Source organism: Colletotrichum spaethianum (genome assembly GCF_022836535.1).
Source record: "Colletotrichum spaethianum MAFF 239500 DNA, contig04, whole genome shotgun sequence".
Taxonomy (NCBI): domain Eukaryota; kingdom Fungi; phylum Ascomycota; class Sordariomycetes; order Glomerellales; family Glomerellaceae; genus Colletotrichum; species Colletotrichum spaethianum.
The window spans coordinates 1,827,247-1,891,808 of record NW_026054774.1 but is presented as its reverse complement, the minus strand read 5'-3'; the positions used below and the strand labels follow the sequence as shown (position 1 = coordinate 1,891,808).

The 64,562-nt window shown below is 56.4% G+C and overlaps 13 protein-coding genes and 1 non-coding gene across 14 annotated transcripts; 4 read left to right on the top strand and 10 right to left on the bottom strand.

Annotated features, from left to right (window-relative positions):
* Positions 1-14,869: 14,869 nt before the first annotated feature.
* On the bottom strand, positions 14,870-16,765 carry ColSpa_02564 (dol-P-Man:Man(7)GlcNAc(2)-PP-Dol alpha-1,6-mannosyltransferase; the record flags this gene model as incomplete). The annotated part of the gene is made up of 4 exons (XM_049268776.1): positions 14,870-15,712; positions 15,784-16,160; positions 16,233-16,682; positions 16,753-16,765. The coding sequence occupies 4 exons, from the start codon at positions 16,763-16,765 to the stop codon at positions 14,870-14,872; spliced, it is 1,683 nt and encodes a 560-aa protein (XP_049124733.1).
* Positions 16,766-17,384: 619 nt separating this feature from the next.
* Positions 17,385-17,929, top strand: ColSpa_02563 (protein transport protein YOS1; the record flags this gene model as incomplete). Its single annotated transcript, XM_049268775.1, has 4 exons — positions 17,385-17,412; positions 17,473-17,532; positions 17,667-17,774; positions 17,874-17,929. The coding sequence occupies 4 exons, from the start codon at positions 17,385-17,387 to the stop codon at positions 17,927-17,929; spliced, it is 252 nt and encodes an 83-aa protein (XP_049124732.1).
* A 667-nt stretch (positions 17,930-18,596) lies between these two features.
* Positions 18,597-21,090, bottom strand: ColSpa_02562 (putative ubiquitin fusion degradation protein; the record flags this gene model as incomplete). Its single annotated transcript, XM_049268774.1, has 3 exons — positions 18,597-20,627; positions 20,784-20,945; positions 21,052-21,090. 3 exons carry the CDS (start codon positions 21,088-21,090, stop codon positions 18,597-18,599), a joined length of 2,232 nt encoding a protein of 743 aa, XP_049124731.1.
* A 6,695-nt stretch (positions 21,091-27,785) lies between these two features.
* Positions 27,786-29,172, bottom strand: ColSpa_02561 (mitochondrial phosphate carrier protein 3, mitochondrial; the record flags this gene model as incomplete). Its single annotated transcript, XM_049268773.1, has 4 exons — positions 27,786-27,854; positions 27,920-28,517; positions 28,606-28,796; positions 28,858-29,172. 4 exons carry the CDS (start codon positions 29,170-29,172, stop codon positions 27,786-27,788), a joined length of 1,173 nt encoding a protein of 390 aa, XP_049124730.1.
* A 1,724-nt stretch (positions 29,173-30,896) lies between these two features.
* ColSpa_02560 (uncharacterized protein) lies at positions 30,897-31,244 on the top strand (the record flags this gene model as incomplete). Its single annotated transcript, XM_049268772.1, has 1 exon — positions 30,897-31,244. The coding sequence occupies one exon, from the start codon at positions 30,897-30,899 to the stop codon at positions 31,242-31,244; it is 348 nt and encodes a 115-aa protein (XP_049124729.1).
* A 500-nt stretch (positions 31,245-31,744) lies between these two features.
* On the bottom strand, positions 31,745-32,406 carry ColSpa_02559 (uncharacterized protein; the record flags this gene model as incomplete). The annotated part of the gene is made up of 2 exons (XM_049268771.1): positions 31,745-32,275; positions 32,353-32,406. The coding sequence occupies 2 exons, from the start codon at positions 32,404-32,406 to the stop codon at positions 31,745-31,747; spliced, it is 585 nt and encodes a 194-aa protein (XP_049124728.1).
* A 2,717-nt stretch (positions 32,407-35,123) lies between these two features.
* On the bottom strand, positions 35,124-36,563 carry ColSpa_02558 (uncharacterized protein; the record flags this gene model as incomplete). Its single annotated transcript, XM_049268770.1, has 3 exons — positions 35,124-35,748; positions 35,848-36,148; positions 36,362-36,563. The coding sequence occupies 3 exons, from the start codon at positions 36,561-36,563 to the stop codon at positions 35,124-35,126; spliced, it is 1,128 nt and encodes a 375-aa protein (XP_049124727.1).
* A 5,523-nt stretch (positions 36,564-42,086) lies between these two features.
* Positions 42,087-43,084, bottom strand: ColSpa_02557 (F-actin-capping protein subunit beta; the record flags this gene model as incomplete). The annotated part of the gene is made up of 3 exons (XM_049268769.1): positions 42,087-42,478; positions 42,508-42,974; positions 43,053-43,084. The coding sequence occupies 3 exons, from the start codon at positions 43,082-43,084 to the stop codon at positions 42,087-42,089; spliced, it is 891 nt and encodes a 296-aa protein (XP_049124726.1).
* Positions 43,085-44,027: 943 nt separating this feature from the next.
* ColSpa_02556 (chromatin remodeling protein SHL) lies at positions 44,028-45,556 on the bottom strand (the record flags this gene model as incomplete). Its single annotated transcript, XM_049268768.1, has 4 exons — positions 44,028-44,633; positions 44,718-44,848; positions 44,898-45,212; positions 45,268-45,556. 4 exons carry the CDS (start codon positions 45,554-45,556, stop codon positions 44,028-44,030), a joined length of 1,341 nt encoding a protein of 446 aa, XP_049124725.1.
* Positions 45,557-51,810: 6,254 nt separating this feature from the next.
* Positions 51,811-51,891, top strand: ColSpa_tRNA_064. The gene has a single exon. It is a non-coding gene; the product is annotated as a tRNA-Ser (tRNA).
* Positions 51,892-52,362: 471 nt separating this feature from the next.
* Positions 52,363-52,986, bottom strand: ColSpa_02555 (uncharacterized protein; the record flags this gene model as incomplete). The annotated part of the gene is made up of 3 exons (XM_049268767.1): positions 52,363-52,640; positions 52,729-52,777; positions 52,849-52,986. 3 exons carry the CDS (start codon positions 52,984-52,986, stop codon positions 52,363-52,365), a joined length of 465 nt encoding a protein of 154 aa, XP_049124724.1.
* A 4,449-nt stretch (positions 52,987-57,435) lies between these two features.
* On the bottom strand, positions 57,436-60,546 carry ColSpa_02554 (ATP-dependent helicase fft2; the record flags this gene model as incomplete). Its single annotated transcript, XM_049268766.1, has 1 exon — positions 57,436-60,546. The coding sequence occupies one exon, from the start codon at positions 60,544-60,546 to the stop codon at positions 57,436-57,438; it is 3,111 nt and encodes a 1,036-aa protein (XP_049124723.1).
* Positions 60,547-61,274: 728 nt separating this feature from the next.
* On the top strand, positions 61,275-61,689 carry ColSpa_02553 (vacuolar basic amino acid transporter 2; the record flags this gene model as incomplete). Its single annotated transcript, XM_049268765.1, has 2 exons — positions 61,275-61,479; positions 61,556-61,689. 2 exons carry the CDS (start codon positions 61,275-61,277, stop codon positions 61,687-61,689), a joined length of 339 nt encoding a protein of 112 aa, XP_049124722.1.
* Positions 61,690-62,312: 623 nt separating this feature from the next.
* Positions 62,313-63,789, bottom strand: ColSpa_02552 (uncharacterized protein; the record flags this gene model as incomplete). Its single annotated transcript, XM_049268764.1, has 4 exons — positions 62,313-62,716; positions 63,047-63,220; positions 63,272-63,352; positions 63,411-63,789. 4 exons carry the CDS (start codon positions 63,787-63,789, stop codon positions 62,313-62,315), a joined length of 1,038 nt encoding a protein of 345 aa, XP_049124721.1.
* Between the last annotated feature and the right edge of the window lie 773 nt (positions 63,790-64,562).

Sequence of the window (64,562 nt, the reverse complement as noted above, 5' to 3'; positions counted from 1 at the left end):
AGGGAAGGGCGACAAGTTTGTCAACTGGGCCAACCAGGAGTGGTACGGCAACGACGAGTGGAAGGCGCTGATTCAGAACGTGGTTAAGCTCAAGGTGAGTCTGCGCCGGCAAGCCTCGTGATTCGGGACGACATATTGATGGTGTGCATCCAGGGTATCGCGGAGAAGCTTGGGGCTACGCAGTCCCAGCTGGCCCTCGCTTGGTGCCTCAAGAACCCCAACGTTACTTCTGTGATCACGGGCGCCTCCAGGCCGGAACAAATCGTCGAAAACGTAGGTGCATTGAAGGTTCTCGAGAAGCTGACGCCCGAGGTCATGGCCGAGGTCGACGCCGTTGTGGGCGAGATCAAGCTTGACCCGGCGAGACAAGATTAGAGAGTGACGTGTTCTGAGAATTGTATTTCTGTGCGTCTTCTTTTGGGTGGCGTGATTACTGGGCATACTATACCAGGGATAGAACGAAAGGATCGGTACAAAAAGGATACATCGTATATCGTTCACATGCCCGATTCATGCGTGGCCATATCCAAAGCCATTTGATGTAGCGTGAGGCTTCCTCTATTACTCGCCGGCGGCCGTTGCGAGGAGGCTCGTGGCGAACAGCCTTCAGAGGAACCGCCTTCTGGAAGCTGTGGACAAACGTGTCCGAGTCAAATTAGATGCGGCAACCTGGTTTGACGGAGCCAAACAGCATGCGGCCTCTCCCTCCGCCACTGCTTGTGCTCAGCGGCAGTGCTCACGGGGTGTAGCGACTTTTTTTTTTTGGGAGGGGACGGCCGGAAAGTGACTCCGGAGAAGACACAGTCCGGACGGTGGGGGACGGGATACTTCAGAAACAATGAACCGCCGCCATCCTTGCGCTCCTTTCTTGACTCGGCCCTCGGCGTAGATCTTCAGGGACCACGAAGGGCGTAGCAATGTGGTCTCTGGCTGGTGCCTCGAGCTGCCGATGAAACTTCGTATCGCGTGATGAGGAATGGTTTGCTGCGGAGTCGCGAAACTCTTTGTCGAGTGTTATGCTAGCTCGGAAATTGCGATCCAGGCCCAAGAAGGTTGTCGATCTTGTAGTCGTCGTTGCGGCTCGCGAATCGTCGAGCAGGGAGGGTATAGTTTTTAGGCATATCCCGAGAACGGGATAGAATCCACGACCGGGACTTCGGCCATTTTTGCTCCATGTGTCAAGTTGACACTTGGACTTGTAAAGCGGAGAGTAACCTGGCTGGCCTGTTCATGGATGTACGTTACACGACGAACGGCCGCGTGGGTGCGTCCGACTGACTGGTAGCTTGTGATTGCTCTGGATGCTCTTTCTCGCGGTAGGGCAGCATTTCGCCGGGGTGATGTATCCATGGACGGCCGCGCGTGTATCGTTTTGCACCACATATCGTGCAGAGTCAGGACGACTAAAATCATGAGATTTCGGCAGTCTTTTTGAGGGCAAATCCCTGGTTCGAGGCCATTCTCAGAGACCAAGACAACCGTCAGGTCGCGTCCGCGGCCTCTTCCCAGTCTACGGGAATTTTGTTGGTGTGCATGGTAACGCAGGAACGGTAAGACACGCATGGATTGGGCAGACAGCGGTGGTTGCTGGGTGGCACGAGGCAAAGAGAATAGGTAGAGCGTTTCCCATGTAGCAGTCGGCGCATTGATCGCGGCCTGGTTGCAAGCCCGGAGACGGTCTCTCTTGCTCACAGGACAGGCAAGACATGTGGCGTCACAGAGTGGTAGGCCGGGGTGGGTGGTAGAGTGGGATGGGATGGAAGAGGCACGAGGGGTTCTTGGAAAGGGAAGAGCAGGGAAGAAGCAAGCAGTGGAAAGCGACCTTGGGGGCGTTGGCACGGTTGGGTAGGGTGAGTGAGGATTCATGGTTTGAGATAGCTGTCGCCACAGGTTGGTGCAAAGATCGCACTGCCAAATAAGATGCGGGTATCAGGCCATGTTGACGCTTGATGGTGGTGAGGGGGGATAGAGTTTGAGCCTCGCCCACGTTGGCGGTTAGTGTGGTGAACAACGGCTGGGAACGCAGCGTCGAAAAGATGAGCAAAGTTGCTGTGTAGAACAAGTAGAGCAATGGAAGACATGTGGCCGAGCAGGGAGGCGGTCGCTGTCCTGGGTTGCCAAGGAAGGGGGATCGGGAGAGAGAGAGAGAGAGAGAGAGAGAGAGAGACAGAGAGAGGAGCGAGGGAAGGCAAAGGCAAAGGCAAAGGCAAAAGGCAAGGCAAGGCAAGGCAGGGCAGGGCAAGGGAAGCCCATGGACCACAGGACGGAACACGCGCTCATTCTCACACTCGCAACCACCCGCTGGCAATGGAGACGGACAGGATGAGACGAGCGTCTGAGCTGCCCCAAGTTGCGATATCTGCCCTATGCGTTGTTGCCCCACGGGCTGCTGCACGGCTGACATGTGTACGTATCTATATATGCGAGTTTTGTGTGTAAATGTTTATGTGAGCCTGTAAGCTCGCCGGGTTGTTGAAGGTGTGTGGGTGGACAAGACATGGTGCAGGTAGCCAAACTGTCGTCGAGCCCAGCCTCAAGCGAGATACATGATATTCGGATCGAAGAACTGAAGAAGGGCATGAATGTGCATTTTAGACTCGACGCTGACAGGAAAAGCTAGCGTCGGATTCGACACCGACACCCAATCAAGGGAGAATTCCGCAGTCGGGCTTGGCTTGAGACAGCCATGTAAACATGTACGTAGGAAACAATGCCATGGAAGCGCATTTCGTCGGAGACGTGAGTGAAGAGATTGAATCGAGATAGCGAACGCCGAAGACGCCAGACAAAAAAACAACAACAACCGTAAACCCCACCACCAAAAGGACTCGGCATTGACACGGGCAGCGTCGGCATGCTGGGGAATGGGGAAAGAAAGGAAGGAAGCGCCATGGCGATATTGGAGCAATCTCCAACAATACCAAGGCGACGATGAGAGTTACCCAAGAGTCGGCATCGACTGCGTAGCAGTAGCAACCGCGCAGACATGTAGCAGCTGGATCTGGCAGCCGCCGCGGCGCGCTGTGCCAAGACGATGTGAGACTCGGATTGGAGGGGGGAGAAAGACATGTCAGCCAGGCAGGAGAGGGTCACTGACTAAGGTGGCCCCCCCTCCTGCCCGTCCGTCTGTCGTACCGACATTGACGTTGACACTGACCTTGTGGTCCGGTGTCGAAGGCGGCAAAGCAAAGAGTCCGTTCCTTGCGAGCGGCCTTGGGATGCTCTCGGGTCGTTGTTTGTGTGCGGTGCCGCTGCGAACGGACGATAGATCGATACTTGAGGTGTCGCAGGTGGCCTGCGCGAGATGGCAAGTCCCGAAATATCTACAGAGCCCTCTGAGAGTATCGCTAGGAGCCATGTTGCGCCTGACCCCGGACCGGGTGCAGCAGCAGCAGCAGCAGCAGCAGCTGGATGGAGCCGACTGAGAGAAGAGAAGAGAAGAGCGGGAGGAAGAACGAGAGCAGGAGAGACTGACTGACATGTTCCATTGCCTGGCCCCACTTTCCCACTTTCCCACTTTCCCACCTCCCCACCTTCCCACCCAGATAGGTACCTAGGTGGACTCACGCTTTCGAGATGCCATCCTTGTCCATCCGCCAGACGACGTCTTGTGCAGCGATGGTCCGTGTCCATGTTCCTCCCCCGCCCCCCTGGGTCGAGGGGGAACGGCGGCCGGCACTGTCACTAATCGATTTTATTTGGTCAAAATGAGCGAGAGGGTGACACATGGACTGTCGAACCAGGGCAGCTCATCTCGTGGTGCTCGCTCGGTACAAGCTCCCGGCGCGGTGTCTGGAGGAGCAGGAGGAGAAGGAGGAGACATGATTTCAGGGCGCATCAAACAGTGCTTGCCTCTGCATGCTAGATACACATGTGCCGTCGGTGTCTCGGCATCGACACAAGTCGGCGTCCTCACTTGGAGCAGCCTCCCCTCAGTGCCTTCCTTACCTTGCTCCAAGCAGCAACCACTTGCACAATGCGAAGCGAAACGTGTCGGGCACCTTTCACGGAGGCTGCAGGACGAGGACCCTGGGGGAGGATGAGGATGAGAGTGAGAGTGAGAGAAAGCGAGTGCGCGCATCTGGCACAGGAAAGCACACAGAGAGAGTGCCAGGTACCTACCCTGCCATCTCCGCTCTCTCTCTCTCTCTCTCTCTTTCTCTCACTCTCACTTGGTCTCAGCTCAACCACCTTGGCTTCTTAACCGCTTGGGTGTGCTCCACTAAAAGCCACGGCTCGTTGCGCTACGACGCCGGCAGAGCGACACAAGCGGCGCCTGGGGCGGGTCCAATGCCCCCCAAGGGGACAAAAAAAAAAAAGGATGTGAACACATCCATGAAACGTCAGTTGGCATTGGCACTGGCGTTGGCGTTGGCATTGGCGTTGTGGCTGTTGACCTGCCCGGAGTCGAGAGCAAGAATCCGGCCGGCCGGAAACAACAGAGGCCCTTGCTTCGGAAACCGGACTCCTGTCAGATGTGTACGGCTGCTGTCCGTGTGCTGCAGTACCTACAGGGACGGGACACACGGGGAGCAGGCAGAGGATGGAAACGCATCGTATTGTTTGTTGGTGTTGCTCATGCCCATCTGATACGGAGGCGTTCGATTCCAGTATTGAGTTGGACCCCTCGCCGCGTGCACACACACACACACACACACATGTACCCGCTTTACCCGCTTCCGCAAATGCAACCGCACCAGGAGGCAACACCAAGGGCAATCTGGATATCCGACGTATATCGATGTATCTGTAATCCAGCCGCAAAGTGCGCAGCACCCATTAACTGCTACCCGAGCCGAGATAACAACTAGGTGGCAGACAGCCAGACAGCCAGATAGACAGACAGACAGACAGCTAGACAGACAGACATGCCACTTGGACAGTCTAGCAGTCTACCTTACCTCATGGTTGCTTCTGTAGAACATAGCCGGACAGCAGCCAACGCAGAGCAGGATGCAGGATGCGCCTCTTACTCGTCTCTCACAGACCGCACATTTCTGTCTTGTCTTCTTTCCCCCTTGCCTTTGCTTTTTTTTTGGGGGGGGGGGGGGGAGTGCTGCCGTGCCACATTTAGACCTCTGCCTCACGCCGTCCTTCAATCACAATCACGCCCGTCCATCTAAACTTCGCTACCTTGGCTCTCGCGCACCACGCTCGTCTGTCGCACGCGACGGAGCACATATCGGCCCTACGTTTCTCGACTAGCACCCGGACTTGCATCTGCATCTTCACATCCAAAGTCGCGTGGCTTCATTCCTCCCGTCTTGCTCTCTCCTTCTCTCTCTCTCTCTCTCTCCCCTCTCACTCTCACCCTCACCCCTCCTCAACCACCCAACACAACACAACACGCGCACCGTATGCGACAAGCGAAATAAACCACCGACACTGCACAGCACAGCGGGTCCAACGGCCGTTTCAATCCCATTTCGCATTCCGTCCCGCCGCCACATCACAAGCATGACCTAATCGCATCGGTATCTTTTGTCTTTCTCTACCATCAGCGCGCGCGCGCACGCCATTCTTCCTCGTCGAACCTGACGTCCTCGATCTGTTCCCGCGCATCTCTCCTACCCGTCGACCGACGCCCATCCGCCCGTCCATCCCCGCCCATCAGTCGCATCGGGTCCCCATCCATCTGGACATCCATCCATCGCCGCCCGTCGCCGTTCCCACATCCGCGAATATCAAGCACCGCCCACTTAATCTACCCGCCCTCGTTGAACTCTCCGTCGGCCGTCACTGTCCGCTACGCTTTCGTCCAACCCTGTAGCAGCCATCAATCCTAGGCCTCTCGCGTCGCGTACTGTTACTCGGGTATCTAACCCCCTCTGAGCCTCTCGCGCCCTCGTCCCTGGGAATGACATGGCTCTACGCCCTCCTGCGACGGCCCGGCGACAATGACGAGGAATGAGGCTGGCTCTCGCTTCAGCTCTCTCACGAGCACCAGCACCGACAGCACCCGATCCTCGGCCACCGTGAGACCTCCCAACAACCCGTCACTGGCTTCGCGCAAGTCGTCTATGCGCCTGAAGACGGAGGGCAACGGGTCCCTCGCGGAGAAGTAAGTGTCATGTTCCCGTTGGCGTTTTGTCCTGTCCTGGTCCGCTACCCCCCCCCCCCCCCCGTACCCGTCCCCATACCCATACCCATCCTCCATCCCCAGTCAATCAAGCAATTGTCGAATCATCCACACGAGCCCTCAGTCAGTCAAACTCAAGCCAGCCCACCATGCCAGCCCAGTCTAGCCCCAGCCGACACAGTCCACAACCCCCCAACCCACAACGGAATCCCTTCCCTGCGCTAGTTCTTGCACCCCAGTCCAGGTCGCCTTGGGTTGGGTGAGGGTCCTCCAGAGGTCTCCTTGTACTGTGCCCGTACCGCAGCCCCTCACACACACTCGGCTCCCCCTTACGCCTGCCATTGTTCGTGGGAAGCGTGTGAGATGAGTTGAGTCGTGAGGTTGCGTTGGCGCCCCCCTGCCCGCTGTCCCCTGCCCGCTGGTCTGTTGTCTGTTGTCTGGTGTCTGGTCCGGCTGGCCTGCCTCTGTCCCGCACCTGTTTTCCTTGCGTGCTGCGGCGTCGTCCCGAAACCCAGTTCCCCCCCAGGCGAGACACAAGTCGTGCAGCTTGTGCTTTCTTCGTGGGTTTTTCTGCCCTTGCTGCTCGGGTTTATTCTGCCTGGTCGGCCTGCCTGCCTGCCCCGTGTTGCTGCTGGCTGGTGCTCCAGGACTGTCTCTGCTTTTGCTGCTGCCTTTGCAATTTTTCAGCTCGCATTGTCTTGTCTGGGAGGCATTCATCATCATACCTCAAAACAGCTCCCGTCCCATCCGCATTCACGTCCACCACTCCCCCATCCCCCATTTCGTCTCCAACTGAACAGGCCGGCGACCCTGAGCCGACAAGCCTCACACCACACCTTTGCGTACCTTACCTGGTCCTGTACCTCACCCCTCCCGTCCAACCCCCGTCCCCTCGCCTCCGCCCCTGCCCCAGGGAAGCTTTGTCGTTGTCGTCGTCTTCGCCGTCGTCGCTTCGTCGGTGGAGCTCCCTGCTGTTTTCGATCCCTCCAGTCCAGCCCAGTTGGTGGTCCCAGGCAGCTTTCAGCCCAGACAGTCCTGTTCCTCCCACTCCGAGAACCTTCCCTTCTTTTCCCTCTCATAGGTGCCCTTTTTTTGTCGGTGCGATTATTACTATTGTTATTATTATCTGATTTTGATTCCGATTCCGAAATTTTTGTCATCTTTTTATTTTTATTTTTTATTGATGAATGCACCCATAACTGACTGTGGTCCCTGCGTTCCACCCCCCGTCTAGATCATTCATTAGTGATTTGAGCCCAGCCGAACCGTTCTCATCCACCTTCGCCTCTGCGCCGCGTGGAGCTTTGTCACCAGCGCCCAAGCCGAACTCCAATGTCTCGCCGCTTCGCGATCATCGCCTGAGCGACTTTGCCAACTACCGTCGAGACCTGGCCGTCCTAGAGACATCTGGTGGCCGTCTGCCCTCCATCCAGCACAATCCTCCAACGGCCACCCCCTCTTCAATCTCCCAAGTCGCTCCCTGGATGTCGCCCTCTAACGGCGGTGCCACCGCATCCACCCCCAGAGCCAGCTCCCGACGACCTTTTACAATGATTCCAGCGACAATCTGTCCGTCGCCTCGCAGCTCTCGCCAGGCTTCCGTCCCCCGGCCCACAGGATCGCGCCCCAATCGTCCGGCAGCCAGGACTCGCCCGATGTGGCCTACTTTGGAGACGAGCGGCGGCCTTCGCTTGCGAGCATAACGACGTTGAGCAGTCAGGGCTCCAAGACGAGCATTCGGAGAGGTGGACTGCAGAAGCTGCAAGGCTTTTTCGGTGAGGAGTTTCCCGGCCGCGATGGGTCGGAAAGTAGCTTGCATTCCAGTTCCGGCAGGGACCGTTCGCGTTCCTACAGTCACAGCCGCCCTACCAGAGACCGCAACTACTCCAACGCAACCGACCATGCACGCGACCGCGAGGCCTCGCCTTCCTCATCCAGGCCTAGGACGCCTGTGCCGGCCCCCGAAGTCGTGCCGTTCCTCTATCAAGAGGCCGATGTAAGTTCGATCCTCTCTTTCTCTCCTTCTCCCTCTCTCTCCCTCCCTCTCTCCCTCTCTCTCGCCATTTAACCCCGTCGCCAAAGAGTTCTCCCCCCCGGTGCATCTACCTCGTCCGCACACCCGCATCCGCATCCGCAACCCTTGGCGCCGCTATCTCGCATACGGGAATTGCGCCGCATGAACCCATTGCCTTATCTTATCTCTTATTACCCCCTTCGCCCACCCGCCTGTCTTGCGTCGAGTCAAGCCTGCTAAACGTGCTTCAAGGATATTGCTAGGTTCGGCGAGGCCCCAGTCAGAGACATTTTGAGCGGTCCCGACCGCGAACGTTACATGAACAACGAAAATCCCAACAACCCTCAAAATCCACCAAAGACCTCCTCATCAAACCGCTCCGGCCATTCAATCGTGCATCTCCCCGGTCACCATCACCGCCACAACAGGAGCATCGACGATGGCAGGGCCCTCCGGCCAACTGTAAGCAGGGAAGATTCGCAGGCGAGCTTGCAAGTACAGAACCCCCGAGAACGAGGCGGTTCAGCTGCCACCGTCATGTACGGCTCCAACCGATCCCGTGCACAAAGCCCGACCCCGAGCGGCGGCTACTTCAGCTCGAGGCACGGCACCGTCGACGGCTCGATATCGCCCGGGAGTCAGCAGCAGCAGCAGCAGCAGCAACAACAGCACCACCAGCACCAGCACCACTCGAAAAGAAATTTGTTGCATCGCCTGCGGCGGAACAAGGACAAGGATGACGGCACGTCTAGACTACGCGAATTGCCTGGCTCTACGAGGTCCTTGGCCACGAAGCCTTCGCGGCCCGAGTTCGCCAAACCCGAATTGTCGCCATCCACCTTCCCGCTCACATACTCGGGCACCGAGCCCGGCCCCGATCAAGACCCTCGATTGGCCGCCTACAACCAGCGTAACCAGGCGCAGGTGCAGACGTTCAACAACAGGTTCCCATTCTCCAAGAGCAAAGGCCGCCAACAACGACCCGCCGACGCGCAAGATGAACAGATTGGGCCGACGGACAGGCAGCCTGGTGGCTCTGGCACCGTCTTCCACTTGGACACCAACCTGAGCGATATGGAGGGCATTCTCACGAAACCGCCGCCACTGACGCCAATGGACCATACCTTCATCGCGAGCATCGTCGATCCCGAAAAAGTCGAACCCCCTCCGGTCCCTGCGAAGCCCGATGTCGTTCCTGGGCCCAACGGGTCCTGGAACGCGCCAGACAGCTGGGCTGTTCGCCGCAATACTGAGGACACTACGTACCAGGCGCCCGACATCGACGATATTGGCAGCCCACCTCGCCCCGAGGAGAAGATGACACCTTATTGCATCCGAATCTTCAGGTCCGACGGAACCTTCGCGACCCTATCCATGGCTCTCGATGCCAGCGTTACCGACGTCATATCCCAGCTCATCAAGAAGACGTACGCGACGGACGGCCTGGAAAACTACCACATAATTTTGAAAAAGCACGATTTAGTCCGAGTGCTTTCGGTCGCTGAACGACCATTGTTGATGCAAAAGAGGCTGCTGCAACAGATTGGCTACGAAGAGCGGGATCGCATCGAGGACGTGGGCCGAGAGGACAATAGCTACCTGTGCCGGTTCATGTTCCTTTCCTCGCGAGAAAGCGACTTCCACTCCGTCACAAACGACCTCGGCCTCGGACGCATTCAAAAGTTCAACCACGTCGACCTCTCCGGCCGCAACCTCATCACCATTCCCATCTCGCTCTACTCGAAAGCGTCTGAAATCATCTCGCTTAACCTCTCCCGCAACCTGTCTCTCGATCTCCCCCGCGACTTCATCCAGTCGTGCCAGAACTTGAGAGACATCAAATTCAACAACAACGAGGCCCGGAGGTTACCCCCAAGTTTGGGCAAGGCGGCGAAGCTTACCTATCTCGATGTTTCCAACAACAGAGTCGATCAGCTGGACCATGCCGAGCTGCATGGGCTGCATGGCATCCTGAAGCTTAACATCGCCAACAACCGTCTCAAGGCCCTGCCGCAGTACTTTGGCGCCTACAAAGCTCTTCGGAACCTCAACATCTCGTCCAATTTCCTGGACAAGTTTCCGCTTTTCCTCTGCGACGTCGAGAGTCTGGTGGAGCTAGACCTCAGCTTCAATTCCATCAGCAGCCTACCTGACCAGATTGGAAAGCTGAGAAACCTCGAGAAGTTCGTCATCACCAACAACAGGCTGTCAAACTCCTTGCCGGATTCCTTCAGCGAGTTGTCCGGCCTCCGAGAGTTGGACATCAAGTACAACGCCATCACGAGCATCAACATCATCTCCCTGCTCCCCAAGCTCGAGATCCTCTCGGCCGACCACAACAGCATTTCTCAGTTTATCGGCAGCTTTGAGAGGATACGAAGCTTGAAGCTGAACTCGAACCCGATCACAAAGTTTGAGATCATCGAGCCCGTTCTGACGTTGAAGATGCTTAACCTGTCTCACTGTCAACTAGCGAGCATCGACGAAACCTTCAACATGATGTTGAACTTGGAGCGTCTTGTGTTGGACAAGAACTACTTCGTCTCTCTGCCACAACACATCGGAAACCTGAGCAAGCTGGAGCACTTCAGCATCGCCAACAATAACGTGGCAGAGTTGCCCACGTCGATAGGGTGTCTGACTGAACTTCGCGTATTGGATGTACGGAGGAACAACATTAGGAAGCTGCCCATGGAGCTGTGGTGGGCGAACAAGCTGGAGACTCTGAATGCGTCTTCCAACATCCTTGAAAACTTCCCAAAGCCGGCCTCGAGACAGCCGCGCCCGGCAGGCGAGGAAGCGCAGACACCAGCGCCCACCAACAAGCCGAACCCCATGGAGCGCATTGCACAATCTCCCCTCGAGGAGGCCCAGGATGCTTCCAGGAGGCCAAGCAATAACTCGTCTTCAACCTTGCTGAGTGTTGGACCGTCGCCTGTACCTGGCAGCGCCGATAGGAAGGGCTCGGTTGTGTCGGTGTACGGTAAGGGCGGTCGCAAAACTTCCGTCGTGTCCAGGTCAACGTCACAAGGCACCGTGCCGCCATTACCGCCCTCTGCAGCCGCGAGGAAAGATTCGAGCCTGTCGTCGCGGCTTTACACAACCTTTGCGGGATCCTTGCGCAACCTCTATCTAGCGGAGAACAAGCTCGACGACGAAGTCTTTGATCAGATCACCATGCTCAACGAGCTGCGCGTCCTCAATCTATCATGGAACTACATTAACGATATGCCACAACGATCGATCAAGAGCTGGCCGCAGATGGTGGAGCTCTACCTGTCCGGCAACGAACTGACGACCCTACCGGCTGATGATCTGGAAGACGCCAGCTTGTTGCAGGTGTTGCATATCAACGGAAACAAGTTTACCAACTTGCCGGCCGACATATCCAGGGCTAAGAAACTTGCAGTGTTGGACTGCGGCAGCAATTACCTCAAGTACAACATCTGTAACGTCCCATACGACTGGAACTGGAACCTTAACCCGAACTTGAGATATCTCAATCTCTCAGGCAACAAGCGGTTGGAGATTAAGCAGACAGTCACCGGCTCGACGATTCCAAACCGCGAATCCCTCGCCGACTTCAACCGGCTTTTGAACCTCAGGGTCCTAGGTCTCATGGATGTCACCTTGACACAACCCACCATTCCAGACCAAAGCGAGGATCGCCGTGTGCGTACGTCCGGTTCGTTAGCAGGTCACCTTCCCTATGGTATGGCCGACACGTTGGGTAAGAACGAGCATCTGTCGACTATCGATCTTGTGGTACCTCGTTATAACTCGTCGGAAACCGAGACTCTGCTGGGCCTGTTCGACGGCCAAGCGCTCTCGAGCGGCGGCTCCAAGATTGCCAAGTACCTGCACGAGAACTTTGGTCACATCTTCACCATGGAACTGAAGGCTCTCAAGACGCGGCTCAACGAGACACCCGTAGATGCTCTGAGGCGTGCCTTTTTGTCTCTGAACAAAGACTTGGTCACCATTGCCATCCAACACACCGAAGAGCGTTCTCAAAAGACGCATAGGGGCTCCGCGACACCCGTTGTGTTGAGCAAGGAAGACCTCAACTCTGGCGGTGTTGCAACTGTTGTCTATCTCCAAAACCAGGAACTCTACGTCGCCAACGTGGGTGATGCTCAAGCCATGCTCATTCAGACGGACGGGTCGCACAAGATCCTCACACGGAAGCATGACCCGGCAGAGCCCAGTGAGCGCCAGCGGATCCGAGAGGCCGGCGGTTGGGTTTCCCGTAACGGCAGACTAAACGATCTTCTCGAGGTTTCCCGTGCTTTCGGCTACGTCGACCTCATGCCGGCAGTACAGGCTGCACCTTATGTCAGCAACTTTACGATTCGTGAGCAGGACGACATAATCCTGATCGCCACGAGGGAATTCTGGGAGTACTTGGATCCCGCTCTGGTCGTCGACTTTGCGAGACAGGAGCGTGGTGATCTCATGAGGGCATCGCAAAAGCTGCGAGACCTAGCCATTGCTTACGGCGCTACTAACAAGATCATGGTCATGATGATTAGCGTTGCTGACCTTAAGAGGAGGAGTGAGAGGTCAAGGCTTCATCGTGGCCAGAGCATGTCGTTGTATCCTTCGGGCGTTCCCGACGACCTCCAACAACCTCTACGCAGAGGCAAGCGGAACAAGGGCGACGTCCTCGACTCCACTCTGCAGCGCCTCGAAGCCGAGATTCCAGCCCCGACGGGCAACGTGTCCATCGCCTTCACTGACATCAAGAATTCGACAACGCTCTGGGAAATGTATCCGGCTGCCATGAGATCCGCCATCAAACTGCACAACGAGGTCATGCGTCGGCAATTGCGAAGAATCGGTGGGTACGAGGTCAAGACGGAAGGTGACGCGTTCATGGTCTCGTTTCCGACGGCCACCTCGGCGCTCCTCTGGTGTTTTGCCGTTCAGATGTCGTTGCTGGAGGTCAATTGGCCCTCCGAGGTTCTCAACTCCGTTTCTTGCCAGCCTTTGTACGACAAGGACAACGCCTTGATCTTCAAGGGTCTCTCCGTTCGCATGGGTATTCATTATGGTGAAGCCGTCAGCGAGATGGACCCGGTGACAAGGCGCATGGACTACTTCGGACCGATGGTCAACAAGGCCTCACGTATCTCGTCTGTCGCCGACGGAGGTCAGATCACCGTCTCGTCCGACTTCATTTCGGAAATCCAGCGCTGTCTGGAGAACTACCAGGACACGGACAGGAACGGGTCCACTGGGTCTGAAGACACGTTCGACGATGACCAGGGCTTCGCTTCATCGATCCGCAAGGACCTGCGATCTCTCAGCTCGCAGGGCTTTGAAGTCAAAGAAATGGGCGAGAAGAAGCTCAAGGGTCTTGAAAACCCCGAAGTCGTGTACTCGCTGTACCCGCATGCTCTTGCAGGCCGTATCGAGCACCACCAGCAGCATGAGCAACGCACCGAGGTCGACAAGCCCGCGATCCTTCAGGCGGGCAGCGAGCTGGCTTTCGACACCGAGTCTATCTGGGCTTTGTGGCGTGTCAGCCTAAGGTTGGAGATGCTGTGTAGCTCACTCGAAAATGTGTCCGGCCAGGGCCTGCAACCACCCGAAACAGAGTTACTGGAGAGGATGAAGCATCGTGGAGGTGAAGTTACGGAAAGGTTCCTGCTCAACTTCATGGAACATCAAGTGAGCAGAATAGAGGTTAGTCTCCATTGAGCGTTAGGGTGCAAGTCATTTACTGACACAAAGATCCAGACCTGCGTCACGACCCTGTCACTTCGTCACATCGCTATCGGCAATGCGCCCTTGGAACAGCTTCAGGACATGCGAGGCCCTATGAGCGACATCCTTGACCAAGTTGCCAAACAGATGAGCGAGTTGGCGAGGTACAAGGCATTGTACGGCGAGCTGAACGAATCAGAAGACGGGAGCGAAACGGAATGAGAGCAACGTGGCGAGCGTTTCATTCATGATTCTCATGCGACGGCATCACATATATAGTATACCTATGACGCGAGACAGCATCCCGTCAACAACAACAACTACAACAACAACAATACCTGGATACCCGTTTCTTTTCGAGGGGGAACACGGCGCTCTCATATACTTATTCCATTCCTGTATCATGCGATTACGACGACACCCGGACAGTTTTAGCCAGCGGCGGTTCGATGACTGCTTCCTGCATTTCATTGGTTCAGGGGGGTTGGCTCACTTGGGGGCGTGGGTGGGTTGATAGGCAGTTTGGCCTGACGGTTAGGGAAGGGGTGTTGAATGCGCGATGGATGCGCAATGGATGGTCCTTTTTCTGGTTCTGTTGGGCTTGGAAGGGGGCGCCAGGCGGCGACAGCCGAAAGGGGCCGGTGTTGGATTGAACAAGAACAAAAAGTGACTGTGTTGCGGTGTTGGGTTCGTTGTTTAGGGACGACGGCGGCATAAATGCGGGAAACGAGGCCTCGCATTGGTAGAGGCTCGCGGTAGGATAGTGTCTTGTTGTTTTATTGCCCCAGAGCCGGCGCACATCGCGCGGCGTACGGAATGATTACAATACGTCCCCTAAGTTTCGTGCCTCATCCATCAGATGACGCTGCTGAAGTGAGCTTTGTGCCGTGCCGTGCAGGTAATACAACCATGGGCTATTGCAACAATTGTGTCACATTGTACGGGAAATCTGTCTTGTCTATCAACTTTCTTGCTCGATTGGCGAGACGGCACAATCTTTCTCCCCACCCAGACTACTCTGAGCCGGAAGTATATTCTCCAAACGTATCGGGCAGCATCCACAACCATCACTGGGAGACGATCCGGGCGCCGGCGCCGGCGTCCTTGGTCCGCCTCAGGATCCGGATCCGCGGCTCCATGCGCGGCCCAACCCACCAGCCGCCCGTCAACCCCCGAACCAAGTCTCGCACCCGCCGGACCCGCAGACCTCTGCCCAGGACCCTTTGCTCGCCTTCCTCCACGTCGCTGCCGCCGCCGTGTCCATCGGACGGGGATCCGGATCCGGGTCGCAGGATCTCGATGCCGGCGTAGCCCTGCACGACGCCGACCGTCTCCCACTGGCCGCCCCGGACGGAGGCCGGGTCTTCGGCAAGGACGTAGTCGAAGCGGGACCAGAACGCAGGGTCGGCGAGGACGGCCTTGTCCTCGGTCTTGTCGAACGTGAGGATCGGGTGCGACGGCGTCGCGGAGGCGGAGGCGCCGTCGTTAAGGGAGGTTTCGATGGCGCGGGCGTGCGGGTTTTTGGGCAGGCCGACGAGGTTCTGGTTGAAGAGGGTGACGCCCGTCATGCAGCTGAGGACGTCGGTGTGCACCGAGGTGACGGAGCCGCCGCTGCCCGAGTGGTCGGAGGCGACGAGGGCGTGCAGCTGGCGGAGGGCGTCGCCGCCGGGGTAGTTTAGGGAGGAGAGGAGGAGCATGCCCGTCGAGGCGGCGAAGGAGGCGAGGACGCTGAGTACCAGGGCGGACGAGGCGAGGGCGTAGAGCAGGGATTTGGAGCGGCGGGCGAAGATCAAGTTTGCGCCCTGGGCCGCGGCGGCGGTCAGGGGCGGGACGGCGTAGAAGATGAAGCGGGCTTCCTTGTGCGGTTGGAGGGAGTAGATGGCGACGAAGAGGAGGGGGGCACAACGAGGCTGGCGGCTGTGCGGGATGTCGCCGGGTGAGAGAGGGCCAGCGGAATCAGGAGGAAGGTCAGGGGGTTGACGAGCAGGCGCGGCAACGCCGAAGAAAAGTAGTAGTGCCAGGGGGACACGCCCCAGTTGGACGAGGAGCCGAGGACGGCGTTGTAGTAGAAGCCCCAGAGCTCCGGCCAGAGGGGCTTCTGCCAGAAGTACGAGTCGAGGGGGACGGAGACGGCGACGGCGACGGCGAAGGAGATTAGAAAGGGGCTGATGAGGCGGGGGATTGTTATCTGGCGCGTGAGGAGCAGGTAGAGGCCTGTCGTTGCAAGAAGGACGGCGACTTCGGAGCGGAAGATTGCGGCGGCGAAGACGAGGAGGGAAATTGCGACGCGGAGGCGCGCGGCGTGGGACTTGGGAGAGGGAGAGGGGGATGGGAGGAGGTTGGCCGAGGCGAGAGTTGCTAGGTGGTGTTAGTCTGTTGGATTTATTCCTCGAGGAGAACTCGAGGGCTCAGGGACAGGGCCAAACTTACTCAACGCAAAGGCAAACATGTTGGGCAGCGTCCTCGAAGCGTAAAACACGACGTGGAACTGGCTGGCCAGTAATAGAACCCACCATCTCATCACACCCGAACCCAACCCTCTGCCCAGGCTCCTCGCAAACACCAGCAGCGCCGCGGTGTTGGCGAGACCCAGAAGGGCCCGGACGACGAGCTGAGCGTGGCGGAAGCCGAGGAGGTTGACGACTGGCCCGCCGAGGCCGGCGAGGAGAACGGGGCCGACAAAAGTGCGAGGCACGGCGCCGGGGAAGTCGAAGTGGTCATAAGTGGCGCGCAGGCGGGCAGCAACGTCGTGGGTGGGTGTGCCGTAAACGAGGACGTCGTGGGCGGCCTGGATGTTGAAGGATTCCTCAACTTTCGTGTCCGGGGCGAGGAGGAGATGGAGTGTTATGAGGGCGGGGATGAGGCCCAGGAGGGCGGCGTCTGGGTCTTGTTAGTTTTTGGGGGGTGGTTCTGAACAATTGGGTGAGAGGGCGTATGGTGAGATCTTTACCTAAGAGCTTCATGGCGAATGCGCGAGTGAAGGCGTCGAGGAGAGGGTCAATGGTGTGTTGCAAAGAGAGGAGTCACGGGTATTTAATCTCATTGCTGAGCAAGGAATGGAAATGCGAACCGAAGAGAAGCAATGGGCAGACCTCGAGACTGTGAAACAGATTTGCCCTGTGCTTTCTCACCTCATGACTTGAGATCGGGTATCTTGTTCACGATTTTCCTCTTTCATTCAGAGCAGGTGTAAGCTGGCGTCTCGTGCCTGCCAATGCCATTGAGAAAGTGAGCTCTGAGCATCCGTGCACGGCCCTAGCTCACTGCCATGCTACCCAGCGAGCTAGTGGACACAGTGACAGACAGCTCAGCTCCCCCCCCCCCGTCCGGACCTGACTGACTGCACTCGGTGCCTCAGTGCAAGGATCCTCGGAACGGATCAACGTACCCCTCCAAAGCTCTGGACAGCACAGCGCAACCGTCCAACCCGTTACTATCACCACCTGGCTCCAAATCCGCAGCGCTTCATTTCGATAATCACCAGCCCAGCGGAAGTCGACCCCACGACTCGACCCAACTCAACAAGCGAAATACCAGCTCTCCCATAGTGCGCGGCCGGCTCATGCCAACCAAACCGTCGAGATGTACATCCTAGGAAACTTTCTCTACAGTCCGGTCCCCTTCCTCGCCCATCTCTAAAGCTTCCACGGCGCTAACACCTCCCTTCCAGTCGCCGTCCTCCTCATCAACGCCATTGCCGTCCTCTCCGAAGACCGCTTCCTCGCGCGCAGTATGGATCTCCCCTCCCTCTCCCTCGCTCTCTCATGCAACCCTTAACCCCTGGATCCACGACCTCGAGGCGAATGGCGAAACCGTTGCTAGATGCAGGAACAACCCCACAGCTAACACCGGCGAAACAATCAGTTAACCTCTCCCCCTCCTCCTACGACCCGACTTTCGGCGCAAGTACCGACGCCAGCGTCAAGGCGAAGATCATCAACCTGATTGCCAGCGTACGGACCCTCATGAGAAGTACGTCCCAGGCCCTCACCACCACTCCTACCTCCTGTCCCCGCGCGACCTCCCTACACTGTTATGCCTCTCAACCCCCTTGCTGACAACTTCACAAAGTACCGTTGATCGCGATCAACACCCTCATCATTTTGTACGAACTCATCCTCGGCTAAAGACACAGAAAGAAGACGGGGAAAGATTGACGAGAGCTGCTTCTTTTCTGTTACTTTTTCAAAGAAAAATGCATCATATACATGGCTTGTAGCACGATTCCGCAGCATGGCATCATGGTAACGAACTGGCGTTGAGGGTGGATAGCGGGTGTGGTTTGGGTTCGTCGGCTGGGCACTGGGTGTTCAAATGTACACTTCACTGACAATATGGTCGATTGATTAACGTCACAACCTTGGGCGGGACAATAGGTCAACTATTTCCAACCAAGCCTCGGCTCTCTCGAAAGCGCATCTGCTCTCGATATTCTGTACTATCTGTCATCGGCGACGTCTTGTGCTATCGTACAGCCCGACAAGATACCGGGGGGAAGTAACGCTCAAGATGCCATCATCACACATGTCCTTCTTTGCCATCATTAAGTGAAACTATTATCCAAGCAAACCGCACCATGCTCGGGTATCTGCTTGCGCCAAGAGTCGTCCCCGCATCCCCTCCCACAAAGTTCTTCATGTACCCGATGATGGCGACTCATGCCAGTGTTGGCCATGTACTGCGTCCATCATGCAGAACTCCCTCTCGACTCCCCCCCCCTTTTTTTTTAATGTATGTACTGTAATATACCAAAATGAAACCCTCAGATAAATCATGACGACGTTGATTGTCGTTTTATGAGAGCAAGTTGCCGCTCTTCTTCCTGCCGAGGTTGAAGCTGAATCGTTCCTTTAGCTCCTTGGGTTTGTCTGGCTGACTTGCTGATCCTTCGGAGCCGTTGTGACCATTCTCCGATGGTTGATGCGATTCGCCCTTGTCCTTGTCTTTGCTCAGGAATCCAAAACTCTTCCTGCTCATCGATTTACTCGCCCGGCTGGACCGATTGAGAAATCCGCCTGAACTTGGCGAGTCCTTCTTCTTCGTATCGTCCTGTGCTGATTTCTTGCTGGCTTCGATTGCTTTGCGCAACTCTTCTTGTTCTCGTTGATAGGCATCCCTCCTCCTGGCCATGTTCTCTCTTTGCTGCTTCTCCTCCTGTTTCGCCTTGTCTTTTTCGGCTTGCTTCCGCGCTTTCTCGGCGGCTTCCTGCTCCTTCTTCTCGCGCTTCTTGTCGTCTTTTGACTTGTCCATCTTCGCCGCCGTGTTGGACCTAGCGATGCTAGCGGGAATCGTAGGAACCGAGGGAGTGGCGGGCGTCTCAGGCGCCGGAGGCAGCTTCTCTGGCGGCGGTGCGTCCACTTTGCCTGGGGCGCTTTGTGCATGCGCGAGACTGGGGAGCGGCTCCCGTTCCTCGATAGGACTGACGGGCTGCGTGAATTGTTTCGAAAGAGGGGTTGTACCATTTGTGCCGTTTGGCTGCCCGTTCTCATGAGCAACGTTGGCGGCTTCACTGGCGATCTTAACTTCCTCAAGCCCTTCGGCCTCCATCTCGGCCTGCACCTTTTCGAAAGTGGTTTCTTGGTAAAACAAAACGTAGGCGCAAGCCATGCCGGGCTTATCGCCAAAGAAGTTTCGAACAAAGTGCTTGTCAACCGGCTCCACCATCTCATCGTCAAAAAGAACCCAGCCCCGGTCCTTTGTTTTGATTACCGAGACGTAATGGCCGTGGTAAGCGTTTCCGCCAATGTGAACGACGACAGCGTACAACTCATACAGGCGGTCCGGATCTTCTGCGTCATCGGTGGTGTTGAACATGCGGAGGTGGTATGGATACACGACCCTGTGGAAGAGCTTCTGCAGTCGACTGTAATCCTCGGTGTACTTGAACCGCTTCAGGTGCAGTGCGAGAACCTTCGGTAACCGCTTAATTTTCATTCGCTTTTCAGCCTCCTGAAGTCCACCGCAATGGTCGCAATGGAACTTGTTACGCTCGCACAACATCTCTTCGGCTGAAAACTTACGCAGACACGATGTTACTGACGAATGTTCCTCCAGGTCGATGGACAAGTCTAGAAATGTCTCGTCTCTTTGTGACGCTGTTTCGCAAGTGAGGCACTTCGTTTCTGACGTCAAAACGCCCTCGAAGATGTCGTGGACCCAGCCGGTTCCTGGTGAACCCATCCCATTTGTTGGTCTGTTCATGATGTTCGCTGCCCCAAGAGCATTCTCGACGGATTGGATTAGCCCATCTTTATTCTCGGCCTCCCGCTCCTGGATTCGTTTGGCGTTTGCCTCAACGTTGGAGATAACGTCGTTGAGGACGAGACCGTAAAACTCGTGGGCATCCTGATGCATCGAGTTTCGGAACATCTCGTTGTCGCGCTTGAAGATTTCTAGGAACCGTTGAGGACTCAGCACGCCCGTTCTGGTGTTGCTCTCGATGAGGGCCTGGAAAATATCCTTGAGTCCTGTGAACGTGCACTCTTCCATGCCGTACGCCGACGGGTTCTCTTGTGCCAACTCCAAGATTGGGCCCTTGATCATGGCCTGTTTTTTCTTGTATTCTGGTGAATCAGGCTTGTCTTCGGGCCGTAGCACTGGCGCGCCAGGAGGTACCATTCCCGCGGTTATAGCCTGTCTGCGCTTCATCGACTCCGAGGCACTGAGGCCCTTCTGTTTCGCGCCGGGCGTGTTCGGGGGCTCTTTTACAACGGGCGGTCGGATCGTCACGTTCACCTTCGGTCGAGTTCCGTTCGGAGTATCGGTAGGTGAGAGTAGCGGGTACTTGATAACATGGTCACGGAACGATTCCGAGTAAAACAGTGCCTGAACGATCGAGTTGCAGTAGCTGCAGGCAGTCAGTAAGCAAAGCTGATGACAACAGCGAAACAGCATACCAGGTATTTCCAAACTACACGGTCGATTAGCATTGGTTGTCTCGGGAAAGCGGGTGCTAAGCCGTGTGTGGCTTCAAAGACTTACATTTTCAAGGCCGAAGAACTTATCAGTGCCATCTTCCCTCAATGGGCCGGCGTTCTGCAGCATCTTTTCCAAGGGAGTAAGCTCTGGCGCAGGCTCCTCCTTGACCTTCTTGCTCGGCGCATCTTTGCTCGTGGGCTCGAGGTGGTCTGGACAGGGTGGTCTCTGTCAGTAACGGCATCGCGGAGAGAGCAGCAGGGTCGAGGCGAGGAGCAGTATCAGACGTAGCGATCAGGGGGCGGGTTGGGGATTGACGAGGGAAGAGACGTACGTTTCCCGCACTCTTGAGTTTGTTGAAGAAGCCTGCCATGTTGGCGACTTTTCTCAGGCGGTTGGTGATGGGGCCGGGATCGAGTCTCGTCGGATGGTATCTGCGCGAGACAAGCTCACGGCGGCCGGGCAGAGACAGCAAACACTACCATGCGATGGGCAATTGGACTCGTGATGGATGATATAATATCGGACGGGGTGCGGGGAGAGGTGATATCGTGTGTCGCAGCGAGGTCGGGCGATGTGCGCGATTGTGGCGCAGAGTAGGGGTCGTTTCCTCGGGGAATTCGGCCGAAGTCGCGGGTGGTCTGTGGATGGACGATGGAGAGGACGAGAGATGTCAGGGGAGGTTGGATGCGGGCGGTGGTTGAAGCAGCATTTGCCGGGACGTAGAGATGAGACCAGGCCGTGTTGGCAAGCCGAGAGAAGGAGGAGATGGCAATGTGGGAGGAGGAGGAGAAGGAGGAGGAAGAGGAGGAAGAAAGTAACAAGAGGCGTAGCAGCCGGGCCACCACAGGTCGAGAGTTGAGAGGGATTTGGACTTTGGACTTGGGGTCCTGGGGTTGATGGGCGCAAGTAGCAAGGAGCAGGATGGAGGCGAGCTTGTGGGTTGGAAAGCAAAGACGAGACGGGATTGGACAGATGCAGAACGCGACAGCGACAGACAGACGGACGGACAGACAGCGACGACTACGACAGGTGCAGACGCAGGACGGTCGGCAGGCGACACTACAGGCAGGGCAGCGAGCGACACTGGAAGTAGGTACGAGGAGGTAGGTAGGTCACTTGGGATACTTGGAAATGGCCAGCTGCTAGTGGTGGGGGGGACACCGAGGACGAGGGGGCCCCACCCAGACAGCCCACAAGTCGACGGTGTCAGTGGAGGGAAGGTGGAGGTCGGTGGAAGGAATCGAAGGGTTGCAACGCACAGAAGGGGCCTAGTCCACGGAGCGAGTGCAGGGCTAGACAGGCCAGACATGGGGTTCCCGACCAGGGGGTGGCATGGAGGCTGGAGCGAGTTTGGTTCTTTTTTTCTTTTTTTTTTGCGTCCCTTTTCCTTGGTGCGTTTGGGGACGGGTGAGGAGAAGTGAGGAGGAAGTGACGAAGTCCTCGAGGATGCGAGGACGAAGGACGAGGTGGCAGGGCACGGCATGTCATTTCATGGCCAGACAGCCCGGGAGAGGCTGTCCACGGCTGCCAACGGGTGGTGGCCGTGGACCAGGCAGGCGTCTCCGCTCGCACAGAAATACCGACGCGGAGATAACGGGCGACATGACCGTATCTCTCTCAAGTCTCACCTTCCGTGCCGGGTTGCCCCAAAGTTATGATGGGGTGAGATGTCGGATCGGGTGCGAAGGCGAAGGCAAGAGAGGGGAGCCAGGGCACTGGGTGTACCTGGCAGCAAGCGGTTCCAAGCAACAGCGACCGCGTTGGAGTGGATTAGCCTGGTCTGGTCTGGTCTGGTCTGGCTGGGAGAACTAGGACGAAGGATGACAGGGAATGGGGGGAAAAAGGAACTGACTGCACTAACACAGTCTAGCCGATAGCGACCGCCGCCGGTTGTCGCATCCCGTCCGTCTCATCAGCTTCGAGGTAGTTGTACCAACATGGCCCAGCACCTCAGCCGACTGTTTGGTGTGGCATTCTTGATGTTTGGTTGAACCCGACCCCAGCTGACTAATTTCTCTCTCCAGGAACCGATACCTCACCCTCTTGTCATCTGAGACTGGTCATCGTTCCTTAGCCATGTTATCTCCTCGTGGCCTGGCCGTACCGATGGTCAACCAGACTAAGTGCTCTGCAGGACGCCAGTGCCATGCGTCATCCGGGCCAGACATACCCATATAGTCAATGTCACAGAAGCCAAGGCGTCCAGAAGCAAGACAAGCTCACCCTCTCGCGCAGCAGCATGCAGAATCACCTTTCCATCCCATGCTCCATGATAGGGCGAGGCGTTCTGCAAAAAAAACTCTACTGTATCCCAGATGGGAGCCATCCCAAATCCTCTCAAGGCTATGGGCACACGTCTTCGTCTGCCAACTCAATATTCGAGGGACGAAATTTTACTCAATGGTCACCTGCGATGGATGTCTCCCCAATGCGGTTTCAATGAGGGGTCCTTGGAGCTTCACCGTTCTACAAACGCTGCTGTTAGCATCACAAGTATTGTGCATGTGGCCCTCGGCTGCCTTTCCTGGTTCCACTTACCCACCCGCCTTGCTGACCAACGTCAAGGCATGGAGCACACAATAGCAGCCTGCCATGCGAGCCACCCTCGTTCGCCTCTCCGCACTTTTACCCACAGAAAGCACCATACCAGAGTGACGAGGTGCAGCAGGTCCCTGTCGATTCGGTCACGGTTCGTCCAGCCAGCCTCCCCTCCAGCTTCCAACCTCCAAGTGCGGAAGCGGAGGTGGAATTGGAAGTGGGAATGAGATAAAGCCCCAACTCAGGTCCGATCCATGGAAATCCGCAACCTTTTGATGTGATGAGGTATGCTTGGAAACAGAAGACGCAGTACATGCGTACCTCGACGGATTTATCGAGTCCAGTGGGGTGAGGTCGAGGTATCCGAACTACGAGACAGGGCAACGCCTCTGCCTCGCCTGGAAACCGTCGTCAGCGACCAAGACCACCCGTACACTAGGTATTATGTAGTTGAGAGGGACACGAGGGAGAGGGCCTTCACCGGCTCGGTTGCCGTTTGCAACTGCCCCGACACGACGGACCGTTGGAACGCTGCCACCCTGCCTTTGCTCTATTGGGGCTGCTTTGTCTTTTTTGTCTCGCCCGACTGTCACCTCGGTTTCAAGCTTGCCCACCACATCCACATCGCTGCTAGTTAGAACCCGACGCCGACCTCCTGGGCCAGGAGACCTGTTTTTGTGATCAGCATCCATCTGCGACCCAAACAACTTTCGCAAACCTATGCTCGATATGCTCTTTTGCTTTGGCTTTGCACGTCAAAGGGCCTCGACCCCTAATCCTCAACAACAGACGACCACCCGTCAGCTTCGTCATGGCGTCCTTCTCCGTCACTCTCTCTTGTCTGAGCGCCCGTGGCGCTCTGCGGCACAACAGCACCCGAAGTACCTCACGCGCTACATGGGGGCCGAAAGTCGCTCGGCTTGTCTACCAGAAATGTCCAAAGCAGACGGTCCCGAAAACAGGCGATTCGGGTGCAGCCACGGCTACGATGTGCTAGCTGTCCTATCCCGGCATGTCTCCGAGGTCGTGTGGTCATGATGAGCGTCTGGAACTCTGCTCAACTAATCATCCAAACGCCCAAGCGCTCGCCATCCAAGGGTAACCGGGTGACGCGTTTCTCAACCGATCGCTGCTAGTCAGTCAGTCAATCGGCACTTCCACTCTCTCCCCGCCATTCCTAGCCGCCCTAGGCCGTCAAAGCCAGCACGACGTCTCGCAGGCATCACAAACACACACACACACTGAACGCTCAATCGGGTGGGTACAGAGGCGGCCTCCACACTCTTCTGTTTCATTCGGTGGGAAAGCCCATCCGACTGCTTCGACATCCACAGTATTTGACACTTATGAACTGCGCAGTACGAATGTCAGCTGCCTAACATCAAGCTCCCATTTCTCCGCGACTCGGGGAGAGAATCGTTCCCATGGATTCGTTGGTGTTGCAGATTCTGGGGTTAGTGACAACCGATGAGACGGACATCGTGCAGGACAAACCACTCTGCGACCTCCTCTTGACACGGTCGACAGCCTTGGCCTGGGCACTGGAACCCCGAAATCCACGTTCCGCCTCGTCTATTTTTCGATGTTGCCCGTTTCCTTTCTCATGGGCATGTCCCACGAACCGTGCGTCTCGCACCAGGGCGGCACTCCTTAACCCAGACGGACATGGTCCCCTTTTCTTGTTAGTTGCGACTCGCCGCAACCTAACCCGCCTTACCTGAAGATGGCAGATTCACTGCGACAGGGATGGTCGACATCCGTCAACAAGCGGCCTGTCAGGTCAGGCCAGGCCACACTCCTACTACCTGCAAACCCTAGACAGGCCTCTCCGCTCCGTTGGATCCCTCAGGGTGGTGCGGTGCGGCCACCCCAAAATATGTTGTTGCATCACGGCTGCTGTGAGAAGACCAACCGCTCGACGCTACTGGTTCGATCCTTTGTCTGGCTGAATATGGCGGCGCTATTGCTACCTTCATCCACGCTGCTGGACCCAAGCCCATTCGCTGGTTCACTTCCCGTCCTTATTCAGTTCGTCTTAAGACATGCCTCCCGCCTTTGCCCTCCGACACGCCGAGTCTCTTCACAAACACAACAGTGGAGAGGCGCTCTGCCGATCTGTTGCTGCTCGCCTCCCCATGTTCCAGCATGTCCCTCCCACCAGGCCTGGGGAACGCTATTTGCAACCCGACCAGCATCTTTGCGGGGGATATCCGCTCGACACCAACAAAGTGACCAGTTCGCTCTACCAATCACCGCTACCCGCATTCGCTTCTTTGCTGCACCTTCGTCGCATCCATGTCCGATCGAAACCACTTCTTCATGGCTCATCCTTAGCGCTCAGAGTCTATGGCAAACCATCATCTCCTCAGTAGCTCCGCTGGCAGACAAGTATCATCCGTGGGAGACCAGTACCGTCGGGTGCCCCGCGTTTCTGTTCGACGAGAGGCCCCAAAGACAAATTCTCCCTCCCGGATCGTCTTCGGGAAACATGGCCCGAGATGGACGTAGGAATCTTCCCGCAAGCCACCCCTCACCTTCGTCAGCTCAGGCTGTTCTCGTTGTGCCTCGCTCGTGGCGCACCTTGGCTTGCTGGATCGCACATCTTGGCCAGGCCAAGCCCGCTAAAACTAGCCTCCCCCATGCAACAACCGACTTGTGGGTGCCACCGCCAAAACGGCGGCACTCCTTTGCCGTACAACTCGCCCACAACCACCTTCTGGTAGGTCAGCGCCCTCCACGCGCCTCCCTTGCCGGCCCGATTCCCACGAACTTCTGGAAGAAGCGGACGTCATGCCCTGCGTTCCTCGGTGCCATCCCCCCCCGCTGTCGCCTAACTGTGTGTGCTATGACGAAATGGTAACATGGCTATGTGTGTTTCTCCGTCTTACAGATGTAACGTCCTTAGGATGACCAAGCGATTTTCAGACAAAAGTCTAAGAACAGGCACCAGGGTTGCGCGGAACTTGACCATTTCCGAAAATTGTATCCTTCGAGGGCAGAAGTATTGGCCGGTTTCCGGCATCAGACCACCGGAGCGCTGTCCGCGCCAGGGTTCGGACGGCTCTGCTGTCGTAAAGTTGAAAGGTGGAGGGATGCCGCTCCGGCGTCGCCGGCGTTCGGAACTGCCCAACGCGCCCTGCGTCCGCACTTGGAGCTAACGTTTTCTAGTGCGACGTTGTTCTGTTCTAAGTCTCGTCAAGCATGGGTGAAGACATACGCGATGTCAACCGTAACCGCGATATCCAAGACTACCTTTTCGGTCTTCTCTATGGCAATTTTGAGACAAACCCAAACCTGAAGCTTAACTTTGCTAGGCACGGCTTGGAATTATACTATGCAGCGAGATGGCTGCAGACGCGGCACAACGTAGTTCGAAGTCATTCAATAAACGGTCATTCGTGAGTAGTTGTCAACATGACATATCTGGTTGATGGGATGAAAATGAGAAAAGACTTTTCTGCGAGATAGCTTATTTCCATTCCAATCTGCGGAATCGAGGGCGACAGATCTCTCAATTAATGTCACTCTTTGCATTCAGGCTTTATATAATACCTCATGGCCGATCATAGTACTCGTCTTGGACCGAAGAGCAAGACAACACGCGGACAGGTTAAGTGCTATGCACTCTCGTCACTCACGCCCCTTGCCTAAATCTCGGACGCTAGCTTCATGGGTATCTCCTCTACTGCCTTCTCTGCTATCCGTATCCGATCAAGGCAGAGACCAGGAACGAAAAGAAGATGGGAAAGCGAGCGAGTGCCTGTACCCGGCCTCATTTTCGGCCGTAATACAAGAAACTACGGTCCCGCTCGCTGTCAGGTCTCCAACGACTAGCACAGCACGTGAACCACCGGCTCTCGACCGCTACATAGCATCAAGTCGATGTATGCGCCGTCATCTAGAACACGGTCGACGCTCCTAGATCCAGGGTGACGGTACGGCCTGGGCCCATCCTCTGAGTACCGTGCATGGACGGGAAGGCCGTTCGGGTCAGCTTAGCACGGCGAGTGGTCTATTATAGCTCCCGCTCCCTCTGCTTCCTTCGTCGTTCATGTTCGTTCCAGTCCCTTGGTGTATCTCTCGGGTTTCCAGGACTCTGGGAGACTCGCCAGGCGATGGTGACGGGCGACGTAGATGGATAGGAGGATCGCTTGCAGACAAGAAAGTCGGGGATGATGAGCTTACGTCTGGGTGTTTTCCCTCACCCAAGTTCTCTTGCAAGTAGAGAAAAGAGAAGGCAACAGCGGCACACATTGTCACTTGGAAGAGTTGTAGACGTTTCGCGGCACTGAGCTAGCCACTTTCAAGGTTCAATAGGCTTCGATTCGTTTGCGATATAGGCGGTTAGTGCAAGTGCTTGTGACTAAAGAGACTCCTTCCAAAGTCGAGAATAGAACAGACACCCTATACTCTACCAGCGATTCTTGACGACCATGACCCCATCTAACTCACCCGTCCCAGTGTTGGTCCACCGAGAGTTCGTGAACCGCGTTCCCTTCCCGCCGGCTCCGTGGCCCTTTTCTCACTCTATTTCTTCTCGGCGGGGGGAGCGGCTCCTCCGGTGGTCGGGAAGCCCATGAAGATCTTGAAGTAATCCTAGTCAAAGATGTCAGTCACCGAGAAGCCCCCCTGAGAAGGTTCCCCAATAGGCATCAACTTACGTAGATCATCCACTGGAGACCGGTCAGGGTACCAATCATGACGATACGGACGGGGAGGCCGTTCCAAAGGCCGCCGAAGCCAATGTCCTTGTAGATGCGTCCCATGGCGGCGCCAAAGGCCTCGCCCTGCTGGCGGTTCGCGTTGAGCTTGCTGACCATGACGTCGGCCGGGTGGGAGACGATGGCGCAGAGGATGCCCGCCAGGTAGCCGCCGACGAAGGAGACGCCCGTCTGCGCGGCCTTGCTGTAGTCGCTCTTCTGCCCGGGGAGGCGGTGGTAGATCATCTCGACAATGGTCTCGAAGGAGGCGAACTTCATCATGGTGTAGGGGATCTGGCGGCCCCAGAGGGGGTACAGCCCCTTGTACAGGCCGGCCACGCCCTCCTTGGCCGTCACCTTGGCGAAGCCGTCGAGCGTGCCCTTGTAGGGGGAGGGGATGCCGCCCTGCATCCGGACCTTGACGGCCTCGAAGGGGCAGAGGGCGATGTCGGCGAGGAACTCGGCCGAGGCCGAGGCCGACAGGAAGAGGATCGTCTTGTACTTTTCGGCGTTCTCGGGGCCCGCGAGAACAGAGTACTGTCTCTTGAAGTACTCATAGCTTCGAACAAGTTAGTCCACCATCCAACGCAACGGGTTTACACACATAGAACGAGTGTTCCTTTGCTCGCATTGCGTGAGCCACTTACAAACCGTATTTGGCGGCGCCCTGCGCCGAGTAACCCCAGAAGGTCGGGCCCCAGCCCGTCATGATGCCACGGAAGCCATCCGCCCTGAAGATCTTGCCCCAGGCCTGGAAGTTGCCCGTGTACAGCTTGCTGTCGACCTGTCTCCTGACCTTGACAAGGTCAAGCGGTGTCACGGCGGTGTGAGTGAGTCCCTGTCACGGGGTTAGCCGACCGTGCTCGATGCAATACCTCTCGGCTTGGCAGGCAACTTACACAGGCCAGGAGACCGCCGACGGTGCAGGCGGCATAGTACTTGCCCGAGTACAGCTCGATCTTGCCGCCGGCGGCGGACTGGGCTTTGGCGCTGGCCTTGTCGAACTCGGCGGCGGCCTCGGCGCTGAGCTGCTTCGCCTTGCCCTTGACGTCGTCGACGGTGGAGAAGGCGCCGTAGAGCTCCGGGCGGGCCTGGTAGCGCGAGGGCTGCTGTTGCTGCCGGCGGCGGAGGGGGGCTCCGGCATCCTCGGCGCTGGACAGGGGCGAGGAGAAGCAGCCCTTGAGGGCGTCGGTCCGCGGGTAGAGGAACGACATGGTCGGGACGCTGCTTCGTCGGGACCGGTTGACGGATTGCGGGGAGATTAAGCTATCTTGGACTAGACGTCAGCTTGACTCTCAAGTATCGACAACGGGCGATTGGCTCCGTGTGATAAGCCTAGGACATATGCTGGGCGCGCAATTGAGTTTCGCGACGATGCCTAGAGTTCGAACACAGGCACGGCACAGAAGCAATGCTCACTTGCGACGACTGGTCAACGAGGGGGTCAGAGACGAGGTTGTCGCTCACCGAGGTGACGAGCTGAGGTTGACTCTAGCTCGAAAGGATGGAGGGCGATGTCACGCGACACGAATGACCGTTTCCGGCGCAGGAATGAGATACCCTTGAGGCTGGACTTATACTTCCCACAGGACGGAAGCAGAGAGGAAAAGGTCACGGAATGAAGAAATGCCAAGGGGGGGGGAAATAGAGGTCGCAGACTTTTGTGTCACACACTGATTGAACGCAAGTAAGAGGTTGGAGTAAATGTCATGAAGCAGGTTTATTATCTCACGCGTGCGATTGGGGGAAACCGTCCCGACCGGTGACTGGTCCGGAAGCTTAGGAAAGAAGGCATGGGGTAGGATGGTCGAAACGGGGTTGTGTTCTGGAGGTCTCTAGTACCTCGTATCCCATCGAGACGTCGTCCGGCCTGCCGTAGTCTCTGGGGCGTGGGCGTGGGAGCTGTTGGAGCTGCACGGAAGTGCTTGGGATGCAAGAGTGACATCACAAGGAGCACGGGGTCGAGACGGGAAGCTGGAGTGGAGACGCAGGCCGATAAGGGGCGGTTCGAAGGATTCCGAGCTGTTATCGCGGATGACGGCTAATAACGAATGCGGCCCGGGGTTTACGGCCAACAAGAACAGCCCGAGGGGTCGGTTGGTAAACGTTGACATGCTTTGCAGTATTGCGATGAGAATCAAGCCTCAAACATTACAACGCATCCACTGGCACCGTTGAAACGACCACCTACATGTCGCGCTTCATCCCTAAATCGTCCCATAATGCGGCGCTCCCTCCAAAATCGAATCGTGTAGAGAGCTCTGCCATCGCACCAACAGTGATCTTTAGCAGCCGCACTCCGCCGTGGAAGTCCCCACCCTCGGTGAGGCGCCAGCTCGGCACAGCTCAGCGAAACCTTAACGCTCAAGGTGAGATCTAGGGTGTGAACCTGGCTGGATGACGAACTAGGCGGTGGGCGAATGGGGCCCGTGCACCCCACCCGGCGACATCAAATTCGTACTTGGCCGCCCCGCGGCGCCGTCTGTGAGCAAACCACCCCAAGACACAAAGGTCCTTCCCGTCCCGCCAAACCTTTTCGGCCCTGTCGACATCGCCCCTCCACGAAGACCCCGCGATACACACGAGAGCCAGGCCACGACCTGCGACAAAAGTCCCAGCCTTGCACCGAGCCCGAGACACATTCAGGACACCAACAATGGCAGCCCTGGCGTCCAACCCCGCCCCCGCCGCCGCCGCCGCGTCCACGTCGCAGCCCAGCGCCGCTTCCACCACCCCTTACGTCTCGAAATGGTCCTCCCGCTACCGCGGCGTACGTCCTCCTTCCCCCAAATCCTCACCATGCTCCCCCGTCTCGACGCCCCCAAAGAACCTGCCTGACTGACATTGCAACCCTTCCCCCTTTCCAGGCCACCGTCGAAGACCTCGACCCCCCGCCGCCCTCTCCCTGACCCCGACCGACCCCATCTCCCACGCCCTCATGTCGGCCTTTGAGCGCGACTACACCCACCTGACCGTCGTCGACGCCCACCGCGCACTCGTCGGCTACCTCTCCATCCCGCACCTCCAGGCCCTGCTCGACGCCGGCAAGGTCTCGCCCTCGGACCCGCTCTCCAAGGCCATGGTCCGGTTCCAGCGCAAGGGGCGCAAGTACCGCGTCATCACGATGCAGACCCCGCTCGAGGAGCTCGAGGCCTTCTTCGAGGGCGACGGCGTCGAGGGCCGGAAGAGCCACTTCGCCGTCATCACGGACGAGAAGAGGCGCTTCGTGCTGGGCGTCGCGACGGTGCAGGACCTGGAGGAGTTTGTCAAGAGGAGGCCGGCATGAAAGTAAAAGAGTCTCCAAGGGAACGAGTGACGAAGGGAATCCGAGGTTTAGGTGAGAGATAAAAGGGGTCGTTTGATATCCAACAGTCGTATCGGAACGAGCCTCACACAGGCTACGACAAAAGACGGTAGATGGCCGGCTGCATCAACTCGGGCGTTGGCGGTTCGCGTGAATTGGGAGGGAGAACTTTGGGACCACGGCTGGAAGGCAGGCGGACGATTCAACATTGCTCCGCCGTCGCACACGACTGCACATAAATCATCGCACATGGGTAATAGGCGTTTTGAGACGGGTTCAATTGCTATTCATGCTCTCAAAAGTCTACTCTTAGTAGGAGACGTCGCGATCCTGAGCGCGACTGCATCATTATCATCGTTTGTGTGTGTGTATGTGCGTGCAAAAGCAACTGCTCTCGTCGTGCGTGTGTGTAGCAGAATTTATCCGCCATCCACACGTGAAAAAGACGACCATCCCGCCCTAAGCCATTCCATCCAATGCATCTAAGGAAGCCAGTCGTAGACGAGACGGATCTCGACTCTCTTGCCGCCCTTCTGGACAAGGACGTTGCGGGCGTAGCGTCTCTCGCCCTCGATGGTCTGGAAGCCCCAGATCTGGGTGGCGGTCCAGCCGTTGTCGATGCTCTCGACGTGGCTGTAGACGTGGCTCTTGCCGTCGGGGCCCGTCGCCTCGGCCTCACCCTCAAGCCAGCCCTTCTTGAGGAACTCGTCCTCGATCTCCTCGGCGCTCATCCACTTGCTCTGGCCGCGGACGGTGCCGAACATCCAGTCCGAGTGCTCGCGGAACTCGAAGTCGAGGCAGCGCTTCTCCGAAGTGCCCTTGAGGCCGGCCGTGGCGTACTGGTCAATGTCGATGTGGGTGACGGGCTCGGTGCTCTCGTTGGGAGGCGAGGGCGGGGCGGTGTACTGCTTGACGTCGAGGGTGACGGTGGCGAGGCCGACGGCCTTGCGCGTCATCCAGCCAATGCCTTGGAGGGCGAGGGCCGGCTCGGGGGAGTCGGAGAGGGTCTTGTTCTGCAGGGGATTGTCAACACTTTGTTGTCGTTGGCCGTACGGGAACGAATTCCTTGGGGAACAGCAGTCGAACGTACCATGACCCACTTGCCGGAGATGTCGGCGACCGTCTTTGTTGCGGGGGCGGCCATTTTGTCGCGATGTGTGAATGCGTACGATTTTTGGTCGGGAAGGGGGGATAAGTGGTAGCTCGATAGCTGTTTTGCTGCGGTGAAGTTAGTTGTTTGGTAAAGGTGGAAGCTTCACTTGGGTTGGTTCGAAGGTCCCTGTGGGCGGGTGGTGGTGGAATATTTAAACTCAGATCGGCCCAGGGCAGGGGAGGTGGATAGATATAGGCCCGCAAAGGTGAACAATACAGGCGAAAAGGTGAGGCAGCAAGCCAAGCGGTTACTCAAGGCAGGTACGAGGTCAATTTCAGGCGGGCACTTCTTTTCCCGTCTTCGTTTTGTTCGAGTGACGGAGGGTCAAGTAGAGAGAGTGAACAGGAGGCGAGAGGCTGGGCTGAGCAACAGGTGACGTGGGTTGAAGACCTCGGGACAGAAACGCCAACCCCGCCGGGATCTTATACGCCGCAACGCCCGGTATCAGTTTCCAGTCAAAATCAGGTACGGACTCAGGAAGGGCGGCCTTGTGGTCGCCTCCAGTTCAGGTACGGGTTACGACTGGGGAAGCGCCTGTTGGCAAGCGGGGCGGGGAAGCCGCACCCCCGACCCCTCCACACTGCTTGCTACTCCTTCACATGAATGGGAGCTCTGTGGTTTGCCATCGCTCAGCTAGCTTGACTGAATAAGAGCACCAATTCATCAGGATGCTGCTAGGTTTGGCCGAGGCTCGGGACGCCATCCACCATCCCAAATCCCTGGGCGTTTGTCTAGGATTGCGCGTGGCATCATGGTCAGTCGCCTGTTACCACCCACACCATCTTCCCCCAGACTTAGGTATACCACTCCTGTCAGCATTCTGTTCTTCCTCCTAGCAGCCAGCCAACCATCCACCGTCCTCGTCCTCCAGAATCGGCTTCTCCAGCCAAAACGCGGGTAGATCTGCGCAAAACTAATGACCAATAAAGTCATCCTACCAGTCCTACTTGCCATTCCCCAATCCCAATCCGGCCATCGAGCCCGGCCCAAGTTGCGTCCATATGGCGGGGGCCAACGATAACCCTCCACGACGGCCGAAGACGACGCCTGGCTCTGCCGTTCCGCCAACAAGCCTGGATGTCCACTTCCTAATCAAGCAGTCGAGGTGAGAAACCTTGAGAGAACGGACCACGGACCAGGACCAACGAAATGCAGGTTCCGAGGCTGAATCGGCCGTGCGTTAAACGGGGGTTTCCCCTTCTTCTTTCTGTCGTCTGGTGAAGGACACTGACTACTGCTCCCTGACTGACTGACTGCCTCGCCTCGTAGATCAATGCATGCACAACGGACAGGTCACTCTGCTCCTGTCTCTATGCGCTTAGATGATGGTAGATGCGGGCACGGCACGCGCAGCCTCCCAAGTCCTCATGTGCCCAGTGACGGGAATAAAAAAGCAGGCCGCCTCGGTCCTCGTTTCTATCCCGTCTTTGATGTCGTCCCTGTCGCTAGAGTGGGAAATGCTACCCACAGCATCGGCAGAGTTTCCAAACCCAATCGATCGCCTCTCAGCTTGTGGTCCAGACATGCGCATACCCGGACGTGATATACCGTTACACCAGACGGACCAGAGCGAGCTACATACTTCTTCCAGCCAGATGGTCTCGTTCGTGCCCCTCCACCTCCCCCATACCTCCCCCATAAGACACCCTCAGCAGATAGCTTTGCCCACGCTACCCAACACCGTAAACGCATCATCACTCCCGCCGTCCGACGACGCTGAGCTACTAGTATAGCCCGTCCACCCGGCCTCGCATCGCACGGCAGCACCAAACCCCCATCACCGGCCCTCCGCCTCAGACGGTTCCACGGCAGGCATTGACAGCTCGCACAGGATTCTAGACCCGCCAGCCAGCCTCGGTCGAGCCCCGACCCCAGCGCTAACGAGCATTGTGTGTCTCATACGTGTGCGCCTGCCTACCCATTTGAGAAAACAATGAGACAACCTCGCCAAAAAAAGACTGTTGGCTTTTGGGGGGGGGGGGGGCTTTTCTACTTATTTTGGGGTGGCGAAGCGCAATCATGAGCGGCGGATTCGAGGATTGGTCGTGGCAGTCCACAATGCGACGAGCCATCTCGCGCAGCTCGCTCGCGCGCCTGGCCTACCGGCTCTTGCACCCGAGGAAAGCCGAGGGAACGAGCTTAGAGAAACCAGAGGGAGCTTCCTCGCTGCAGCGGGGCCAAGCTCCGACGAAGGCACGCTGTAGAAGGAGGAAAATCCCAGCTCGAGGCTAGCCAAGGAGCAGCTGTTGGCGACGCTCCCGCAGCAAAAAAACCACACGTGAGCCCCCCGACCAGTGTTTCATGACGATGCTGGCAGGCAATCCCCTGCGCTGTGCCCCTTACACAAGGTATAGCTCCAGCACTGCGATTCAACACCTTTGGAAACTCTATCTCATCGCACGAGGTTGCACCGGCTTGCCTAATTTCGTCGTGGATTACTACCATCGAAATAATGCCAATATACATGGCCGGAGCTACGAAAAGGAATAAAAGGAAAAGGATATCTTGGTTGTACAAAAGCCCCGGCTCCCCTGCCATCGGTTCCGAACGCTTCTCGCACGCACACACACACGCAGTGTAGTTCCCAACAAACGTCTCCCCGACTGACACCACGAACGCTCCCACGCCCGCGCCGGCCCCTTGTACTTGGAACCCGGCCCGCAAAGTCATCACCCACCCGCACGCTTTTATGCTCCTGGTCCGTCCCGTCACGGCCACCAATTCATCGTCTTGTAGCTCTCAATCACCTCCTCAATCAGCTCCTTGGTCAGTTTCGGCTTTTCGTACTGGAAGCCGACGACCTGCTCCAGCCGGTTGCCGTCCATGCTCAGGTCGGTATCCTTCAACAGCTCCTTCTCCATAAACGGCGTCAGAGGTCCCGGCCGCGCAATGCCAGCCTTTTCGAGCAGCTCGGCCCAAGGGCCCATGAGCTCGTCGTTGACGTCGTCGACGACGCTGTCCATGTTGAGGCGCGCAAACGTGCTGATGAGTTGACCCTGGAATCCCGTCTCGATCTTGAAGACCTCGCCGATGATCTCGGCCATTGTGCCCTGCGTTGTCACGCCCTTGTCGACAACGTTGAACGTGGGCACATTGCCCATGGCCTTGGCGTCCCATTTGTCCTTGCCGTTGTCATACCACGTCGTGATCGCCCAGAGGGCTCGCACAGCATCTTGGATGTGTACCGTGTTTTGCCGAAGGCCCTTGTCCCACAGCCACTTCATTTCGCTCTCAAGGTATTGGTAGACACGGGCCATGCATAGTGCCGTCGCGACCCATTGTGACGCATAGGGCCCGTATACGTGTGCTAACCGAACAATGACGAGGTTTAACCTGGAAGTCGGGCGCTTGTCAGCATCGAGAAAACGCAACGGGCAATCATGAACAAAGTCCCGTCAGCCCTTGGCAGAGAGCGCCTGGTGTGATACTGACCCCTCAATCTTTGCGAGCTCCTCCTCGGCCTGCAACTTGTAGACGGCAATCTTGCTCCAGGGCTTCAACTTGTCGCCCTCCTTGCTCGGGGAGGAGTCCGACTTGTAGACCATGCCGGTGCTGAGCTCGATAAAGGCCTTGACCTTGCGCTTGGCGGCCTCCTTGCCCACGGCAAGCGACAGGCCGAGAGAGCGCAACTTGTAGACCTCGTCCTCCTGCGAATATCTCGTCTCGCCGCCGCAATTGAAGACGTAGTCCCACTGCTTGCCATCGGGACGGTCGAATATCTTGGCTAAGGCTTCTGCACGAAGGCGAAGAAAAAAGCAAAAAATGTCAGCCAAGAGCGGGAATCACTGTGCATTATCTGGGATGGCGGCGGGCTGCTTCGCGTTCCCCTCGGGTGAAGCCAGAGGAGAAAGCGAGAATCACTTAAAAAATAAAAATAAGAAAGAGGAACGGGAAGGGAAAGGGGGATATTGTCGCGCCGTCATCGTCCTTCGTTCAGGTGACTTACGTTCTCTGCTTGCATCAGCCTGCATGAACTTGGTGCCGGCGCAGGCGTCCTGGAACTCAGGAGCCAGCCATGCGAGTTGGGGCAGGGCCTTGTCGACGACGCGGACCTCTGATGCGAGGTCGTTGTCGTGGATGTAGCGGGCCAGGAACCGACCAATGTAGCCCAGCCCTCCGATGATGAGGACTGAGGGTTTCTCGGCCATGGTGAGGTCAAGGGGTGCGGTTCGTGGGCAGAGTTATTCGGAAGGCTGTTTGTGCGTTGTGCGCGATGTTGTGTCGTCGGGGAGAGGAAAGGATGTGGCAAGCACAGGTTGATGGGTTTGGGCAGAGGGGTTCGAGGTGGTGGTGGTGGTGGTGGTGGTGGTGGACTGGGCACTGAGCGGCAAGGTAGGAGCTGACGGGCAGCAACGGCAGCGAGGGTTGGTGGCTGTCGGCGGGGTTGACGTCGGGCTGGACCAGGTTCGAGTTAGGGGGTTGATGTGCCCTTGCCCCTGGGATGGAAAAGTAGCAGTACCAGGGATTGAGCGAGTTTAGTGTAAACCACGGTGCAGCGGGATGGATGCGGCCGAAGCTCGGCAGGGTAGGGGAGGGGAGGGTAGGGGAGGGGAGGGGAGGTACAAGGAATTCGACCCGGGACGGATGGGTTGGGTAGGTAGTGTAGACGGCGTCCAAGCAGAGAGGGCAGACAGAAGACGTTGCGCTGCTACTGTTTAAGCCACGAGGAGTATGTCAGTCTGCTCAAGGTCGGGTGACAGAGCAGAGGCGGGAACCAAGACTGGAAGCAAACAGAAGAGGCGACGGGACGATGAAGTAGAAGAGCATGGATGAGATGGAAATGAAATGAAATAAAACAAAAAAGGGGATTGGAAGCTTGGTGGTGTGGGTGTATGGATGGATGGACGTATGTATGTATGTAGGTATGTATGTGCGTTTGTGTGTTTGTGCGCGCGTCTTGTTCTAGTGCAGAGGTGCGGGCTGGTTGGTCACGTCTGATGAAGTTAGGAACCACGCAAGTCAAGGTAACGTGCCCAGGCAAAAGAAAATAAAAAATGGAATCCGAACTTGAGACGACAGATGGCCCTTACCCCTTTTCCCAGTGTTTCCCGCGCAGGTGTCGGCAAAACAGGAGGGTATAACAAAATGCTAGCGGAAACGGCAGCATAAAAAAAAAGGACGAAACACAGCGGCCCTGCGTCAGCACAGGCTCCTCCAATACGATGGCGCTGTCATTCAGAAACGGGGTCCAAAATGGAGATTGGGGCGGGCCGTGGGATGAACGGGTAGCGGGACGAGGAGGGTCGAAGGAGGGAGAGAGAGGAGACGGAGACGGAGAACCTGAAATAATATCGCTCCGTCACTCCTGAACGGGTTACAGATGCTGAGCCGTGCAATCGATACTGCTGGACGCCGGCGGAGGGTTGTGGAGCTTTATGCAGCTTCAAACTTCGACGATACTTTTCACCACGACCCTCGACCCAACCCTGCCTGCCCACCCACCCTACCATACCTACTTACCTACCGAACCTACTTACCTACCATACCTACTTACCTGCGCAGTATACTACATACATACATACATACATAATGCATTGCTACTTAGGCAAGCTGCGCAAGCTCGTCACTCGCACCTCCTCCTTGCTCCAGCTTTCAAGTCCATGTGCCGTTCCTAACCTTGTTATACCTCTTCACAGGTTGCGCAATTCGACATCCCGTACCTCGCTTCATTGCTGCTAGTCGGTAGCTTGTGCCTGCTTAGGTAGTTTCGGACCAGCTCATGCTGGATACTGGCGCCCTCCCGCCGTCAAGTTACGAGCAATTTGGCCCCCCCCCCCCCCCCTTCTCCTCCGTCCTCAGTCCTCTCCATCTGAGTCACTCCGTCGAGGCGCTATTCTCTTTTCTCTCCTTGACCGTCCTTTGCAAAGACCCTGAACCCTGGCACACGGTGTCGGCCATGGGCAGGGCACTCTCCAACCAACAGAGACATGTCCGGCGGTTACGGTGCTTTTCTATTGAAAGCCACGCCAAACGATTGCTGTGAATGGCCAATCTCCACGACATCGGATCCAAGGGACGGGAACTGAACCATGGAAACGCAATGCATTGCAATCCAATATTGCACGTGATGCACAGCTGTATTTACCGTGCTGGTACCGCACTTTCGACGGTGGCCCGTATGCCTCACGCCCTCCTTCCTTCACAGCGAGCGAGCACGCCGGCCATATCCTAAGAAGGAGGGCTCAGCCTGCGACTGGAGAGAAAAGCCAACGATTGGATTGGACACCAAAAACCCGTCGTGGCTCCTGTTCATCAATTTTCAGGGCTCGTGCTCCCTCAAAAACCCCCACATCGCTGCTGCAGCAAGTCGCCCCCCCCCCCCCCCCCCCCGGTCCGCTCCATGCCCGTGGCGTCCACCAACTTCTTAGCACCCGACGATTCCTTTGGCGGCCAGCACCCTCAAATGACCAAGGGAGGGGGGTCAGCCATTTCGATCGACGAGCACTCGTCGTACCGCGCTTTTTTTTTTCCAAGTCCGAGGAGAAGATATGCGCTCAAGGCGCCCAAAGCGCCGAACCATGGATCGCGTTCCTGGTCGTCACTGTTGCCCTTGTCCCTGCTTTCCTGCCGTCCGTTGGTTTGGCCTTATCGAATGTCCCAAGACGCGACGAGAGAAACAATCAATATCAGAGACATGAATGCAACTCTTTCAAGGAAGCCATGCAAGGCACGCGCCCAAGAGGTGCCCTCGCACTGCTCTTCCTTGCTCTATCTGCCGGCTTCGTCCAATAATGTCTCTTGACAGCCCCGGATTCTATGCCGTTCCGATCGATTCAGGTCTCTCTCAACACATACCTGATATCGTCCCCCCCCCGTCATGTGCCACCAAGATCTTCGCCCAAAAGCAGGGAACTACCCATGCGCGATGGCGACTCCTCGGTCGCCCTGCCGCCGCTCCCGGTCTCCTTTGCTCTCCAACCCTCTCTCTCCGGCCGGCACCTCCGTCTAAGTGTGTGACCCGGTCCGAGCCAGGGAGACGACTGCCTTTGGCTCTAGGCAGTGGTACTACAAATCTTGTTCCACCGACGACCTCGATTTCGGGTTACGCCCCCGTCCTATCAAAATCCGGATCACGAAGTGAACGTTGCAGGAAACTAAACAACAGAGAGAGGAAGACCGCCAGCCGCCGTTGGTCGGTGCTCGTCCCAAGCCTTCGGCTAGCGTCAGCGGCACGAAATGGCCATCCCATGGATCCCGCCCCGTTCCCGCTCAGGGGCCTTCCATGATGCGGTTCGCAGATGGGCGCTTCTGGTCTGGGCCATGCGCCGTGCTCCAGCCTTGGAAGGGCCGGCCATGCACGCGCCGGCGCGCTACATGGCAGGCTTTGGGCTTCGGGCTCAGCTTCGGCCATTTGACTTTTTGCACCTCCCTGCATCCTGCATGCGGGGTCCCAGGGGAGGATCTGCTCCATGTTCTAGAAGTCTTCTGGGATCTGTTCTTCAACAAAACTTTTATGCTTTCTTTTGCAGAAGTCGACGGCGCGTGCGGCTCACCTGGGTCAGCTGCTATCTCTGGGTTCTCTACGGATTCCCAAGGCCTGAGGACCAGCGCAGAGACAAATGTGGCTCTTGTGCTTCTTCACAGATATACATCCACCAAGAAACTTCCAACAACGCCAGCACCAGCACCAGCGCCAACACTTTGGAGCTAAGGCCTCTGCGGCGCAAAGCTGGGTTCAGTTATTCATGATGCAAAACCCGATGTCATCAAAAAAGGCCACGCCCCACAGCTGCAAGTCGTTTCTTTCTTGCTTATCAAATAAACATTCACCTCCAACAACTTTACTTCAGGCTTCGAAAAGAAACCGAACCCCGCCTTCTTTCCTGTAGACGGCTACCACATCACCGGGGTGCCCGCCTGGACTTGGGCGAATAGGTTGGGCAGCATTTGTCCGTCCGTTGCAACACAAATCCTTTCTGTCATCAGACAAATCCACCCCTGCCCCTTTAAAGCCTATTTCTACGGGCACAGCTTTCTCTGTAGCCCTTGTTAGGTTGGTTGGGTTGCATAATCTTGAGACTGACTTGAGGCGGAACAACGGCTTCAGCAAATCCAATCTCTTGGGGTTAGCCATCCGGATTCTTCTAGGTTTTTGGGGTCCGATCACATACATCTTGCCGTTGCCTTCGAACGTGGTAAAACTCGGCCTTCAATCCCGAGACTGGCACTTTAGGTTATCGAGCTTAGACTGATGACTTCTAGGATGACGTGTCCTAATTAGAACCGAAAACGAGTTTAGATATGAAGCAAGAGTCGGGAGGTCTGCTCAAGTTCGGACGTTCCGGTCAGCAATCCAACCATACGCGACTCCTAATCGGCCCTTAAGGGCATGGTTCTCAGCTTGGGCAGCACTCGAGGGTCTTCCGTCTGCAGATGCGGCCGCCTATGGATATCTCAATGCGAGTCCAACGGGCGTGTCTTGTATCACATCAGACTCTCGAAAGATAGAGAGGCGCAGCGTTCTCGCCATGCGGTCTTGAAGCAGCCTTACAAGGGCCGTAAATGCAAGCTGAGCACTGACTCTAAAAAAGACTTCGTTCACAGTAAGTAGTACCAGCAATCAGGGTCTCGAGGCCACACGCCCCCACCCGGTCCGCCGCAGTTTACTCCCGACAAAATGGCGCCCCCGGGGAAGTCAGCCGTCAGTGAAGGTAGCTTAATTGAGCTGAACCGTGATTGCCGCGGTTCACGACTCCTTCGTAAAGCCAGACGCAACACCTTGACAACAGCCCAAGGTCGTGTCCAGTTGACCACATTGACCCTCTTGCCGATGAGCCGGGGGAGGTTCGAAACTCGACAGCTTTTTCCCCCCAGCGATGATAGCTACCCTGCTCTTTAACTGTCTCCTCCGTCTTGGGTGTGCACTCGCCCCACTCCCGCTCACAATAAGACTGTAAGATAAGCTGCAGCTGAATGAGGGACTGAGCTCCTGCCTGTTCATATCAGGGAAGGCGGGAGGATGAACCGCCAGAGGATCCGTGTACATGCCGGCCACGCAGCGGGCATACGTCGGCCCCGCGAAGGGAGAGGGAAGTATGGCAGAATGCGACTCGTGGTCAGAGTGCCGACATTTGGGCAAGATGGAAAGACCAGGAGTTGCGAGATTGGTCTACGGCTGGGGGTTCGGGTAGGCGTAGTGCTGGCGTCCATGGATGTGCTCGTCTCAACAAGGTCGGCCAGACGAACTAAACCGTCGACCGAACACCGAAAGCACCAACATGTTCAAACCCGCGGACGCGTAGCATCATGAAAGGTCTCAGCCAAGGTTCAGTTTCAAAAAATTTTAATAAAAAAAAAAGGTCGCACAAAATGTATTCCAGCCACCTTGCCTGCTCTTCTCCGCTCAGGAGAGAATGACTACCCTGCTGCCGGAGCAGAATACAAGCCTGCCATGGATCTAGGGTTCCGGGAAGGAAATCCCATCATCTACGTGGTACTGCCCCATCCGTCTCAGTCACCCCGATGCGAACCGACGCACAAGACGAGATCCGATCTCGAGAGACAAGGGGAGAGAGGGGCTTGAAACCCCCGTATAACCACGATCTCGACAACTCACGGCACCTCTCCGTACCACCGCTCACCCCCCCCCCCCCCCTTTTCACGACACACACCAGACCCATGCTCGCAATGAGGATGAAGCTGCCAAGAAGGCCGAGTCCTCCGGACGTCCATCACCTCTGCATGCTCCCGATAATCTCCCTCTGCGCCGCGCGGTCCTTGGCGCCCTCGCTGAGGCTGCCGATGCTGCGCAGGTCGCCGACGACGTCCTTGGCCTTGCCGAAGTAGACCTCCTGCAGCAGGTTGCGCATCTTGAGCTCCATGTCCTCGACGAGACGGCCGACGTTGGCAATGTGGCTCTCGTCGCCCTCAACGGGCAGCTCCTGCTCGACCTGCCGCGTCATGTTGCCGCTGAGGTCCATGTCGCCCAGGGCGCCCGTCGACGTCGACAGCGAGAGGATTACGGTCGAGGTCAGCTTGTACTGCGTCGTGCGGCCCCGTTCAATGGCCTCGAAGACGTGGATCGAGTCCCAGACGCCCTCGGCGCTGCCTCCGGGTGTCGCGGCTGTGGGGCGCATCGTTAGCTGGGCTTACCCCCCTCGCATTTTCGTAAACTCCCGGAGAGAGACCTACACTTCTTCAAGAGAACGACGCCGGCGAAGCCGTCATCCAGGTTCCAAAAGTACACACTGCTCACACCGCCCTCGTAGTACAGGTCGCGGTAGACGTCAAACGCCTCGTTGGCGCGCACCTCCATCTTGCGGACGCGCTCGCTCGGGATGGCACCCTCGCCGGCTCCCTCGCTGCCGCTCGCCCCGACGCCGCCGGCGCCCGCCTCGTCGAGGGGAGGGTCGAACTGGTTGCTCCAGGGGGAGCGGTAGCTGTCGCCGTCGCGGTTGTAGTCGCAGAGTAGGTAGTCGCGGCCCGTCTGCTTGCAGCGCTTCACCGTCAGGGGCTGGTCGACGGACGAGAGGAGGTCCTCGGTCAGGTCTGGGGCCAGCGATATAATGGCATTGAGGTGGTCGGTCGTGTGTTTCGGGTTGAGGCGGCGGAGGAGATCGCTTGAGAGAGAGACAGGCTTAAGTTAGAGAGGACCTCTCGCATGGTATTAGGGAGCGGTTGGTGAGGGCAATGCTTACAGGGCCGAGTCGAAGGGGTCGACGGAGGCCATGGCGGCGGTGTCTGTACGTGCGGAGGTCCTGAGAGGGTCGTTTGGGGTCTCGTTCGAGGCCGTTGACGATGGATGGTTGCGTTGTAGTTTGTGTTGGGATGGTCTTTGAGGTTGGAGTGTTAGCGGAAGGTGCTGGCGCTGGCGGGGTAGACGGACCTTAGCCCCTGGGAGTACTTCCCCAGGACCCCACAGTCAAGGTGAGCTTCTCGCAGCACCTACCACCCTCCATTTGGAGACGGACGGAGTTATGGAGTGGCACGTCATTTGAGGGAGAAAGAGCTCTCGTAGGCTTCGAATTCAATACTTTTCAGGGCACTTGGCATGAAGGCAGCTTTGATTGAGAAATTCAAGTCAAGTAAATATCGTAGCATTCGCTGATGCAATGTTAAATAGGATAAGGTAAACATTTGACCACAAACCATGTAAGCTCTAGGAAACTGCCCTGCTCGTGAGACTCTGGTCTCCAGACGGCCGCTCCACTGGCCATGTTCCCCTTTTTGTCGTCCCCTTTGGTCGGCTTTCCGTTTCGCTGGATCTATCGAGACCTATTTCCTGTGCCAACATCACCTAATTTCGAGATGAACCGTATTCGCCAACGCCTCGCGAAAGAACTACACTCCGGCCACACCCAAAAACCCCAGTCTCCGATTCTGAAAATGTCTCTCTTCTGTTTCCGCATCGATCTTTCTCACCATCTCGGAAAGCCCGGCCGTCTTTCCTATCCCTCACGCAGCCTCTTGTCAAGACTCAGTATACTGCTCGATCATACTGGATAATTGTCGTGATCAAAACAGCGGCGCGTCGACACGCTGCCCATGAGTGTGCCGAACGCAATGCCTGCTGAAATACATACAACGAGAAGTGAAGACCACCATCGCGCCTTTCTGGGCGACCCCTAACATCGAGGGTCCGGTAGTTTGACAGCCTTGTAAAGGCTCGTTATTCAGCTGATTTCCACTCCGCAAACAACGCAGAGCAGCGGCTCAGTCCACACCTTGTCGCCTTCGGTGACGTTCTCTCGGAGGTCCTTGATCTCAATCTTGGTGGGGTTCATGTCCATCAAGATTCTCGCTTCAAACAAGCCTTCCCACGGCTTCGTATCGCTCGCAAAGGCCTTCTTCTTGCCAGATCTGATCTTGCGAGATGCTCCCGGTACCTCCAGCGCGGATGGCGTCGCAGGAGTTGTAGGCGGTTGCGAGACACGCTCGTCAGGAACCGCGGGAGTCCCCTCTGCCACAGATTCCCCATTTGTTTCCTCGGGCGCATCGCTGGGCTTCGCATCTATCGTTTGCTTGACATCGGCACCGCTTTCGGTAGGGCTGAGGGGTCCGTTTACGCCGTCATCCAGCGCCTTTTCCTCTTTAACGTTATCGCTCTCTGCGACCGAGGTCGTTTCGTCTACCGGAGGCTTCGCGGTAAAATGGGGTTTATCTTTGCCGAGTCGCTCGTAGGTTCGCATCAAGGCGTCTTCTCTCAGACAATGCTCATGGAGCCATTTCCCGCACTCCTTGTTCGAGCATCCGATCAGCGTCTTGTCCGGGTTGGCGGGCTGTCGGCATCTGCAGGTGCGTTCGACTGACTGCTGTCGAGTTAGCTTCAATCGGCTGATCTAAGCTCCGGGATTTGTGCATACCGAGAGCTGTTGGGTCCGGCAGTCAAAGGCCTGGCGCCAGTAGAGCGCCTCCTGGATCTCGTCGTCGTTCTCCTCAATCCATTGCTTGACGTTGGCAGGTAGCGTCACACTGACAACATTGATGATGTCCACTGCTTAAGTCAGTATGCGGACGGGAGTTTCGGGGAGGACGCAACCTACTGTGGTTGGAGGCGATCAGCTCGTTGTGACCGTGATACGGCTGGCGACCTCCAGTGTATCTCTTTCCTTCCATCGTGCCCTCCGGCAGCTCTTCCGGCCAGTACATCCAGTAAATGCGCGCATAGACATGATGCTCGTCGCTAGCGCGAATCTCCAAGATGCGGGCTACCCAGTCATCTTCGGACTTGGATCGCTTCAGCACCTTTTCCGGCTCGTTCGCGTCCGTTGCGCCTTCCGCGGCGGCTTTTTGTCGTTGAACGGTCTGATCATTTGCGACGTAGATAAAACCCTCACTAAAGTACTTGGTTCCATTTACTACGTCCGTCACCGTTAGCGCATACCACCGCAGGAGAATAGACGGACCACTTACGAACGAAACTGTTGTAGCGTGTCATCTCCAGCCACTTCTTCTGTGGATGCACGTTGTATTCCAAATCCAAGACATCGTTGGCGCTCTTGCCGTTGAAATCGCCGGACGGTGAAAAGGGAGAGAGTTGCTTGGAGCTCTTCTTCCCGTCCTCCTCTTCCTGATCCGGTTTCCTTCTCTTCTTTGACTTTTTCTGTGCCTTGGTATCGGGCTCGGCGTAGGTGACGCTGAAAGGGCACTCGGCCTTGTTCTCCTCGACCTCGGCGCGAGGGCGCTTGCGCGAGGTGGACATGGCGGTGGCGGTGGGGGTCCGGAGTCGCAAACGCAGTCAAGGAGGGGTATTCGCGAGTAAGGTTGAGCAAGATTCGATGCGACCTCGATTGAAAGTGTCCGAGACGAATGACGTTGGGGGTGAAGCTCGTTTGGGATGTCGCGACCGAAGGGAAAGACGCACGGGGTGGCTGGCAGGCGTATGTTCCGCCCAAAAGACCGGGGTAGGTGAGACCGAGTGGCAAGCGCGCCGTCCCAGATGGGCGTCCTGGCTCACTTTGACAAGAGTGCAAATACTCTGGCAAGCCTGAGGATGGTCCAGGCCGGGTATCGACGACCAATGATGGCCACGATGCGCAAAATTGGGAAAATCGCGGGTTGAGGATCTGGCAATTCCGGAACGAGAAGCGGAGCGCGTTGACACTAGCCAGCGAAAAAAAGGTGGCGCAAGATGAGTATTTGAGTGGTCACGTGAGCGCAGATTGGCTCCGACGGGCTTTAGGCAAAGGCGGAAAGGCAAGTAAAAGCGCAGAAGCACCCACGATGTGGCCGTGGCCGTGGCACGGGTGACGCTGGAAGTGAGCGTCACGTAAGCACCGCAACTAGAACCATCTGCGCCCACCGAATACTAAATGAGTCCCCGCAGCAAGCGCCGCCATCCGTAATGCTCTTATAGATATTTCCCTTGCATTTGATTCGCCCTATAGCATGCCCACCACGTTTTGCGACGTGAAGCTATCAACAACTTCAACAAATGGCAGCTAGAGATGCGTCTAGAAACTAGTACGGTTGAACTACATGGTCGACCATCAACAATCCAATGTTGCATACCAGCGCTCGTTGTACTCATTTCTCTTTATCTTGATCCCTGGGTTATGTGATGTAGGACATAAGAGTGAAGAGATGACGTAGGCAGCGGAACAACAGAGGTAACAGTGACAACAGAAACAGAAAAGGAGATGATAGGGACTATATCAACTTGAATACATTGAATAGAAGCCGAACAAAGGCTAGAACGGCGCCTTAGTAGAACAACTAAGAGAGATAACGGGGATATATTATTCTTCTCCAAGCTCACAAATGTCAATACTCAGTCCTTTTCAGTTATCGGCGCGACACAATGCTGCAGCCGAACAAACCCTTGACGCCGTTGCTATGCTATCATATAAGTTTCGGGGCTTTTCAATAGCCTCGGGGCCGGTTATGTTCATGTTCATCCTCGTCGTCATATGCACTCAGAATCGGGCGGTCATCGCTCTCTTCCGTTTCACTGCCCGTTTCTCCTTGCCGGCTCTTGAAGCCCTCGATGGCCTCGGCCAGTTTCTCCCCCTCACGCTTGCCCCTTGCCACGTTGACACTCCATATGAGAGGTGCTGGAAGACCAACCAAGACCGCCAGGAACCAGAATGCTGGCCGGATATCGCCCGATCGATCTATAATCGCTCCAACAATTGCAGGCCCAAATACACTGGAACCTTTATCCGTTATCGCTGGATTTTTAATTGTAATTAGCAAGGTTAATCAAGATAGTAATGTGGTTGAGATGGGTTGAGGTGGATTGGGATGGTTTGAGACGGGTCGATGATGGTTGGGAAGGGGGTGGGGTGAGGGTTGCCGTACCATACAAGGCGTAGAACGCAGCTTCCGAACCTGGGGGAATGAGCTCCCCGTAAAGACTGCGGCAATACGAGCTTAGCCCTCCTAGTACCAGGCCGTAAACTGCGGCTAGAGGATACATCTCCCATGGTTGCTGCAGTCCTATAACTCCCCACCTCTGCACAAACGGGAGATACCCAAGCAGTCCGTAGACGGGAATAAGCTCGAACAGTGCGATACAGACGAGGATGGTCTGATGGGGCTCCAACTTGAACTGACGCGATACGAAGGCCCAGCTGAACGCGCCAATAACGCCGGCTGTGGTGGAAATCACGTTGATCATTCCCAGTGCCCAAGGCTTCATGTGTAGTTGTGTCTTGGCAAAGAGGATCGCCGTGGAAGATGTCGTTGCTACCGCATCGCTCAACAAAAACCATGCGGCCAGGTAAAGAACGATATCTCTCAAGCGGCCAGCCAACCGAACGGTGTTGAACAATGACACCCACGCGTTGGCTATATAAATCATCCAAGCCCGAGCTCCTTTGGCGGACGATATGGGCATAGGTGGGCCAGGTCTTGGGCGAAGCCACATGGCCGCAGGGATCGTGAAGAACGCCCACCAAGAGCCGGCCATGCATAGCACAACCCTCTGGGACCAAGTGGTGTTCTTCATCGCGATCAGAATGGCAATCGCGACACACTGCACAAACAAGCCGGCAATGTATCCAATACCGATGCCTCTAGCGGAAATCTGAGTTGACAGATGTAGTTCGACAGAGGTGAGCTCCTCATGGGTGGCTTTCCGGACCAAAGGGTGACCACCGTTTCCGTTCCCCCCGAGTAAAGCCGAGGTTTGGTCTTCTGCATCACTTGCAGTAGAGTCATCATCCAAATGAGACCCATTGAGAGATTGCGATTCTAGGCCGAAGTGTCCTAAGTCCGGCGTATGCACAGTCTCGGACGCTAACACCTCTGGATGGTGACGGACCAGCAGTGGCAGAAAAGAGTTGAGAAGCACGAACGAGGCTCCAAAGCAAGTGTTGGATATGATGGCCAACACCGCACCCAAGATGTAAGTGTTCTTGCTGACAAAAATGTAGGCCATGACGGAGAAGCTCCCGATCCATGCGAACGTGAGCAAAAGCCTCTTCCTCGAATCGCCGTGGTCAGCAGCGCTGCTAATGCTCACTACCAAGAGCGCTTGGAGCAGAACGCTGATGGAGAACGTGTACATGGCGAAACTGGCCGTGTTGATTTCAATACCTAAAACGTAGACAATGCATTGTCCGTCGGCCTTGTTCTTCGAGTCGCTCGTACCGCACGGGGTCGTTCGATCGGACAGCAGAACGCCATTTTCGCGCGCAAGAGTCTCGAGAAGAATCGGGATAAAAGAGCCTGGGCATCGTGTAATGTCAGCGCAAAGGGGTTCAGGGCGGGGTACATCGCGCGATCGTCTTGAGCTAGGCAGGCAGCTCCATAACTCAATAGCGTTCACAGCATATGTCACGGAACATCGGGGAACGGGCTTGCTAGAAATCAAAGTCTAAACATACCAATAGCTAGGTTCAATCAGCTCATGCACATTGTCAGAAACAACTTGGGGCCAAAACTCACCACAGATGACATAGGTTTCGGCGGCAAAGGCGTATGCATACCAGCCGGATAGCTCCTTCTGGCTCGTGGGGCGCGTATCTTCGCCATGATACCGGCCTTGGCCATGGGGGAAGCCGTCGCTACTGCTGCCGCTCATCCTGTCGTAGTCCGAGTCGGTGTCGGAACGCTCGTCGTCGGCTTCGAAGTCGGAGGTGAAGGAGCGAAAGGAACGTTTGGACAAAGTTGAGAGGCGCGACCATAGACGTGGTGCAGGCGGCGGCCGAGCGTGTTGCTCCTGTCTGGGAACCATGGCGGGCTGGCACGGGCAGCTGGGCGTGGACTTTACTGGATGAGGTAGGACAGCTGACTGTTGCGGGCCTGTCCGTCTCACCTGGGCCGAATTGGGTGGGCGGATGCACTCCGGTCGCAGCAGCACACAACCACACTTGGGGTGTGTCTCTGTTCCGAGTTTAGGCTGTGGGCACAACCTGGAACCTGCCAACCTCTAGCACCTCAGATGAGGCACCTCCAGCCAAAGTTGGCAGGTAAGCAGTGTGCAAACGAAACGATTATGCAGGTCGGGCAAGGTACCTAGCACTGAATCGTCGTCACAGTGCCAGGCACCTCGTCAGAGTCGGATCCGGATTGATGATGGGTTTGGCTGTATTGGACCCCGCTGCCGCTGCCGCTGGGTCGAGCCACTCGGTGAATTTCCAGCTATTCTGGCTGCACTGCACCTCGCTGACCGAATCGCCGTCTTTGGTGGTGCTGCTGCTTGCTGTCAAGAGCCCACTGGTCCCTCAACAGGGTGTGTGGCCGCAGTAGCTTGTCGAATCCGAACAGTGTGCGAGGGCTGTCACAAACCCGAGACGGGAGGCGACTCTGTTGTGTGTTGTGATGGCGCTGACCGACGACGGCTATGCGACAGCCCGAGTGTGTAGATGGGGGTGATGGGAACGGCGTGTTGTTGGCGTGGACAGCAACATGGGGCCGAAGCTCTGGTGCCCGGGGGGAATGAGACAGCTGGAGAGGTGAAACGGAAGTAGAGAGAACAAAACGAGGCAGATGGCGAGAGTAAGATAAGTCGGGTTAATGTGTCGTCAGGTTTGCAAGAACAGGTTGTGGGCCGGCATGGTTGGTTATATGGCGTCCCAGAAGTGATGGAAGACCGGTGAAATACAAGGACAGACAAGGACATCCAAGGTGACAGTGTCAATCCATGGTTTTCCCCGGCCTCTTGCTCCACGCCTTCTTGCCTGCACTGGTTCCGCGGCTCCCTCGCCCGAGCCGTTCTAAGCTTACCTTTGGCCAACTTTGAAATACACACACCATCGGTGGCTACAGTTTATCAAATCTTGTCCCATCTACTTTCATCCCCCCCAAACCCTCTCCTCTCTGTCTCTCGGTGGCTCGTCGAAACCCAAATATCCCCCCTCCCCAACACCCCAGTCGCGGCGACAGATAGTGTTGCCCAACCTCACAAGCGCCGCGACCGCAGACATGGGTACATCCTACTGCATCATCGCCGATGGGACGGTGTTTTTCCCTAGCGCCGCTACCACGCTTGAAACTTGCCGTGCTAGGAGGCAATGAACTCCAATTATCGTGAGAGGATGCGCGTTGAACGACATGCGCTGAGATGAACCGGGTTCTTTATTCGTCCGATGTTCCATAGCCGGCATGCATCGATGGATATGCGCTGCATCCGCTTTTAGGATTAGGCATTGCTTTTCCCCCCAGAAATCCCCGTCTCAACGCCATCGCCCATCATCGCCAGTGACACCGCCTGCGTAGGTAGTACACCGCGAGAGGTGAAGCTCTTTGCATTGGCCAGTTCTTCAACGGCCTCCCCGGTCCCCATAGCGTTCTTGTCAAACCTCACAAGCCCCCCCCCTTGGCCATGCCGAATCAGCAGGCCAAACTCATCGGCGTCTTTGAGAACTCTGACCATCGACGAAGTACCCCTGCCGTGAAGCTCGCAATGCTGAGATACCGGCGATGACTCTGCCCAGCAGTTCATCACTAGGTTGGAATCCGTCCCCCAGTTCTTGCATCGCTTGGCGGGTCAGCCGATGCCGTCTTGGGAAGCTTTGGCTTGGAACTGGAGCCGCGAGTTCCTAATTTCCATGCAGCTTTCGTTGTCCGGCAACGACACCCATTGAACGCCTTTCTTAGAACACGATACCCAACGACTGTTCTTCCACATGTACTTTCTTCCTCAGCCTTTGTATCACGACCATCGCGCGTATTGCCGTTCATCTCTCGTCGCAGCACTGCGGCAAAGTTTCAGGGCGATCCGAACCGGACTGGGGCTTGCGGGGGTGGGCATTCTGCAAGTGCCCGAGCGATCTGCGGTTCCTCTGCGTAGCAGCCTGCCCACCACAACTCAAGACCCGTTGGACCCTGAGCGACGATCACCGGCATGTGAATACCAGGCGACGTTTGACACGAATTGGCGCAAGACGTGGGCAAAGCGATGTGCTAGATGTAGCACCCCCATCAATCGCGACGTTTGAACCTGTGAATCATTCATTAAAAAGATGATTGGGACCATCATCATTATTGACAGCACCCCACCGCGCTGTTCTCGATATCTTTTTGAATTGGCTGCAGAAATGGAACGGGGCTGTTAGTGTTCTGTGAAACCTCACCGCCTCAGCTTAAGGTTCCCTGAAGACGGGTCTTTCTGCGCCAGACCCATATAACCCATAGCATCTCTTTTACTACCACAAGAGACGGGCCGACCCAGCCGTCTGTCTATCTGTTTGTCTGTATAGGCTCTCCTACGGGAAAGACGGTACATTTCGCGAATGTACAAATAGATACCATTGGACAGATTTATAGAACATGTCGTGAGTTATCGTTGTGCATCGCTTTGTTGTTGCGCCCTTGACAATTCGAGTTTGGCTGGGAGACCGCGCGGGGTTGTCGAGGGACCGGGTTTCCCGATGTAGCCGGCCGGTTCTGCCGAACTTGCACCCACACCGCCTTCTCGATGCCGACGTCACGGCCAACTCAAAACGGAAGGACCACTAATGCGGGGATCTTATTTTCCAATCCATGAGAAAGAGTCATCAACATCAGTTGGGCGAAGTGCCAGAGTGGTTAATGGGTGTGCCTCGAAAGCACATGGCTTCGGTCGCGCAAGTTCGAATCTTGTCTTCGTCGATTACCTTTTGCATTTGCGCAGAATGTTTTTTGGTTATAAGCTTATGGTTTGGGTTTGGGCTGCACAAGCACTTCCTGCTGTCTAAGCTTGCTAGCGGTCTTGGTTTGTTTGGACCAGTGCGGACAATGTTTGCAGCTTTTGTAAGCTATCATTGTCGATGTTGACTCTGCGATGCGTCTCACTAGCCGCATGCACACGAAAAGACACGGGCAACCTGTTTCAAAGGAAATTATGCCAGGGCAACTATTAAGCCAATGGCCAATTCTCATTCAAAATTTTCGCAACAAAACCTCGAGGCAAATAACGCATCAGAGGTATTCGTAGGAAATGGGGATATCGTGAAGGGCATGTCAAAACAAAACTTCCAGCCCCGTCCAACACAACCAACTAGCAAACAAAACCGCAAACCCGGACGAGCGCATCTCCTCTTTCTGCAAAAAAATGACCTCTCTCAGTCGCAGTCCCCCAGCTTACTTCTTGTTGAAGGGCGCAAGGATCTTGGCCTTGAGCTTGTCGGCGACACTGACGCCCGGGTTACCGTCGGCGCGGGCCTGGGCGGCGGCCTTCTTCTCGTGGTCAATATCCTTGTGCGCGGCCGGCTTGTCCGTCTCGACGGCGTTGCCGGCGCCGCCCCGGCCGACGTGGTAGTCCTGACCCTCGGTCGAGGGGCGGTAAGCCTCCTCGGGGACGACGTCCTTGTCGGCGCGCGGAGCGGGCTCGCTCTTGGCATCGGCAATGTTTCCGGCTCCTAGTGCGGGTGGGAACAGTCAGTTGAGTGGTTCACAGAGGCTGTGTCATGCTTGCGACAGTGAGGGCATCGTGAAGTGGTAAATGACTGGTGGGGGTGTGGGGGTTCGGCTCTGCGGGCGAATGCGCCGACGCCGCCTGGCGCGATGGGTGATAAGGCATATGCGGCTGGCGTCCTCACATTGCTGTGATCGGAACCTAAGACTCACCTCCTCTGCCAGAGCTGAATGCGCCCGTTCCGTGGGAGCCCTCGGGCCGGCCCTCACGACCTCGCCGTCAACGTATTGGGTATCGTCGGCGGCCATATTGCCAGCCCCACCTCTACCATGCGATACTTCGGCGGTCATCTTGGTTCGAGTGTTGAGAATCTGACGTGGGTGTCGTGGTGTTGTTCGTTGTTTGTGGTTGAGTAAGTCGCGCGTGGTGGGGTGAGATGATGTCTGTCAATTAGAAATGTCCCCCGAAAAGAAGGGACGGGAGGCGACAACTTTATTTGGGATGATCAGTCACGAGATGGGACGAAAGAGACTAGGGAAAAGGGCACAAAAAGTAAACAGGTACGTCAGTGATATTATATATCGCGATAAGACACCTGTTCCTGGCAGCCAAAAGCCGCTCATCACATCATACGGTAAGGTAAGATAAGTGGTGGTGCAAGGTACATCAACTTATCAGTTGGCTCTGCGCAAGCGTGACAAGTACCTCCGGAACGGGAACCCCCCAAGCGAAGGCTATCAGAACACCACCCAGCCGGGAACATGGAGGGCAAGCTCGCAGTTGATTGAGGGATGTCGTTAGCGGCTTGGGGTCCCCCCTCCCTGGGCGTGGGAGAAGTGCCTTTTCGCCCGGTGTCAACCCGCCATGCCTCCATCTCTCCTTGCATAGATGCGTCCTGGGCAAAGTACTTGCACATGCTGAGAGCGTCTGAGACGCCAACCAACGGCTGGTCGAGGGCCAGACGACGAATGACAGCGGACCTTGCCCTGATAACCTCCGGTTTACGTACCTCGATTTCGTGAGAGCTCTAAAGGCCATTCCGCATCGACATCGGCGCGGCGCCAGCCCAGTGGTACCGAGACACTCGTTCATTTCATGCCGGTTCCCTCCTTGAATGGTTGCGCAACAAGCGTTGACCCGGCACGCATGGCAGCACTGCTAAAACTTTCTTTTGGATTCTGCACTTCATTGCCAAGGACTATGGATTTGAGCAGGGTCAACGTTGAATGAACTTTCACGTAGTAGTCCCAGATCCCATAGGTACCGGATGCGATTGATGAGAGTTGGAACTCCCTGGCTCCGTATCCCTGTCCCTGCCTTCTTCAGCAGCCATGTCGTCATTGTCACTCTTCCTCCACATTTCGTCGAACCCCAGCTGAATTCTGTAGGCTTCTTGTCGCTTTCATCGCCTCGTCCCATCCCCACTCCCAACTTATTCAATAGTAACGAGTCCTTAAACACCGAGCTCACCGACTGCAATGCGGTGGTCCTAGGATACGGCGTCTGCCGCGGATAACAAGATGATGGTATCTCTTGCGGAGCTAGTGGTGTATCCTTGTATGCAGACGATGACATACTGAGGCCCCAGCAACCTAGAGATCCGATGGCTCATTGCGTTTGACTTTCACTACATCTCCTTCGGACCCCCCAGCCCCCAAAGGTATCACGATGCTGCCGTAGTCGGGCGTGACGACTTCACGATCAAAGTCCCTTACTGTACCATTAATGATGACAGGCCTGGAGGCAACCCGTTGTGGTCCCAGCTAGGGGGTAGCAGCAATGCATGTCAGCCGCAGCAACTGCCATTATTGGTCGCAATACAGGCAGCCAGCGGAGGCGATGCAAGAGGATTCTAGTTCTCCGCTAGTATATCACCCACATCGATGCCATTTCGTCGCATATCGCAGCTTCATCTCAAAAACCAGACCGAACGACCCTGAATCGTCCGAAATGGATTTCATCGGCACAGTGACAGGTGTAATCGACCTCTTCGTCGTCGCCCACCAGATTCAGGGGCTGTGTGACAAGTACAAGAACGCGCCCAAGACGGTACGGGACATCATTGACGAGTGCGAGTGGACCAGAGCGCTCTGCCTGAGTCTGAAGGAACAGCTGGTGCGGACGCCAGATGCTCTGCAGCACAATGACAAGACAAGGCCCAGTGCGGGCGTCCAGCAGAAGCCCGGGCAAACTCTGCTGTGGTGTTTCGAAAAGAGCATGCAGGGCATTCGTGAGACTCTCGAGGAGCTAGAAAAGGAGGCTGGCAAGCTGCAGAGCAAGAAGAACTCGCTCATGGGCAAGTGGGACAAGACCAAGTTCCTGTGGAAGGAGGACTACTTTAAGGATGCCGTGCAAAGCGTCAAGGACCAGAGGGACATGGTCGCCATTGTCATGTCGGGAATACAATTGTAGGTTTGCCGGGACGACGGCAAAAGACAGGGAAAGAGATGCCGGGAATTGGAAGCTGACGCGGTACAGACACAACACCAACACGGTGAGCAAAGACCTGCAAAAGCTGATCGCGTTGATCGAAGGTGGCCAGCAGCCGGCCTCCAAGTCGACGTCTCAGATTGACCAACTGCAGCCGCCGGCCCAGGGGCTCAAGAAGAGCAAATCAGACACGCAGATCAAGAAGTCGGGCACGCGGCTCGCCGAGGACCTTTACACGGCCGTTCGAAGCGGCCGGCTTGTCGACGTCGAGCCCATCCTGTCCCAGGGTGTCTCGGTCAACATGCCCCTCGGAGATGGCGGGGACCGGGCCGTACACATCGCCGCCCGCGAGGGGTTCCTGCCCATCCTGGATCGCCTACTGGCCTATGGCGCCGACGTCAATATCCAGAGCGTGTCTCAGGAAACCCCGCTGCACCAAGCCCTGCAGTGGGGACAGACGCCGACGTCGCTGGCGTTGCTGTCCAACGGGGCGAGCTGGACCATCGCGAACGACAAAGGGGCGTCGGCGTTACATGTGGCGGCCAAGAAGTCTGCATATCTCGTCGTCCAGTACTTGCTGGATAGGGGGGCCGACCCAAACGTGCGGGACAAGCAAGGCCAGACGCCGCTGTTCGTGGCGTGCCATCCCGTGGATAAGAACGGCAAGAAGTCCAAAGTGGACACGAAAGTCATCCGCGCCCTGGTAGAGCGAGGGGCCGACCCGACGATCATCGGAGCCAAGAAGTCAGGCAGCACCCCTGTGCACGAGCTTGCCATGAGCGGAAACGCAAAGGAGCTCGAGATCGTGGCCAAAGCCGCGGGGTCGGTCGACCTGCCGTTGCAAGGAGACTGCGAGGGCGCCACGCCCCTCCACCTCGCCGTCAGGAACAACCACCCGCAGGCCGTCGACGTCCTGATCAGGCTGGGGGTCAACGTCAACGCGGTGCAGACGTCGAAGGACGGTGCGGTGCCAACGGCCCTGTGGCAGGCCGGGTGGAACAAGAACCTGGACATCGCAACCAAGCTCCTGGAGGCCGGCGCGGACCCAGACGCAAGGGGTAAAGACAAGTCCACCGTCCTGCACCTGGCTGTGGCGAAGCGCTGGCCCGAGATGGTGAGGCTTCTTGCCAAGCACAAGGCCGGCCTGAACGCCCAGACGTCGGACAGGAGAAGGCCGCTCCACGCGGCGGTGTGGACCAGGGACCTCGCCATGGCCCGCCTCCTGCTCGAAACGGGGGCCCGGGTCGACGGCAAGGGCGCCAGCAACGCGACGCCCCTCATGGACGCCGCCCAGTGCGGCTCGCTGCCGATGGTCCGGCTCCTCATCGAGCACGGGGCCAAGTGGTCGTACACGACGCCCCAGGGGACGGACGCCTTCATCTGGGCCTGCAGCGGGGGCCACCTGCTCTGCGCGAGCTTCTTCCTGGGTTGCGGGCAGGACCTGCACAAGAGGGCGTCGGGGGACTTTACGGCGCTGCACTACGCGGCGAGGACGGGCAGGATGGACTGCGTCAAGTGGCTACTGGAGCTGGGGATTGACAAGTCGGTCAAGTCGACAGAGGCAAGAGCGCCGTTCAAGGTCGCGGGGACGGCGGCGGAGGTTGCCAGGGCCCATGGGGCCGTCGACGTTGCGGAGTTTATTGACAGGTACGAGGCAGATGCGGTATACTGAGGTGGAACGGCATACATCAGGTTCCATCTCGTTCAAGCAGAGCATGCATGCGACGAGCTCTAGACCAGGAGCGGCTCGGTCCTTGCCCCATACCCCTTGAACTGCTTACTTCCCAATGCTAATACCACACATCATTCAAAGGACATTTTGTAACCAGGTGATCAAACATGTCACAATGGGGTCAGATATATCAAGATGAGATCAAATATAAAGGTAGGACCAAGATGGGTTCAGGGTGGGATCGAGCATACCAAGACGAGATCAAAGGATGCATATCATAAGTTCATTCAGTCAGAGCTGCCCTGGAAGGCCGTTGCTTTCGTCTATACCAGTAGTCTTTGTCTGTCTATCCTCTTGTCCGTAGCCGCCATTTCAGACCATTATGCAATCCTGCAGCCTAGAAGGCTCTCTACGCTGAAGGTCATGGAATCAACCACTCTCTATCGCTCCCACACCTCTTCTTCTGCCTTCTGTCTTAGATGAGAACCCAAGCACTTCTGGTGCTTTCTCTTCCATAATTAATACAAAACCCTGGTGGTTCTCTCAATGCGGTGGTATAGTGCCGTGTAACCTAGTACAACGCTCAACACAGGTAGCCGATCGCTGCGATAACTACCCAAAGCCTCCCTGGCCGGCCATGCATGCAGATTTATCAAGGAAAGCAGTCGCATCAAAGAAGCCGCTCTTGGACCTGCCATCATGAGGGTGTTAGCTGATCCGCCATCATCTTCCGAACCTCCTTCTCCAAGTTTTCTTCCGCATTCTTGTCCTCCATGTCTTCCACCGCACCGGTGACCTTCTCGGCGAGCTCAATCTTCTTCTGGCACGCCTTGTAAATGAGCTCCTCAATGGTGTGTGACGTCAAGAGACGAATGACCTCGACGTCCCGGGTCTGACCCAGACGATGAGCGCGGTTCTCGGCCTGGATGTCGTCTTGCGGGTTGTCGGACTGATCGAAGATGATAATCTTGTTCGCTGACGTCAGGTTGATGCCGGTACCGCCGGCACCAGTCGTCAACAGGAAAGCAGTGATATCAGTATCCTTGTTGAAGTCGTCAATCAGGTCCTGGCGCTCTCCAACGCTGGTTTGGCCATACAGGACACAGTGCTTGATGCCGTCGGTGTGGAGGACCTCTCGAAGGATCTCGATGACCTTTGCGAACTTGCTGAAAACCAAAACACGGTCGCCGTTGTCACGATATTGATGGATGAGTTCCAGCAACTTGGTGACCTTGCCACTATCCATCCATGAACCTTCAGGTACATCGAGATGCCTGATGCAGGCATAGTCGCGGCACCAGAGGTGCAGTTCAAAATCGGAGGAATTCTTCAATTCTCCAATCAGATGGTCGATTCGCGGCTGCTGCAGCTCCGATTGAGGCACCTCTCTCATCAGAATCTTGGCCATTTGTTCAACCTTCTTGTTGTCAAAGTAACGCCGGAAGAGCTGGGGGTGAAGGGCAGCCTTCCGGAGCTGCATCCAGCTGTTGTTCTGATCGCTCTGACGTCCGGTGCTGGTCTTCTTGACCGGCCCGGCCTTGAAGAGACGCTCGTACTCCTCATACAACTCTTTCTGCACCGGTGCCAGATCGCAATATGCCACGTTGCAGATCTTGGCTGGCATGTCGGAGAGCACCTGCTGCTTGCGACGTTGCAAGATGAAAGGCTCAAGAATCGTTCTGGCTCGGCTGACGCGTGCTCCGTATAGGAAGGCACCATTGTTGACGTCACGAATCGTGACTTTCTGACTGAACATGTACTGGAGCTGATCCATCCGGCCGCTGAACTGCTTTGGATCGATAAAGTTCAACAGAGAGAGCATCTCCATCAAATTGTTCTGGACGGGCGTGCCGGTGAGTAGCATCCTCCACCGAGCCTTGATTCTGATGAGGTCTTTGTAGATCTTGGTCTTTGGGTTCTTCATTTTGTGTCCTTCGTCAAAGATTGCGGCGGCGGGCTGAAGTTCTCGGAGAGCCTCCAGATCATCCTCAGAACCGACTTGTGTGTATGTCGTCAATACAACATGATAGTCAGCAGGATTCTCGAGCATCTCGTATGCGATATCCCTGCGCTCGGCTTGAGGACCTTGGTACGCAAGAACCGAAAGATCAGGGGCAAACCGTTGGAACTCAACCATCCAATTGGAGAAGGTTGACGGTGGCACGACGACGAGGTTGGGCCACGGCCGATCGCCTTTTCCAGTTTGCTCGTAACTCTCAACGAGATGACAGATGAGAGAGATGACCTGACACGTCTTGCCCAGACCCATTTCATCGGCCAGAATGCATCCATAGCCACTTTGGTACAGAAGTGACATCCAGTTCAGACCGAAAAGTTGAAATGGACGCATGGTGCAGTGGCCCTCCATGAATTTTGGTTGGCAAGGAATCGGCGGCTCCAAGAACTTCTGGCCGCGGAAACTTGTCGGCGTCAGGGGGACATCGTTCTTGGCCTGGGAGCTCTGGGTGCTCCGTTTCTGTCCCTTGACGTCGAGATCCCAAAGGTTGATCTCTTGCTTGACTTTGTTCGCCTTCTTCTCGCATTCGGCTACCACCTCGTCAATGGCGTTGACGCTGCGAGTAAACTCCATGATCGCGTCAACCAATGTCTCTCCGATCGCGACTCTGGGCTTCCGGCTGCGAGCGCTTGATTTCTTGAGGACAGTGACGGCCTGAACCTCGTCGATGGTGTCGAAAGGTCTCTTGGTCTCAATGACTTTGAGCTCGTCCAGTTTGATATTCGTCATGGCGGACAGATCCTCGATGGAGCTGTTGTTGATGGCCTGAAGAGCCTTGTCATACAAACTCTCCTTGACCGCCTCGTTCACCTCATCCTCGTTGTCAAAGTCCTCATCTTCATTGTCGTCGGGAATGACAATCGGCTCGTCGACCTTGTCGTCCGCAAGTTCGTCCAATGTCGGTTCAATTTCGTGGGTCTGCTGTGATAAAACAGGTGACCGGTCAGGGCGACGACCTTGCATCAAGCGGCGACGCTTCGGCTTGGGTGGTGAGGGTGTGGTGCTTCGTGAAGGAGTAGGCAGGCTCGGGGCATGGCGTCCAAGTAGCTTCGGCTTGCTGGGCTCGCCAGATCGGCTCGTCTTTCGCTCCAAGCTCGTAGGTCTTTCGCCCCCAGCAGTGACAGCTGGCTTTGTAGAGCTTACGAAGGTGTTGACCTTAGGCTTGAGATGCCGAGCGTCCAGCAGGTAATTGATCGCATCCTCAACGTTATTGTGGCACGCGGTCAGTGCCTCCTTGCAGTATTGAACCGGCATCGTGTTGCCGAGAGCTTGGGCGACCTCCTCAATCTTCTTCTGCAACTTATCTACAGGCACGTATTCGAAGTTGGAGACATGTCTCTTGAACGACGTCCGGGCGATGTTCTCGCGAGAGCTACGGTTGTCCTCGTCGTCCGAAGAGTCCACAACCACGGGTTCCTCAGAGGGTCTTTTGAGTGACCTCGGCGTCGGCTGCGACTTGGGGGGCGGCTGGAAGCGAGTGCCCGGGGGCACGAGACGCGAGAAGTAGCTCGAGGTGCTAGGCTTGTTGGTCGGCTGGAAAGGGGACGACGCAGGAACCTCGATAACCGAGCGTGAAGGGGAGGAGGACAGATCGGAATGCGGCTTTGATGGGGACGCAAGGGAAGTCCGGTTGACTATCTGTGTGGCTTGGGTCTGGTACGGCGAACAAGGAATCGTCTCGCTGGCGAGCTCGTCGGTATCGTCACCGCGACGAGGACCTCTCACGGGCGACGTGCCTATCGCCGAGCTAACCACCGGCGGCGAGGAGCTCAGGCTCAGGTTTATAACCATGGCTCGTGTGGTTTGGGGGGTTTGTTTTTATGGTCGAAAAAGAGCGATCGCCAAGTAACGTGAAGAGGCGAATAACGGTCGAGTAACAATGGTGGGGGTTGCACAATGGTGAAAGAAACCTCGAGGCCTCGGGTGGGTAAGAAGGCCTATTGTCTGAGCTTGTCGAAATGCATAGAGACTAAATCAGGAGAGATCAAAAAGATAGAGTAGAAATTGAGCAAGTCCCGCCTTCCAATTTTGGGAGACCTTTGGAGCAAGAGCGGTCGAGATTTTGAACGGGCGGCGGCGTTGGAGTGGGATTTTTCTGGGGCAGATCGTCTTTCACCACCCCAGTCCGTTGACACGGGGAAACGAAGTGACGCGCTTGGACAAAAGCCCGTAGCGCGTTCGCACGTGGTTGGCGTCATCAATTAAAGCACCGTGCGGGGCGTCGCCGGTTCGAACTGTAAGCGCTGTCTTTTGACTTCACGTCTCATTTTTTGATGGTTCGTCTGCCAGGCTCAGTGAGCTGGACCATCGAATCACAGCCCCAACATCCACCGATACCGAGTCTTCCATAACCTCACCATATCGACGAGACTATCACGACAGACATCCAGCACTATGTGAGCTTTGCCTCCCATTCTTGGTTTGCGGGACTCGTGCTCACTCGTTGCATGTAGTTGTCCAGTGCACTAATCATACCCAGCACCCGTTACATACCACCCACCTCAGGTTTCCAAAGCATTATGGCGACCCGACGCATTGTCGCCTCGGAGAAGACTATCCTCGAGAAGGACGATGTGGTCGGATCCAGCCCCGCCGCTGGCGATAAGTCCAACATCACACCCGCCGTGCCGACGGACGTCATCCTGAAACTCCTTGGATTCACCTTCGCCATGATTGTTTTGCCTATCGGCACCTACTTTGCTACGGTGGACTTCCTCTTCAAGGGTAGGTTGTGTGGACGCGCCAAGCTCTCCTGTAGCCCGAGAAAATGAGACCAGTTGTGACTAACGAGCATACCAAGGCAACTCGACATTTGCTGGAGCCCTGGCCGCCGTCATGGCCAATGTGGTCCTGATCAGCTATGTCATCGTTGCCATGAAGGAGGACCAGAGCGATCAGCTAGAAGCTAAGAAGGAAGCGAAGAAGGATCGCTGATGCCTGAGCAGCGTACATACGGCATGTTTTTTTGGTTTTTGAGGGGATGGCGTGGAATGCGACAAGTGTGCTTGGAAATGAGGCATGTCATGCTTTGCCTTTCGTCACTTATGGTACATGCGGCAATCCAATCGAGGGTGGAATTCTTAAGCTGAAATACCATCTCACTGGTTTGAGTCTTGTTCTAAAGCATCGTTTTGAGAACCATCGCAGTGCCGTAACAAAATACCTAATTAAAATTTCCCTTACGTCTGAAACTCCCTAGTCGTATGCCATCATACAATGAACCCAAATTGGTCCATAATCTTACCATCCAAACCTGGCCACCCATACCTCTTCATACGAATCGTGTGCATGTACCTTGATCCAACGCTATTATACTATCCAGTCCGAAGTAAGTAAGAAACGATCATGCGTATGAAGCCATCTCAAGCATCTGGTCGTTGCCTGGGGGATGCCGGCTCATCAACGTAGTAAAGTACTCGGTGTCCCCAAACCGGACACATAGAGCCACCTATATGCGGACCCACGCCCGAACCACCATATCGCGTCCAGAATGTAGGAAATTGGGGTATCGACAAAGTAAGGACGGAAACCAATTCATATCTCATGTCTTTGGTTCTTCAAGATGCCTTGCTGAACCGGCGGGAAAACCAGCTTTTTCTTTTGGCTGGTGCTTCAGGTCGCTGCTGCGGCTGCTGTTGCTGTTGAGGCGGGGCCGCGACCGGTCTCCGAAGCACATTGGCGCCCTTGTCTGAAATTTGGGGTCCTTGTTTCACAGATGAATAGGCATGGCCTTTGCCGTTCTGCGGGCCGTTTGGTGTACCGTTCTCAAGATTGAACGCGGGCGATTGATGTGATTGCCCCTGGTTGAAGCCACTGCCATAATCGTTTACAGGCTCGGGCTTAGGAGCCGGGGCCCGCTCGATAGAGCTGTTGTCGCTGCTGGTCGGGTCGGTGTGGTATCCGGCATGCTCCGCCGAACTTCCGCTTCCAGCCGCCGACGTGACAGTCTCGTACGAGCGGTCTTTGTTGGGAAGAGGGTAGATATTCTGGTCGCCGCGGCCATAGGTACTCATATGTGGATCGGTCTGTGTTCTGGGTACCCTCTGACGGTAGGGAATGTTGCCATTGTAATATCCTCCTCCTCCTCCTCCTCCTCCGCCACCACCGCCGCCGCCGTGGTACTGATCATAATAGCTCTGGCGGTTGGAGCCCATTTCGAACTGACTGCTCTCCGGTCGGAAGGATCCTGGGCGACCGCCATAATAGCTTTCATGGGGGTAGCGAGGTCCGCTGGCTTCATTTCTGGGGTTAGCTGTGCTGCCCAAGTTGCTGGTTTGGGTGTTGTACATACTAGCATAGTAGCTGCTCCGTCGGTTCCATGTCGCAACGGACTCGGCGTCTGAGCGGTATGATTGGCGGCGGTCGCGGTCTCGATAACCTCCGTCAATGGCAGCCTCGAAGCTGCGGATAGTATCCAAAGGTCGCTCCCATCGGCTGCGGGTCGGGTTGGATCGATCGGGCTCGGCTAGTATCAACTATTAGACATGTTTGCTGGGAGAACCTGTACTAGACTTACAGATGGGGTTGCCCGTTGTGTCCTTGTGCTGGATGGCGCGCAATGGTGCCAAGGACGTCTTCGTCATTGCCTGGACGGCGGCTGTACAAGTTGTCAGTCAGTTTCGTAGACCGGGTTTCCATAAGCAACAGTGACATACAAGGTTCGGCCTCGCTCATAGCGACGGTAGGATCGGCTTTGCTGTGCAATCTTTTTGCTTCCTTCTCCTGGTGAGTCTCGTGCAAGTCGATCTTGGGGTGACTCCCCGAGCTCTTGTGGGACTTGTGGGACTTGTTGGACTGGAAGCTGAATGTTCTAGGTCGTCTATGAGGAGACTGCGGCTGCTTCTGGGCTGGAGCTTGAGTCTGAGGTTGAACGCGAGGCGGCGGTTGTACGGGCTGCGGCTGGTCGTACTGTTGCTGGTAGGGCGGGAATTGAGCCGGCTCGTCGTAGAAATCGGCGGCTTGGTCGTGGTAGAGTTGTTGGTTTGGCTGCTGATGCTGGGGAGGCAGCGCGGGAAGTGGATGATGCTCTGCCATGGTGGGCGACTGGGGGAGGGTGCTACTTTTAATTGATCTGTCTCGCAAGGCGGTGGGCGCAATGGGCGCGGGCGTAGTCTCGGCGTACAAGGTCAACGGACGGAGCTATTGCGTGCCTTATCGCGGGTCAGCAAGGGGAAGAAGTGGGCGGGCGGTTCCCAGTAAGTCGCTAGCGAAGCAGCCAAGGTCGCGTTTTCCAGGGGGCAGCGTGAGATGATGGAGCGCAGGGTGGATCGCTAGAAGGGGCAGATTCAGAACGGTGGAAGGGTGGGTGTGTCTGAGTGAGGCGTGTGTATGTTTCCACCGACTGCTGGGATTGGAAGTGGATGCAGAACCCGTGAATGAATAGTGTAGCCGCAGGCCGGGCCGTTTCCAGTGGACCACTTGTTTGGTGATGGGTGAGATTGTGTGTGAAGTCGTGGAGCGGAAGAAGGATGACAGGAAGACGAAAAAGTTTGGAGTATTTTTTTTTTCCTTTCCCTTTCTTTCTTTCTTCTGGGATGATGTCGCAAAGAGGCGGGAAAGCAGGGATGTGAGTGTCTCGAATGTGGCTGGGGGGGATGTGAGTTGGCAAGGCGCAAGGTACGGCAGCACTTCTAAAAGAGGCGCGGATGAAGCTGTCTGGCTGGTGTGCTATGCGCTGTGCCGAGCAGGAACGAACGGCCGGGCAACGGCAGCAACGACCAACAACCCCGAAAAATCACAGTGATAACGACAACCCAGTTGAGGGAACAGGTGCAGGTGCGGGTGTGGGTGCGGGTGCAGGTGCAGGT